This window comes from Crassostrea angulata, chromosome 1 (assembly GCF_025612915.1).
Source record: "Crassostrea angulata isolate pt1a10 chromosome 1, ASM2561291v2, whole genome shotgun sequence".
In the NCBI taxonomy this organism is placed as follows: domain Eukaryota; kingdom Metazoa; phylum Mollusca; class Bivalvia; order Ostreida; family Ostreidae; genus Magallana; species Magallana angulata.
The window spans coordinates 41,703,362-41,775,450 of NC_069111.1; the positions used below are offsets into that span (position 1 = coordinate 41,703,362).

The following is a 72,089-nucleotide window of genomic DNA, read 5'->3' on the forward strand; positions in this document are numbered from 1 at the left end:
TATAAAAAATCTAAATAGTCTTTGAAAAGGCGAAATTTTAAAGTTTAAAAGTGTTGTACCAGGTGGATTCGAACCCCGACTTCAAAAAGAAAGTATCCAAGGTGCAAAAGTCAGCGCTTATATCAAATGACTATAAGAAGCATTGGCATAAATTTTAAGCAGGTGATGAAAATCAGGTTTCCTTATTTTTGTAGGTTTTTTTTGGTAAATTTTGACCCCAAGGCAGGGGTGCCCCTAAAAAAATCTTATCTTAATGTATTCCTTACATCCTAACCTATCAAAATATCACAATTTTATTTAAGGGCAGGCCTGCCCTGAAGGACTTCAAGGCCAAAATTCATGCAAAAATCAATGCTTTTATGGACAAAATGGTGTTTCGATCAACTTTGGAGGTTTATTGTTAAGTTGTAAATAATAAATTTGAGGTATCAAATACAAATTTGAAAAATTTAGACATATATACGGTAGAAAACAACAAATACATATTGATGTTTAAATGTCGTTTTTTCCAGGAAATAATTCTCTCCTATAGGTCGATTCTTTTGTTCAAGCGAATACATCCTTTATATCCGAGGCGACTGTATTAGTAACTTTCATGCAAACATATACATATTGTACTTTTTATGTAGTAGTATGAAGTAGTATGTACTAGAGTTTGTGTTATATACGTGCATTTTTATTTTGCATGTTGACATAAATAACTTGCATGTCGACATTAATAAGTTTCATGTCGACATTCACATATTTATCTCGCATGTTAACATAAATAAACTGCATATCAACATATATAAGTTGCATGTTGACAAAAATATCCTGCATATCAACATTTATCTTGCATGTCAACATAAATAAGATGCATCCAGCATGTTGCAAGTCACAAATATAGGCGATTTTTGAGAAGTTTGGAAAATTGTCCAAATTCTCAACTGATTACATTTATCGAGAAAATTCAGAGTAGAAATGCGAGAAAGCAAAACCAAATCACCAGTATTGCTCAGTGATGTGAACAGTTTAATAAATTGAACACACCCCGTGAAAGGTAAACATTAACAATGAAAGAAAAAGTGAGCAAGCTCACATACCCCACTCTCCCCCAAAACTTGAAAATGCAACACATAATGAAAGATACGGTGCACTTTAAAAACACAGTATAATTCAAAAAGCGGCATTACTTACAAAAATTCATCACATCAAACTTCTTGCATATAAGGACCTTTAAATCTTTGTCTGTTACAAAATTTAATTGGGCTTAAGTTCCTAGATAAATAATGGAATCAAAATTTCTTGGTAATATACAAATCTACACATCATGTCTAAAATACCTACAGAGTTTCAGGAAAGAGGAGTTGCACTGACAAACTGTTCATCTCTGTATTCAAGATATGGCCAAAAATCTAAGTTGAAAAATGCCGAAATTCTAAGAAAAATAAGGGAATCTGAATTTACTGGTAATATGCACATCTACACACTGTATCCTAAATATCTGCAAAGTTTGACGAAATTCTGTGCAGTCGTTTAAGAGGAGTTGCGCTGACAAACTGTTCATCTCTATATTCAAGATAAGGCAAAAATTCTCAGTTGAAAAGTGTCGAAATTCCCAGAAAAATAATGGAATCGGAATTTCCTGTGTCCTAAATATCTGCAAAGTTTGACGAAATTCTGTGTAGCGGTTTAAAAACAGGACCGACGGACTGACATACTGGTCAAAAACATTATACCCCATGCAACTCGTTGCATGGGGTATAATAAGGTTTATTCCCCGAACGTCTAAAACCTATATAAACAGTATAATTATCACACTCAATTAAGAGGCCCTCTGAGGGGCAAGGGTAGAGAATATTCTAAATCAACATCTGCCCGGGACAGTAAAATGTTATCTTGATAAGCATATTTGTCATTCTCAGGAGCACAATTAATTAATATTAACGATTTACATGTATACAAATGTCCATACATATAAGTCTGTGAAAATATTTAAAAATTTGAACAACATTTAATTCATTTGATAGGACTTATATCGCTAAGATTTTTCCTATATAACTTATAAGTCTTTGACACAGTCATATAAATGCAGGTAGTTTATTCATCCAGTTTAAGACAAAGGTAACACAAATAAACGCTACCTATGCCCCTCAGAGGGCCTCTTAATTGAGTGTAATAATTATACTGTTTATATAGGTTTTAGACGTTCGGGGAACACACCTATAATAACAAGATCTCGTGCCCTATTTACAAAAACACCGGGGGTGTTGAATTTGTTAAACTCTGCACACATCACTGAGCACGAACTGACAATACAGATGAGTTGGTTTTGCTTTCTCACATTTCTACTCTGAATTTTCTCGATTATAGTTTTAATATTTTTCATTAATACACAACAAAATTTCTATTTTTCTTAAGTATTAAGGATAAAGTTTACTTTGTGAAAATGCAAAGATGTGTCAATCAAACGCGTCCCGAAATTCGTAATTTCAATAATTTCCAGATAAAATATATTTTTTTTTATTATATTTCCGTGTGAAATGTTATAGCAACAAATAAGTCATAATATTAACTTCAAATCTGTGTCCATGCCCCAGTTTCAAGTGTGCAATCGGGTGTAACGAAAGCGAACGGTTTATATACCCGTCTGACAGTGCCTATTTATTAGAAGTGTTCAGCTTTAATCTGGCCTGGTACCGCAGCTGAATGTAAACAAACAGGGCAGACTGGTTCCCTCTCCTGCTTTACCTCGTTTGTGTAGAGAACTACGGTAACACTGATTATCAAAAACCCTTACGCTAATGAGCTATGTTCTTCGACTTATGAAGTTTTCAAAGTCATTACTACTAATGTTTATTTTATATAGATAAAACTTCTTTTTTTTTGTTGCTTTATTTAGCGTTTCTATTATCTCAAAAGCGGTTGAGAGTAAGAACTATATTTTTGCACGTAACTTTAAAATGGCGACTATGGGGTCAACATCCTGCTTTGAACAGGATCACATAAGCCGGCAATTGCTCTTTGAGCAATAAGCCCGGCTAAAAAGCGTTGACTTTCTATATTTTCATTGAAAACTGAAATGATCTGTATTGCATGCAAGCTTTACAGCTTTGTATTTGTCGTCTTTCCAAATTTAGCGGCGGAGTCAGAGTTTACGGAGACAGCCGAGCGTCTGGTTGAACTTTCACATGGTACCTAAGATATGAACCCTAGGCATGACCCAGGGGCCATGAAATTCAAAATTTTGGAAGAGGTATCCTTCCTCATCATAACTATGCATTTAGTTTGTTTAATACCCAGGAGAAGAGGAGGAAATTTTTAAAGAAATAATGCATTTTCACTATATATTCAACAGAGCCCTGCCCTAGCACCAGAACGGCCATGAATTTCATAATTTTGGTAAAGGGCTCAATGCTCAATACAATCATGCAACAGTTTGACTGCTTGATATCCAGGATGAAAGATTTTTAAAGATTGCATTAATTTTAGTGGTTTTCGCCCCACCCCTCAGGACCCGGGGGTTGGGGGGGACCATGGAATTCATTTTTTTGTTCCCCTTCAGCCATAGATGCTATAGGCCAAAAATGGTTGAAACCTATAAACATGCCCAGTCACGTCCATTATCTACATTTGCCAAAATTGTTGTGTATGTATATGATGAACTAATTATAAGTTATTGCCGAATGGCTTTGGAAGGTATGAAATTGACATCTGAACAACTCTAGGAAGCACAAATTCATAAATATTAATGTCCATTAAAATGGTTTGCTGAATAAGAGTCCTCAAGCCTTAATCAGAAATTCTTGTAGCTTACAAGTGCAGAAACACAGCTTCTAGTCGGATATGTCTTCAGTTTTCACACAACTTTTTAGTCCCTACCATTATGAGTAGTTTTTTCTTAAATTTTCAGGAATCTCCATATAAACCTCAAAAAATAACCACAATAAAAACTTTTTAATACTTTGTATTGTAAAAAAAAAAAAACAACATAAAATAAAAAAAAAATAAAAAATAACAACCAAAACTCCTCCATTAGTCCAAGATGACCTCACATTCTAAAGGAATGTACATGTACACTGTACATCATCTGTACAATTCCAGGTATTAAAAAAAAATATTTTAACAAAATGTGGAACAAAAATCTATTGATAAACCTGGTATGTGTTTATTATACACAAAATTCATGTACATATATAGTGCCAACTCATCATTCTGCCACCCTTATTGCTTTTTCTGTCCACAGTAATGCAGTGTAACATGGAAGCTATAATCAAAGAGCACTATTAGACAACCAGATAAAGATAACTGCACAATATATATAAGTATCTTACACTGTTAATTCTTTAATTTTGCAGACCTCAAAATTTTTTACATTTCTTACTAATTCTTTTTTTAAAAATATGCATCATCAAAAAATGTGTTTGCTGCTTTTTGTCTTACATGCATGCAATTCCATGACATGTACAAGAGAATGTGTACAGTACATACCAAACTTTATGCTATCCTAGGTATGATGCCAAAATCAATCTTGGAAAATGTTAACTGTATAAAGAGATGGTAGTGATGCAGCAATTAATTTATTTAATCAATTATCCAAACAAAATGCCTCCCCCCCCATTATATTTTGATAATCGATAAATCAAAGTATTAGTTAAAAAAAAATTATTCCTAAAAAAAATTGATTGCCCATCACTAAGAGGTGGTGATATATTTGTTGCATTTAATCAAATCTCTGTTGAGATTGAAGCTTTTAAATAACCAATTTCCTTTAAAAATCAGTTTCAATAACATTTGATTCATTGACAAGTTGGTCACAAGTGTAAGAGGAAAAAAAAAAGGAAGACTTTCTTCATAGATAGCAGATGTTCTTTACATTTGCTTAACACATTCAACAAGTTGTCCGATACATATAAAAACAAAATACTGACACTGGAATCCAATTTTCATATTCGAACTTTCAGTTTAACAAGTACACTTGTTATAAATTCTATTCTAGCGCAAATATTCCAATACCAAATCTTGCAGATCTTTGTTAACAGTTTGCAATGTACATATAAATCATTAATAAGAAATCTTTGCCTCAAGCATTCATTACCATAAATGTATACCTTACAGTTATTCCACAAATGAACAAAAAAAAGTTAAAAACAATAGGCCCAAATGCCTTAATAGTCACCTGAGTATGATACAACTCTGTAAAGATCCACAGAAAAGCATTCTATAATTATATAATATAGCGAACTAAATTGATAAGGGGAGGTATGTTACTCACAAACAAAAGAAAATGGGCAATCAATGATTGTTTGAAGTTTTTTCTGGTAATCTAAAACTACTTCAAAAGTACATTTATTTACTTCTCTGCATGTAATAGGACAACCAGGAAATTAACAATATTTGCTCCCCCAAAAAGTGGTTCAGCAGTTTTGTTGAAGATGAAAATGTTTAGTTTGTAACCCACAAACAAGGGACAGAAACAGATAGCAATAGGTCACCTGGGTGACTTAGGTGACCTAAAAGGCACTGACTAATGCCTAAACATCATAAAAAGCAATGGTACTTTTATGCAAGTCCCACAAACATAATAGATATCAGAATTAAAAACTATTCCTCCATTTGGTTTTAGTTTTGGGGGAAAAAAAATTCTTGTCAAGTCCATCCTGAAACGTGCATTTGACTTGTGTCCATACATATACAAGTTTTTTTTTACCAAACTATAATACAGCAATGTCTCTAGATTTTCAATCACATCATGTGGCACTGCCTATAGGCTATAGCAAAGTGTCCATACATTATGTGTCTTTACCTTAATTTCCCTTATATGTTTTTTGTTTTCATACATATTTCACATGATACCTTCACTCTGTGAAACAGCAATATTAAAAAAAGTCAAATACTGTACATAATGTATACATGAGTCAAGGAAAACATTCCCCAAATACAAATGCATAAGTACACATTTAAGGGTTTTTCCCCCCTTTTCTAAATAAATGAACTTGTAGCAATAAACTTGGATTCTTAGCTACATCCATCCTTGAACTAGAGACCAAAAGCTGAAAAGGGGTAAGGGGGGTGGGGATGGGGGGAAGGGCAAAAGATATTAACTTATTTTTTGGAATGATTCATATTTGAAATTTTCTTTATAATTAAATGATTCTCTCTTAAGTGTATCACCCCCTTGTTGACCTTGCTTTTCTGCTTCATTCGATCTATGAACGTTGATCTGGGGGTGGTACCCGAATTCAGGAAATCTTTGAAATACTCTTTGATTTCTTTTACTTCATCATCAGTCCACCGTTGCCGCGTTGTTTTCTTCACCTTTTTCCTGGTCTGAACTTCGTCCTCCTCCTCTTCCTCCTCCTCTTCTTCTTCCAATCCTGCCTCCTCTAAATAGCAGTTTTCAGTGGCATCCACTGTATCACTTGGAAGAGCCCTGTTCAAATCAAAAAGTCCATAAACCAATGTAGGTAAGTAATATGGTACATTGTATTATAAATAGTGAATGCAAGGAAATGAACATATGCTGAATTATGATTGCCTACAGTTAATGGCTGTAACTGATGAATAACTATAAAATTTAGAAAATGAGACTAATCAGACCTTTAGTGTTCTTGAGAAGAAGATTTTTAAAAGATATTCCCTATATATTCCCATGTGAAACTTTGATCCACCATTGTAGTCCCAATCTTAGCTTTGGATCAATGATTTGAACAACCTTGAATCTACAGTACATTTTGTAATATACCACAGTATACTAAACTCTGACCCCATATTGTTGCCACATCCTACCACCTAGGGTCCTGATTTAAACAAAATCTTGACCTTACACTATTTGAGGATGCTTCTATGCTTCTTCTAAATTAATATGACTATTCATGGCTTTGCTGTCCTTGAGAATGATAATTAACTAGAAACTCGTTGCGAGCAACTAGAGGTCTTCAGTCCGAATAACCATCCTAATATTATCAAAAAATACTCAAAAACAAAAAAGTTTAAAAATTTGACTTTTTAAATTCACTTCCGGTAGCGACCGGAATTAGACGCACACAAAGGTCATGTACCTATAGGTCATGTACTATCATCTCCAACAAGTTTCCAGTTCATATTATTAGCCGTTCTTTAGATCGTTCGCTGACAAAAAATCATTTTAAAATCAGGAAATTGTCCATAACTTGGCACCGGAAGGGCATTTTCACATTTCCTCCCAGATGTATCAAGTTCTCATAGATGCGCATTATTCCTGAAAATTTCATTGAAAACCACTGAATAGTTACTGAGAAATCGCGTAAACAAAATTCTGGGGAAAAAATAAGAAGAACTAGAGTTTCCGATTTATCAATTTGAAAACAAATCATATATTTAGCACTTTGAAAAGAGTCTCTATAAACCCTACAAATATCAAAGAAAAATATTGAAAAACAAAAAAGTTGAAAAATTCAACTTTTTAAATTCACTTCCGGTAGCAACTGGAAGTATTGATGACACACGAAAAGGTGATTCTGTTCAGAAAAAAATACAATACAATGACAATTTTTAAGTTTCTTAAAAGGTTAATCAAAGTATTTTTAATTTTTGCATAGTATGCACATTTAACTGTTAAAGGTTAATGATTCACACACTTTTCTTATCTTATTTTATAATATTTTCTCTTCAAAGTTCGTTTTCAATATTAACTTCTTTAAAAAAAAAAAAAAAAATTTTAGTCTTGATGCACTACTGCATGCCGATTGAATGACATGTTTATCATCATGTGTAATCTCTTAGACAGTTAATAACTACAATTTAACGGTAAAAATATGTCTGTATTCACAGCATGAATTAATCATTTGACAATAAAAAGATCTAAAATCATCAACATCTTTGGCATGACATCGATAGCTGCCCAGCTGTTTTGCGTCTTGTGCATAACTTGTAACAATGGACTTTTTCATACAAAGAAGTGTAAATTCTAGAGGGGTTCCGACAGAGTATTCAATGCAGTGGTCAATTAGCAGTGAAACAGGTGCAAGTGCCCTGCTGTTTCACTTATTTCAGCAGTAATAAATCGAGATTTATAAAATAGTGACGATATAACCACATTTTCGTAATAATTTTTTTTATGATTCCCAATAAAGGGGTTGAAAATTTAAGGCAGCATATCTGTGATACTCAACATACCAGTGTTTCAAAATGCCAGAGTTTAACTTTATATATACAAGCAACCATTTTAAATGAGCTTTAAGTCTTACAGATTTTCTTGAAAGCCTGCTTCTTCCTCATCATCTGCATCATCTTGGAAGACAATGTCTGCAATAATGATATGTCTTCTTTACATAGCTTGGACAGAATTACCACATATATACAAGTCCTAAACAAGAGGCCCACGGGCCTTATAGGTCACCTGAGCATTCTGCAACAACTTTCCAGTTATTGAATTTGATTCATGTTTTAAGCCAGATGCTATATGGCATTCACAATTTTGAAAGAGGCACCATTGATCATCATAACAATACACTTAGCAATTGCTTAGCTTGGTTTATTGGTTTGAAAATGTCCAATAATAAGTTCATAGGATCTTCATGAATGTTTTATGAACATTTCATAAATAAAATTCATGAAAAATTCAAGGAAATTCATGAATTATTCATGATCACCTCGCAGGGGTACTGAATACCCATATGAAAGGTAGGGGAAGAAAAATGCATTCCAACTAATCGGTAATATTCAGCAATAATCAGTAGTGCCCCTAACACTGCTAAATAAACCCCTGACCCTAGGTCCACACATTGCACAAATTTTAAAAAGGCACCCTTAAAATTGCCTATCAAAAATAAATAAATGTTTTATAAATACAAAGGAGCAGATTTCAAACAATTAATCATTTTCAGTATATAAGTAGAGCCCCACCCCCACCCCTGGGGCCTTGACATTCACAATTCTGCAAGATAAGGGCCCTTGCTCATCATAACCATATAGGTAGTTCATCTGCTTCATACCCAGAGACAGAGAAGAAAATTTTCAAAGATTTAATGTATTTGCACTATATAATCAATAGAGCCCCGCCCTAACACCAGAACCCCTGACCCTGGGACCATAAAATTCACAATTTTGGTAAAAGCACTCTTGCTCATCATAACTATGCACTTAGTTAGTTTATTTAATACCTAGGAGCAGAGAAGAAGATTTTCAAAGAATTCATGTATTTTACTATATAATCTATAGAGCCCCGCCCTAACACCAAAACCCCTGACCCTGGGGCCATAAAATTCACAAATTTGGTAAAAGCACTCTTGCTCATCATAACTATGCACTTAGATAGTTCATTTAATACCTAGGAGCATAGAAGAAGATTTTCAAAGAATTCATGTATTTTTACTATATAATCTATAGACCCCCCCCCCCCCCCCAACACCAGAACCCTTGACCCTGGGGCCATAAAATTCACAATTTTGATAGAGGCACTCTTGCTCATCATAACTATGCACTTAAATAGTTTATTTAATACCCAGGGGCAGAGAAGAAGATTTTCAAAGAAATCATGTATTTTCACTGTATATAATCAATAGAGCCCCGCCCTAACACCAGAACCCCTGATCCTGGGGTCATAAAATTCACAATTTTGGTAGAGGCACTCTTGCTCATCATAACTATCTACTTAGTTTATTTAATACCCAGGAGCAGAGAAGAAGATTTTCAAAGAAATAATGCATTTTCACTATATACTTATTTAGCCCTGCCCTAGCACTAGAACCCCTGACCCCAGGGCCATGAATTTCACAATTTTGGTAGAGGACTCAATGCTGATTACAATCATGCAAACAGTTTGACTGCTTGATGTCCAGGAGTAAAGAATAAGATTTTTAAAGACTGCATTAATTTTAGTGGTTTTGGCCCCACCCCCAGGCCCCAGGGATCATAAAATTCAAAATTTTTGTTCCCCTTCACCCATAGATGCTTTGTGCCAAATTTGGTTGAAATTGGTTCAGTGGTTGCAGAGAAGAAGCTGAAAATGATCAAAAGTTTACGAATGACGTACGACGAATGACGACAGATGAAAACGGATAGCAAGTGAAAAATGAATAAATTGGTTCTCAGGCCAGTTTTCTCCAAAATAAATGCGGGAGGGAGGCTTTTTTTTTTTACCTCATAAAAAACAGATGCGAGATTTGTGATTTTTTTTTATTTCAAAGCTTAGCAACTTTTAATCAAAAGTGTTTCAACATAGTGTAGAAATCAAGAGCATTTATTTCCTGCTTCTTTCTCTTTAATTTTCTACATTCCTATGATTTGTGTAATGAAACGACGGCATTTTATCTGCCAGACATGCATTTAACTTACAGAACCTGACACTTTTAGTGATGCATCTGGTCAATTGCTTACTTATCAAAACTAATCTAAGAGTGTTTCAGCACTGTAAATAGTGCTTATGATTTTTTTTTATACATTGTCAAATTTATCAGTCTTTGCTTTACCCACACTAAATGAAATTGGCAAATCTTGCCGAAGCTTTTCTGAAAACTTCTGAGGTTGAGGGAGCCGTCATTGATAGCATTATCGAGTTCTAACAACCTTCAGAAACCTACACTATGTGCCCTGGAAGTATTACAGTCATTCCCTAACGAATTTTCACTGACATCAATGCCATCATGACCAAACTTAATGTTGATGTCTTAACCTGTTAACTTGATGGCCATATTTGCGAGTTTAAACTAGGCCATTAGTCTGGATCATCTTGATGTTTGTCAAACGTTTTACTGATGGAGTATCTAAAATGCCGTCAGGGATTCCGGATTTTTCTCTTTTTTTGCACCATAGGAGCCCACGAGAGAAAACTTTTTTATTCTTTTGTGGATAAAAATGGTTAATGCTCATTGTTAAATGAGATGCGGGCAGGCCCGAGAACCAAGTTTTTCATTTTAAGGCCTAAAGAACATTTGGCCACCTGAATATAATACCACACTGTAATGGATCCAGATGAAATTGACAATTTTTGTTCCCTTTCACCCCAAGATGTTATATGCCAAAAATTGGTTGAAATTGGTTTCACAGAAGAAGTTGAAAATGTTCAAATGTTAACGCACGATGGATGAGGACAGTGACAGACAAAAACAGATGGCAATAGATCACCTGAGTGACTCAGGTGACCTAAAAATTAATAATTTCCCTAATACATGTATTCGTACAATAAATTTGTTCACTTAATGTGATTTTGCCCTAACCAGGGGGTCACGATTTGAATAAACTTGAATCTTCAAGCTAGGATACTTCCATGTGAGTATGACTAATCATGACCTTGGTGTTCCCTCGAGATAATTATTTAAATATGCATAAATTTTCAGTTATTCTCAATATTTAAATCTTTTAAGAAGTTAAAACATAGGTAATCAAAGATCACCTTGACAAAGGTTGTCTATAAGGCCAAAAAAAATAATAGTCTTGTTTCCTGCTACCCGACCTACCCTATTTTTTTGCACCCGACCCTAAAGTTTTTTTTAGCTTTTGGTGAAAAAATTCAAAATTTTAGGAATTTCATGTTTCAAAAGTGAAAAAAGTTATATATTCTCAAGTTGTATTTCATGAAGTATATGTTTAAAATATGGACTTTCATAAAATTCCACTTGAGTTGTGCATCCAAAGACATGGAATTTCATTTTGAAAGATGATATTGACCTTAGCTATCTAAGCTATGACATGTTCAATTTGGTTTTGTAGTAGTTCATATCCAAAAAAATAACGTTGGAAAAAAATAAAATTAAATTAAAAAATAAAATAATTTTCCTACCTACCTACCCTATTTTTTTCTGGCTGGTAGCAGGAAACAAGACTATTATTTTTTTTGGCCTAAGTAAGGTAAATCTCACATCATATTCTTTTCTAAATAGTATGCATCCAAAGATCAATATCCATGCAAGTTTGGTTTAAGTAGGGCTTATATTTGATTGGAAATGGAACTGCTTCAACAACTTTAACTTGCTCACTAATCAAGTAAATGTCACTCAGTTCCAACATCTGAAGCAAGACTGGAAGTGTCCATCCATAGATGCATCATCCATTCAAGTTTGGTCAAAGTAGAGCTAAATCAGCTAATAGTTACTTCAGAATGGAACTGCTCAAAAAACTTTAACCTGGTCACTCATCTGGAAAATGTAGGTCACATCCAGCATCTAAAGCAAGTCTGGTAGTGTCCATCCCTAGATGCATCATCCATGCAAGTTTGGTCCAGGTACGGCTTATAGTTTCTTGAGAATGGACTTGCTCCTACAACTTTTACCAGGACGTCAACGCTACCGCCGATACCGACGCCAATGCAGGGGCTATAGCTTAAGCTCATCTCAACTTTGTTGAGGTGAGCTAAAAATGTGAAAAATTTACACAACACTTAACAGATGGATACCCTTCGATCAGAAAAAATCATTTAAGCCTTTGGCTCAGGTAAAAGCTCAGGTGACCTAATAAAATAGGTGAACAAACAATAAAAATGTACAATATTATTGTCAGTAACATTGAATTGCATACTGTCTATCAGTAGTTTAATGCTGGTACCTTTAATATCCATGTCCTCTAGCTTCTTCCCTCTAAACTTTGAGGTCAAGTTCATGTCCTGAATAAGCAGCAGTTTGCTTATTTGGGTTCTTTCCACTAAACCACTCATTTGTCTGTAATGCTCTTTGTGTACACTCTTGGTGTGACCTAGATGATTACAGACCCAGTCCATTTGGAATTTGTCTAGGTTCAGCATCTGTAAATCATACTTGTGCAATTAAAGTTCACAAGTGTCTCCTGGCAATTAATGCATAAATTAATGTTAAATGCCACATAACAGAGCAAAGAAGTCATTTACAGATTCACATGTACACTTCAATAAAAAGTAACAATAAAATACCTGTGTGAGAGTGGCCATATACTTTCGCATTGAGACTGAAGTTATTCTATGAGGAGCCAACAAGCATACTTCATTGCACATTGTTTTCAGAGAGTCATATGCCCTAACATAGCCATTCACTGAAAAAGATGTATGTAATAAATGATACACTATATCGTTACGAACAATTTAGCTCACCTCTACAAACCTTGTGCATTATGAATCTTGACCAAATGCATAATTTTACCATGTTCTGATGTTTACCTACATGTAACTTAAAAAGTGGATTTTTGAAATAATTCTTAACAAAAGATGTTTGTGAAACACTTAGCCCCCCCCCCCCCCCCAAAAAAAAAAATTGGAATTTTTCTAAGTCCAAGGGGCATAACTCTGTCAAAATAAATCTGTATATCAAATTTCATTTCATTTCTGCATAGAAAATGAACTGAAACTGCAAATAATTGGAATTGTTTTAACTTCAGGGGGCATAACTCTGTCAAAATTGCTCGGTTGTACCTAAAACAAAACTTGACCAAGATATTCTTATGATAAATCTGTATACCAAATTTTATTTCAGTATGTACAACCTCTGCGAAAAAATAAACGGAAACTGTTGGTGGACTGACCGACTGACTAACAGCAGCAAAGCAATATGCCCTCCCTTCTTAGAAGGGGGCATAAAAATTGTATTCAAAATACTATCCTTGAATAGTGCTAGGTATTGCAGCCCCAAAAACATTGCTTTTTATTGTGGTATTGAAAAACAAATTACAATACTACAAATTATTCAGCCGTCTCTCAAATAAATGGACAATAAATGATTCTTTTTAACAAGACTTTCATTAATTTCTATTTATTTTGATTTCTTCCATAAATAACATAGATCACCACATATATGCCTAAGCTTTTTAATTTTCCTAATCAAACTCAGTAGTGCAGAGATTATATTTGCTTTTTTGGGGGGTTGTTTTTGTCTCCTTTTTCATGCATTCATTGAATTGCAAGTCAGATTTGTAAAAATAAAATTGTCAATACCTACCAGAATTGGGGAACAAGTACAGGTTTCCCTCAGCTATTTTTGCTTTTTTTCTCTGTGCCGTGTTGGCTAGGAAAGCCAGTGCTTTTCTACAATCTGGAGGAATTAACACCGGTACAGGTCTGCCTCTCTGATGAAAAGAAAAACCACTTAGCTTTAAACAAATACACAAGCTTTTAGTAACATTCACGAACTGAAAAAAGTCATATTTACATCTATTAAAAAAAAATAATAATAATAAAAATATATATATATATATATATATATATATATATATATATATATATATATATATATACAGGATTTAAATTTTTTGCTGACCTACATTGTTATATTTTTACCCTTATTGTGACAGCACTTTTGTGTTACTTCTACATGTTATAATATTTCTAAGCATAACTACATACAACAAGAGGCCCAGGTGCCACATCGCTCACCTGAGCAATTGGCTAGGAAAAGCACATATCAGAAGCGCATATCAGATCAGAACTGATCCAAGTCACACTTGCTCTCAGGTCGCAAAATGGCGACCTAAAAATTTTTTTGGTCGCCATTTCAGAATTTCTGGTCGCCATAATCAAATATTTCACTCGCCATAAAAAAAATACATTTTGCGAATAAAACTTGATAATTTAAATAAGGATATGTATTATGTCTTTCTCATATCATAGATTACTTATTACTGTGACTATAAAAATTTGCTAGGTTGAATGAAATATTTTCATTGAATACATGTACCCTTATGGTTGTACAGAAAAACACAAGTAATCTGATTTCAGAAATAAAATTTTATCAAATGAAAATACAAGCTTAACAGCTGTTGAGACAGGACTTTGCTTGCTGTTTGTCATGTTTACTTACTACTACGTACCTAACCCATTACACAGTCATTATAAATGCCGCCAAAACACTCTTTATTAGCATGACAATACAATCATGATTCATTGTGCGATAACTGATATGCAAACAATTGATCAAATGCTTCAAAAACAAGGTCGGATCTTAAAAAGTGTACAAAGTTTGGATGCCATTCTATCAGGAACATTATTTGTCCACGTCTCTGGTTCAGGTTCTATCAAACTTTGTACAGCATGCCATGTCATAACATTACGTGATCTAAGTCCATGCAACGAGAGAGAGAGAGAGAGAGGCTTAAATTTTAATTTGAAACTACTTTGAACAAACTAGAATCTACACTACCTGAGGATGATTCCCTATAAACATCACTAAGCATGGCTTTGAAGTACTTGAAAAGAAGATTTTAAAAGGTTTCCATATATATATGCCTATGTAAGAATTTTAAATGGCCATTTGGCCCCACCCTACCCCCGGGGGTCATAATTTGAATAAACTTGAATCTACACTACCTGGGGATGATTCCACTTGAGTCTCATCTTTCCTGTCTCAATGGTTCTTGAGAAGAAGATTTTTCCTATATATACCTATGTAAAACTTTGATCGGCCATTTTGGCCCCACCCTACACCCGGGGGTCATAATTTGAACAAACTTGAATCTACACTGCCTGAGGATGATTCCACTTGAGTTTCATGTTTCCTGGCCCAGTGGTTCTTGAGAAGAAGATTTTTCAAAAATGCAATTAATTTTTCTCTAATTCATAATTATCTCCCCTTGGGAAAGGGTATGACCCTTCATTTGAACAAACTTGAATCCCCTTTACCCAAGGATACTTTGTAGCAAGTTTGGTTGAAATTGGCCCAGCGGTTCTTGAGAAGAAGATGAAAGTGTGAAAAGTTTACGACAACAACGACGACTACTACAACTACGACGACAGACAACGGACAAATTTCGATCAGAAAAGTTCACTTGAGCCTTCGGCTCAGGTGAGCTAAAAATGGCATTCAAAATCAATTTCATTTAGTTGGTGAAGTAGAAAAAACTGCCAATTTAAGTATTTCAAAGTAATCTTGTAATTATAAAATTTCCTTTCAAATATATTATGCATGTTTCTTTGGCAAAGAAAAATCATGTTTCTTTGAGTGCATACCTTCCCTCTCACTCTCATCAGATCCTGTGTTCCCATTAAATGCTTTTCAACATCTGTAAGGTCCTTAGCTAGTGATTCATCAAGTTCATCAAGCCCACAGCTTCTTGAAGCATAGCTCTGCACTCTACAATTTATCAGAACTGATTAGAAACAACAACTTTAAATTACTTTTAATTCTACATGAAAAAAAAAAATTGTGACATTTTGTGCTTAACAAATCATTAAGGAAGTTGAATGCCCTGTTTACTAATAAATACTGTTGTCAATTTAATCAATAGTCGTATTTGAATTCCCAGAGCTTTTGTTGGCAAAATTAGGAGTGCAAGTTTAAAAAAAACAAAACAAAACAGAGTACCTATGCAACACAAGCATCATCAGAAAAAATGATGGTACTGATTGATGACAAATGACTTCCAACAAATTGTAACACAAGATGCAACGATATTTATGTTTTAAATTTAAACTTAATAAAATTTATTTTATGTTTTAAATTTACGATGAATTTCCAGTATTGCAATGGGATTCTCTTTAATTAACCCTCTGCGTAAGCAGGTTTTATTTCTTCATAAATTAGTCAAAATATTAAAAAAAAATTGCTAACTTACTTGATGGCTTCAAGTTCCCCTGTTCTTCTTTTATTATAAAGGAGCAACCTTGTCTGCACAATGGTTACCAGACGAGTGAAATTTTCTGATGTTAGAGATGTTTCCTTGAGTTTTTTGGAAAGGTGCATTGTCATTTTTTCTATATCTTCAGGAGATGGCAGCTCTTTTTTCTCGTCAAACTTTCTGCGACTCAGCACTGCTCTTGCAATAATAGTAACCCTTTCCTTCCATTCAATATCCATGAGGCTTGCAAGTGTTTTGCATTCTTTAGCTTCTTTAGAATTTTCACTGCCGCTGGTTTTCACAATAAGAGCCCATTTGGTGTTTACGAGTCGATATAAATCATATTTCAACTTGATGGCATTGCTTGGGGAAAGTAGATCATCATCATCATCAGCATTTGGAAATGAACATTTCAGAGCCGCAAGCACCAAATTATCGAAGTTCTGTGGCCTTAGAAAATCCCAAAGACTATCCTGCTTGGAATCTTTGTCCACATTCATCTCTGTATCAATCTCATCAACATCATATGTGGAGGAATCAACACAAGAGCCTGATTTCTGAATGGATTGTAGTTGTTGTAGTTGGATTAAAAATCTTGCACACAAACGCATTCTAGAACTTGCATAATACTTCCTTTTCTCAACATTTCCAATGTTTCTTTTAATCCAGCTTTCTCCAAGAGCCAGTATCAATCTATCATTCTGGGCAATTGTCGTCACATTATCTGACGACATAATTGGAAAGACCTCTTTCATCATCTGTGGTGACTGTCTTCCTTTTATATGCCCTGCCAATATCTGGGACTGCAACACGAGATCTTTTTTTTTCCTTCTAGTCATTTCAAGTTTCTTTGTGCATTCTCTAAAGTGATATTTAATACTTTTTAAAAGAACCCATTCTCTGCAGTCTGGACAAGGACCGAAATTAGTTATGTCAAATTCTGTTGTTGGTCTTCTCGCTAAAATGATTTCCCCTTCACCCTTTTCTAAAACCTGACGGTTATGCTTGTCGTCTCCCCTTTTTCTTAGTGAGGTAAAATCGGGATGATCCATAGCCATTATCTCCTTCACCTCTTCAGCATTTTTATGGGTTTTCAAGTGCTCCTTAATGTGGAGTACAACTTTCCCACAAAAAAAGCATGCATGTGTATTATCGTATATTCTGGTATCTTTACTCTGTCCTCTAAACTCCCTTTTTTTTTTTAATCTGTATTTTTTAATGTAAATTCCTTTTATATTCTGATCTCTTTGGAGAAACTCGGAATCATCTATTTCTTCGCCAGATTCACCATCCTTGTCAATTTTTTCACATTCCATTACATATCTATCTGATTTATTAAAGTCTTCTTGCTGTATTGTGTCAATCTTTTTATTGAGCTTTGACTTCAATTTTTGAGTCTGATCTTCAAGATGCTTCTTTCCACTGGGGTACTTTTTTCTCTTAAGCGATTCTGTAGAAGAGTGATTTTCCATGTTTGTATCATACTCTTGCTTCTCACTGTTTTCAGCAACCAACTCTGACTGAAATTTACTTCTTTTTCCAAGGAGGCTTTTCCTTTTCCTCACATTTTCTTTTTCATATTGATCTATGTCCTCAGAATCACTGACAGGTTGTGAGTAAATCATGTTTTCAGAATGAGTCTCATGCAGGCAATCAACTCGAGTATCAATTCTTTCTTTGTCGGGCTGCAAGTACATCATGTCTTCAGAATGAGTCCGATGCAGGCCATCAACTGGAGTCCCAATGCTTTCTTTGTTGTGCTGCAAGTATATCATGTCTTCAGATGGAGTCGCATTCAGTCCATCAACTCGAGTCTCAATCCTTTCGATGTAGGGCTGAGAGTTTATCATGTCTTCAGATGAAGTCCCATGCAGTCCATCAACTCCAGTCACAATGCTTTCTTTGTTTTGCTGAGAGTTTATCATGTCTTTGGAATGAGTCCCCTGCTGGCCATCAATTTGAGTCTCAATCCTTTCTTTGTTTGGCTGAGAGTTTATCATGTCTTCAGAATGAGTCCTCTGCTGGCCATCAACTTGAGTTTCAATGCTTTCTTTGTTAGGCGTAGAGTTTATCATGTCTTCAGAATGAGTTCCATGCAGGCCATTTACTTGAGTATCAATGCTTTCTTTGTTGTGCTGCGAGTATATCATGTCTTCAGAATGAGTCTCACGAAGGCCATCAACTTGAGTCTCCATGCTTTCTTGGTTTGGCTGAGAGTTTATCATATCTTCAGAATCAGTCGCATGCTGGCCATCAACTTGAGTCTGAATGCTTTCTTTGTTGTGCTGCAAGTATATCATGTCTTCAGAATGAGTCTCACACAGGCCATTAACTTGAGTCTCAATGCATTCTTTGTCTTTCTGCGAGTAAATCAGGTCAAGCTGAGTCCCAAGAAAACTATCGAGTTGCGCCTCAGTGCAACCTTTATCAAGCTGCGAGTAAATCAAGTCATAAAGCCGAGTCCCATGAAAATCATGTAGTAGAGCCTCAGTGTTTTCTTGGTTGTGCTGAAAGTATATCATGTCTTCAGAATGAGTCCCATTCAAACCACCAACTTGAGTCTTGATGCTTTCTTTGTTGTGATGCGAGTAAATCATGTCTTCAGACTGAGTCAGCTGCTGACCATCAACTTGAGTCTCCATGCTTTCTTTGTTGGGTTGCGAGAATATCATATCTTCAGAATGAGTCCCATGCAGTCCATCAACTCGAGTCTCAATGCTTTCTTTGTTTGGCTGAGAGTTTATCATGTCTTCAGAACAAGTTCCATGCAGGCCATCAACTTGAGTCTCAATACTTTCTTTGTCAGGCTGAGAGTATATCATATCTTCAGAATGAGTCCCATGCTGGCCATTAATTTGAGTCTCAATCCTTTCTTTGTTTGGCTGAGAGTTTATCATGTCTTCAGAATGAGTCCTCTGCTGGCCATCAACTTGAGTCCCAATGCTTTCTTTGTTGTGCTGCAAGTATATCATGTCTTCAGAATGAGTCCCATGCAGGCCATCAACTCGAGTCTCAATCCTTTCTTTGTTGTGCTGCAAGTATATCATGTCATCAGAATGAGTCCCATTCAGTCCATCAACTCGAGTCTCAATCCTTTCGATGTAGGGCTGAGAGTTTATCATGTCTTCAGAATGAGTCCCATGCAGGCCAGTTACTTGAGTCTCAATGCTTTCTTTGATGTGCTGTGAGTATATCATGTCTTCAGAATGAGTCCCCTGCTGGTCCTCGACTTGAGTCTCAATGCTTTCTTTGATTGGCTGAGAATTTATCATGTCTTCAGAATGAGTCCACTGCTGGCCATCAACTTGAGTCTCAATCCTTTCTTTGTTTGGCTGCGAGAATATAATATATTCAGAATGAGTCCGATGCATCCCATCAACCTGAGTCTCAATCCTTTCTTTGTTTGGCTGAGAGTTTATCATGTCTTCAGAATGAGTCCTCTGCTGGCCATCAACTTGAGTTTCAATGCTTTCTTTGTTAGGCGTAGAGTTTATCATGTCTTCAGAACGAGTCCACTGCTGGCCATCAACTTGAGTCTCAATCCTTTCTATGTTGGGCTGCGAGAATATAATATATTCAGAATGAGTCCCCTGCTGGCCATCAACCTGAGTCTCAATCCTTTCTTTGTTTGGCTGAGAGTTTATCATGTCTTCAGAATGAGTCCCATGCAGGCCAGTTACTTGAGTCTCAATGCTTTCTTTGATGTGCTGTGAGTATATCATGTCTTCAGAATGAGTCCCCTGCTGGCCCTCGACTTGAGTCTCAATGCTTTCTTTGATTGGCTGAGAGTTTATCATGTCTTCAGAATGAGTCCACTGCTGGCCATCAACTTGAGTCTCAATCCTTTCTTTGTTTGGCTGCGAGAATATAATATATTCAGAATGAGTCCGATGCATCCCATCAACCTGAGTCTCAATCCTTTCTTTGTTTGGCTGAGAGTTTATCATGTCTTCAGAATGAGTCCTCTGCTGGCCATCAACTTGAGTTTCAATGCTTTCTTTGTTAGGCGTAGAGTTTATCATGTCTTCAGAACGAGTCCACTGCTGGCCATCAACTTGAGTCTCAATCCTTTCTTTGTTGGGCTGCGAGAATATAATATATTCAGAATGAGTCCCCTGCTGGCCATCAACCTGAGTCTCAATCCTTTCTTTGTTTGGCTGAGAGTTTATCATGTCTTCAGAATGAGTCCCATGCAGGCCAGTTACTTGAGTCTCAATGCTTTCTTTGATGTGCTGTGAGTATATCATGTCTTCAGAATGAGTCCCCTGCTGGCCCTCGACTTGAGTCTCAATGCTTTCTTTGATTGGCTGAGAGTTTATCATGTCTTCAGAATGAGTCCACTGCTGGCCATCAACTTGAGTCTCAATCCTTTCTTTGTTTGGCTGCGAGAATATAATATATTCAGAATGAGTCCGATGCATCCCATCAACCTGAGTCTCAATCCTTTCTTTGTTTGGCTGAGAGTTTATCATGTCTTCAGAATGAGTCCTCTGCTGGCCATCAACTTGAGTTTCAATGCTTTCTTTGTTAGGCGTAGAGTTTATCATGTCTTCAGAACGAGTCCACTGCTGGCCATCAACTTGAGTCTCAATCCTTTCTTTGTTGGGCTGCGAGAATATAATATATTCAGAATGAGTCCCCTGCTGGCCATCAACCTGAGTCTCAATCCTTTCTTTGTTTGGCTGAGAGTTTATCATGTCTTCAGAATGAGTCCTCTGCTGGCCATCAACTTGAGTCTCAATCCTTTCTTTGTCGGGCTGCAAGAATATAATATATTCAGAATGAGTCCCCTGCTGGCCATCAACCTGAGTCTCAATCCTTTCTTTGTTTGGCTGAGAGTTTATCATGTCTTCAGAATGAGTCCCATGCAGGCCAGTTACTTCAGTCTCAATGCTTTCTTTGATGTGCTGTGAGTATATCATGTCTTCAGAATGAGTCCCCTGCTGGTCCTCAACTTGAGTCTCAATGCTTTCTTTGATTGGCTGAGAGTTTATCATGTCTTCAGAATGAGTCCACTGCAGGCCAGTTACTTGAGTCTCAATGCTTTCTTTGTTGTGCTGTGAGTATATCATGTCTTCAGAATGAGTCTGATGCATCCCATCAACTTGAGTCTCAATGCTTTCTTTGTCAGGCAGTGCAAGAATGTCACCAGACTGAGTTCTTTGAAGGTCAACAAGTAGATTATTGTTTTCTTTATCAGGCTGTGCCCCATGTTGATCATCAAAGACTGTTTCATCTTTATCTTCATCAGACTGTGCACATATGTTTTCATGGCATGTCTCAAGCCCCTCATCCAGCTCTCTCTGGCATTCTGGAAAGGAGTAATAGTTATTATACATAGACCATTTGCAAAAGTGTGACAAACATGTCTTCCAGTATTCATTTTTATGTAGCTGCAATAATGTAGCCCTCTATGATTTTTTTTATCTGATATTTTCTGGAGAGGGCTACAATTCCACAGCATCTCTGTAATGGTGCAAATATATTTTTAAATCAGGCGACCGCAGGCAAAATAAATTGTTTTTACATTCAACTTACTTCTAAAAAGGCAAAATTTTTATTCACTGTCAACAAAATAGCCCGTTAAACGCGAAAACCAGATAAAATAAATCTGCTTGTTTACCAGTTGCTCTCATCAGAAGCCATGACAGTTCTCGTGTGATGCACTGAGACTGACGCTTGAAAATTATAAATTACTTTGTAAAGTAGATTTTCGGGGTTACTAAATGATTGTGCTCTATGGCATCACTAAGTATTGATAAATAAAACTATTCCATGTGACATTTTTTTTGTAAACAGCGATATTTATGCCTAAAATAAGGTAATTCCTACAGAGATCCACTCCCTAGTCTCATTGGCTGTCCCAAAATAAAATCGATCCAGGTCAGTAAACATGGCGGATAAATTTAATTTGTGATGTTGACATACTGGAAAAATAACCGATATATGGATTGTTCTGTGTATGTTTGGATTGATTTATGTTTTGCATAACTACATTTTGGAGTTCAGGTAAGAAATGTTAATTAAATAGCCATTTACTGATAATTTAAGCCGAAATCCGTGTTGGAGTGAATCTCTGCCGCACTTGCACCATCACGGAGATCCTAAGGAGTTATAGCCCTCTCCCAAAAAAAAAAAAAAAAAAAAAAAGGGGAGAGGGCAACATTATTGCAGCTAATTTTTATGTAAAATTATGATTATTTTACTGCCTATTGGGTTGTTTGTGTTACATGGTTATTCTTCCGAAATGTTATTCATGTCATTCGACGCACCCTTTCCATAGAAATTCATCTGCAACAACTCTCACCTTTTTCTTATGTGAAAATAAACACAAAGTATCTTTGTTCTTTGACAGAATTAACTGTAGATATAATTGATGCAATTTTATTTTCAAGCTATTATTCATTGTGAAGATTTTCAAAGAAATTGATGTTACAGTATTGCTATTTTCTTTTACGGATGCATCAACTGACACATTCGGTCATATAAATTCTGGTAGTGACTTTGATTGGACGCCTGCTATATGATATTCGAGCTCCAGAACTCAAAGCCATAAAAATATACATACACCAACACACACATTTATTACCTTTAGCCCAATGTAAATCCTCTTTAAAACAAGCAAGCATGGCTTTCTTTTTCTTCTTAGCCAAGCATTCTACAAAGAACAAATTTTTAACGTCAATTTTTATTCAACTCATGTTGACAGCTGATAACCTATCAACATTAGGCCATCTTTAAAATAATATTTGCTTGCCCTCTCCCGACTCAGGGTAAAATTAATGGGTCGGTAGGTAGGTGGGAAAATCTTTTTTCCAGAAAATTTCAATGTTTGTTGACGGGATAAGAGGAATAAAAGAAAAAAAAAATCATTCCCTAGAATGCTAAAAAAAATTTTGAGTCGGGCCATTTTTAGCCAGTCGGTCGGGAGAGGGCAACCAAACAATTTTTTAAAGACGGCCATATGTGTCTTTTTTTAAATAAACATGACATGACAGTAACTTGAATCCTGAAGAAAGATATGCCTGTATTTAAGACTACATTGCCCTTTCAAAAAATAATTAGCAAGGCCATATAGTGGTAACCATTACAGAGTTGGCACAATTCCATCTAAAAAAAAGAAAGAAAGAAAGAAAGGCCCATGGGCCACAACACTCAACTTAGTAACTAAGGCCAAAATAAAAAAAATTCTAGATTCTCATCCCCGTCCGCCCCCATTTTTTACCCCCGCTCGATTTTTTAATTTCAGGTTTTTTTTGTCTTGATTCTGATAAGTATCATTATTCAAGTACCATTCAACTTTTTTTTTCAATCTTGTGAATGTCAGCACGATTTTGACAGCTGACAAGATGGTAATTTCTGTAATATGTATTAAACAAGGATCATTGGTTGTGAAAGATTGGTGATGACGTGTAGTAAGAGATATACATATTTAAATGGACCTCTACTGTGACTTTTATTTGAGCATTATAGATAAATCTGCACCAACTGATCAGGTCAACAAAAAAGCTGCACAATGGAAGAATTAAAAAAATTATAAAATAAAATCTGCCCGCCTTGATTTTTCAGTAAAATCGGATGAGAATCTAGGCATTTTTTTATTATGGCCTAATGGCCGTTTTTGTTTTTCATGAGCAAAGTCTTTTTCCTATATATTTCAAAGTAAAACATAGACAACCCACTGAAGCCCCATTTCACCCTACACTACATGAGGATGCTTCCATATAAATGCCTAATCATGGCTTTCCTGTTCTTGAAAAGAGAATTTTTAAAGAAATTTTATGTATTCCCAAGTAAAACTTTTATTCCCATTGTGACCCATCCTTTCCAAGGGGCATGATTTGAATAAACTTGAATATACACTTCCTAGTGATGGGAATCGGTAAGAATTTCATAATCGATGATTGGGTTACTCTAACTGACTAATTATCGATTATAATCGGACATGTAAAAAGTACATCAATTTTAACAAATAAATCATAAGAATGGGTAAATGATGACTTTCTGTGGTGATCCAACTGGTCCTTTGTTCATTTTATAGAACCAAAAGTACGCCCAAGCCCAGAAACATGCTTTGTTATACGGGTAGAAATACAAGAGTTTATTTATCTGCACCGTTAACTTACACAAACAAGAGGCCAATTGGCCTTAACGGTCACCTGAGTAGCATATATCCAATACACAAACTTGTCATGGAGTCTCATATATGCATCCAATTAATTAGGTTTCATACTGGAGTAGAAAAATTATAAATTTGTATATAATGACAACCACATATAATTCAAAAAGAACTGTGAAACCTATAATTTTGGTGAAAAACTAAAAGATCTGGTCTACAAAATAATGAATTTAGTTTTCCTTTCAGGTGTGTGGGAGTAAAGAAGATAATTTTTTAACGTTATATGCATTAGCATCTATACATCCATTTTGGCCCTGCCCTAGAGTCAAAACCCATACCCCAGGGGACATGAAAATTAAAATTTCAGTAGAGGACTTCCTGGTAAACATAATTATTAGTCGTTTTTTTTAATACAGATGTGTGAGAATAGAGAAGAAGATTTTTAAACATTATATGCATTAACACTTAATTGCCATATTGCCCCCCCCCCCCCTCATGTCCTGAACCCCTGACCCAGGGGCCATGAATTTCACAATTTAGGTAAAGGAGATTGTGGATATCATAACCATGTATTCAGTTTTTTGCCCACATGTGTGGGAGTAGAGAAGAAGATTTTTTAAGATTTAAATCATTTTTACTATATGGCCATATTGGCCCCACCCTAGAGCATGAACACCTAACAAAGGGGTCATGAATTTCACAATTTTAGTAGAGAGCCTCATGGACATCATAATCATGCATTTAGTTTTTAACAAATATATATGGGAGTAGAGAAGAAGATTTTCTAAGATTTAATACATTTTTACTATTTGGCCATATCGGCCCCACCCTAGAGCCTGAACCCCTGACCGAGGGGTCATGAATTTCACAATTAAAGTAGAGGGCTTCATCGACATCATAACCATGCATTTAGTTTTTAACAAATATATATGGGAGTAGAGAAGAAGATTTTCTAAGATTTAATACATTTTTACAATTTGGCCATATTGGCCCCACCCTAGAGCCTGAACCCCTGACCCAGGGGTCATGAATTTCACAATTTAGGTAGAGGGCTTAATGGACATCATAATCATGCATTTAGTATTTAACAAATATATATGAGAGTAGAGAAGAAGATTTTCTAAGATTTAATACATTTTTACTACATGGCCATATTGGCCCCACCCTAAAGCCTGAACCCCTGACCGACGGGTCATGAATTTCACAATTTAGGTTGAGGGCTTCATGGACATCATTATCATGCATTTAGTTTTTAACAAATATATATGATAGTAGAGAAGAAGATTTTCTAAGATTTAATACATTTTTACTATTTGGCCATATTGGCCCCACCCTAGAGCCTGAACACCTGACCCAGGGGTCATGAATTTCACAATTAAGGTAGAGGGCTTCATGGACATCATAACCATGCATTTAGTTTTTAACAAATATATATGGGAGTAGAGAAGAAGATTTTCTAAGATTTAATACATTTTTACTATATGGCCATATTGGCCCCACCCTAATGCCAGAACCCCTGACCCAGGGGCCATAAATTTCACAATTTTGGTAGAGGGCCTCATGGGCATCATAACCATGCATTCAGTTTTTTCCTCACTTGTGTGGAAGTAGAGAAGAAGATTTTTGAAAATTTGGCTTTTTTTGCATATTTGGCCCCGCCCGTGGCACCCCAGGGGTGGTAGAGCCATAAATTTCACAATTTAGATTCTTCTTACCATAGAGATGCTTCACACCAAAAATGGTAACGATTGGCCTGGTAGTTTTCAAGAAGAAGTTAAAAATGTAAAATTGTTAACGCACGACGCACGACGCACAACGCACGACGCACGACGCACAACGCACGACGACGGACGAAGACCAATTGCAATAGGTCACCTGAGTGACTCAGGTGACCTAAAAAGTCAAAAGCAATAGCTGTGGTTGGAAAATAAGGGTTAAAAACTATTATGCTTGTAAAATAAAATAATAAACCGATTAATCAGAATTTTAAAAATGCAATCGATTGCTTGGATTACGTCAGCAATCGACTGATTTTCGATTATAATCGTTGATTGGAACACCACTAACACTTCCTAAGGATGAATCTAAGTAAATATGAATTAACATGGTTTTGAGAAAGATTTCTCTTGTCTTTTTGTGTATATTTATGATTGCCCATCATGACCCCACCCCATGGGGTCATGAATTGAACTTGAATCTACACTACCTCAGGATTCTTCCATATAAATATGACTGCTTACGGCTTTGCTGTTCTCAAACAGATATTTCCTGTTCATATCCAAACAAAACTCTGATCACTTAAAGTAGCCCCACGTTACCCCTGGGGGTCAAGATTTGAACAAACTTGAATCAACACTGTGTCAGTGACCCCACCCAATTTTGCTTTTCTTGATTATCTCCCCTTGGAAAAGGGTGTGGCCCTTCATTTGAACAAACTTGAATCCCCTTGAGCCAAGGATACTCTATATTCAGTTTGGTTGAAAATAGCCCAGTGGTTCTGGAGAAGGAAATGACAGGGGTTTTCCTACCATTTTTAAACTGGGTCCAGAGTCCAAAGAATTGGGAAAATTGACGCGAAATCTGTTCAAAATAGGAAAATTTTAAAAAGGACATATTTCCTTATTTTTTTCCGCATTGACAATAAATAAAAATGAATGGGGTAAAAAATGTCTGTGTTAAACAGAGTGAACAACTTAGACAGATATAAAGACAGTAAAAAAAAATATTGGATAAAAAATAAAATTGCAGAAAAAAATTGTTTAGTTTTATTCCTATAATTTCATGACTGATGTAAAAAAAAAGTTTAAGTGGACATAATATTTTTTAATTGGATAAGGAAAAATTCCAGCAAAAATATTATTTAGTTTTATTCCATTCATGACTGATATAAAGAAAAAGTTTAACTTTTTACCTACCACTGACGGATATATCAGCTTATTTTATCTTGCTTATGTTTGCAGTGACGGATAAACCCGTCAGATTTTACTACACGCTAATCCGCATTGGCGGATATAACCGCTGTAAACAAATACCTGCGCATTCGTACTGACTGAAATATCCGCATTTTTACATATGTTACGGTAAGTCTGATTGGTTAGTTTGAGGGAGAACCCCATCACAGAACCAATGAAAATCAGTTTAAGGAAAGGCTAATCTGTAAATTGATATGTAATGTTTCCATATTAGGCAGTGTTATCAATATATAGAAAGGAGATTCCCAGCGCGTTGTTTATAGTTTTGAAGCAGTTCAAAATGGCAGAAAACATACTCGACATATTTCTATCGGACAGCGATTCTGATGAATTTGAGGGATTTATAGAAGCAGATATTGAAGCAGTAGAGAGAAGAAGTATCGGTAGTGATATTTCTCTATCTGATTTTGAGGATTCATCTTCGGAAGAAGAGTCAGAGGAGGAAAGAGACGACGCGACCTGGTCAAGACAGTTGCACAAACCAAACGTGACTGAATTTACGGAGGAAGTTGGCCCGTCTTTTGTGCTGGACGAGGACAAGAAAGAATTGGATTTTTTCTTGAAATTCTTTTCTACAACCTTGATTGAAAAAATTCCGGTAACCGGACCCAAAAACAACCCAGGAAAACCCCTGGATGAGATTGTAAAAAGTTAACTAGGCCAATGACAGACAATGGACAAATTTTGATCAGAAAAAAAAAAAAAAATTCCTTGAGCCTTTAGCTCAGCTGAGCTGAAAAAAAATCTCTGCTTGCAAAACTGAAATTTCAAGTATCAATTGGTGAAAAGGCCAAAAAAAAAAGTTTCTTTCATGTAAAATTCCCAAAAATAAAGGGTAAGTAGGTAGGGAATTTTTTTTTTGGCTAAACTAGGATCTCACTCATGTTACAGTACAAGGCAAAAAAAAAAAAAAAAATGTGTGTTCGTGTGTGTTTGGGTTTTGCAAATTTTTTTTTAATGAGGTAGGGGTTGGAGATTTAATATCTACTGAACGTAATGAAAAAGAAATAAATCTAGGTCTAGTCAAGGTTTACTAAGCCTAAAATTTATGAAGCCTTCATTTCTATCTCAAAGCAAATTAGGGAGAAGTTTTACAAATTAAGGGAGGAAGGGGGGGGGGGGTTGATACGCTTATGATTAACTACTTATACTTCTACCCTTTTTTTTCTTCTTCTTTTTTTTTTTTTTTAAAAATCAATAATTATCAATATGAATTTAAATTTTGTAATTACATTCAATTTAAATCTACCCAAAGAAAAATCACTATGAAGCCAATTCTTTAACTCATCAATTATAATTGGTTATATGTTAGGTATATTTAGTTTAATAGACTTAAAGAGAGTATATTTATGAGCAAAGAATTGTTATCATTATTTTATAGAAAATTCGGGTTTGAAAAAAATACCTCCCTCGTCTATTTTGAAGAAAATTGGCCTGAGAACCAGAAATTCAGATTTATGTAGCCTTATCAAACAAAATCTATAAAAAGTACTTTCAATCAAAAACTTGTGCATAATACGGAAAATATTTGCTAGTAAACAGGTTTGCAAACTGAACTTCAAAATCAAACTGAAAATCAAACAAAAGGCCTACTGGCCAAAATGTTTCCCTTTCCTACCCCATCCACACCTTCGAGATCAAGATTTGAATCTGTATCAGTCAGCGCTTAATATTCCTTGCATTCCCAAATGACAAGCAGTATAATTTTTTTAGTGCTTTCTATCAGAATCTGAATCTTCAGATTATAATAGTTCATAAAGATGTGAATAGAGGATAATCTATCATCTGTCTTTATTTTTCAGTATAGTATAAATACAAATCATCAACACTTTCCCATTTTACCACCTTTTTTAATGTAAAATTACCAATCAAAAGGGTACAGGACCCTGAACCAGAAAGGATCAGTTAATTAAGGATATGAGGATGCATACATACTAATCTATCTTTGTGGCCTTGTTACTCTTGAGAATCATCCTTTACTAGAGCTGAAGGGCCTAACGATCACCTGAGTATAATAAAACCCTGAGCAGAGGAGATTTTCAAGAAAATAATGCATTTTTTAAGTATACAATTAATAGAGCCCCTCACTAACACCAAAACTTCTGATCCAGGGGACATGAATTTAACAGATTTTTTAAGAGGCATTCATGCTCATCATAACCATGAAGATTATGCATTCTCAGGGATGGACATTAATGGTTGTCCGATTGCCCGGGACAAGTAAATTCTCAGTTCGGGCAAGTGAAATTGTCGACATACTTGTCCGATTGGGCAAGTGAACTTTTCTCATACAAATGTACATATTTATTTAGTTTACATTAATTTATAAATAAAACAATAAATTGAACACTTGATTTCCGCCATGCACCTGAACTGACAATGTTTTGCATTCGAAATTCCTTGGAAGCGTTTCTGGATTATACCGTTCCTTCATAGGAAATATGCTCTACGTCTAACAAAATTTTGTTAACTTCTTATTGGGAAATTAGATTATTCACGCACAGAATATAAGTACAGTGTAACACGTTGTATCCTGATCAAGGTAAGATGTATGTTTCGTAGCAACTATCTTCCTTAGGCCACAGTTTTTTTATCTTTCGGTTTACGGATCTGCCGACCCGATTTTTTCAAGGTCTAGAAAATAAAAATAATGGATTTTATCACCACTTTCGATAATTTCCGGAAAATTCATGCCTGATCATCAGGGTTTTAATATTTATAATGCGTCTGAGTCCCAAACATGTAATAAAACGTCTCATTCTTTCAAACGTTTCAGTGACTAGAAACATGGCGGCAAGCATGTCTATATTTTATGAAGTGCAGTTAAAATGTCTTGGAGATAACGTGTTGTCCAGAAACTTTTCAAGGAGAATGATAGAAGAACAAACTATGGGAGATGCAATATTTCTTTTCCCCAAAGAGTGATCCTGTTAAAAACGTAATCTTGTATGATTTTTATGGAAATAAAAATAACCACCAAATATCAGCTGTTTCAATGACATAACTTCACTATTTTTTCCCATTGGTAATATTTTTCTTCCAATTCAAAAGTAAGGAATTAATATGTTGAAACTGAACAAAAATTGTAGAAATTGCACACAAAGACTATGTACGTTTTTTTTAACTTGAATTTTATTTCCCAAACCCAGACACATGCTAAATTTTTTGATAAGTGTATGAAACAATGTAAAAATCAATATAACCAGATAAATAGATCGTTTTCATGGTTATAGGTCCCAGATACATGCCTTGTTGACATTTTACTTCGACCGCCATTGGTATACATGTAGCTAAAAGGTCATGCTAATAAAAGGAAATAGGCAACAGTGTAGGGTTTCACTTAAAGATTTAAAGATAATCTGTGACTTCGTCTTCATAATTAATATAATACAGTTTACAAGATTATGAATCTAAATCAAAGTAAATTATTTGTTTTTATTTTTTTTTTTTATTTATTTTTTTTTTTTTTTGTAAAAAAAAATATATATCATGTTCCCAATATTCTCTGATCAACATCTTTAATTTTTTAAAAGAGATTTTTTTTAAAGATTTCAAATATGATCTGTAGTAAACCTTCAGTAAAATCATTTGTAGTTCCTTTAATTTGATTCTCATTTTACTACAAATAATTTTTCAAATTTCAGGAAATGTTTTCTAATATTTACTAATTCAAAAGAGGGTTGTGGTGTTTTTTGGTTTTTTTTTTAATCAGCGATGTTCCGTTTGAAAGAAGTTTTAAATTATTTTTATTTTTACGCCACCCAACGGACATTTTGGTTGAAAAAATCTGTAAACCTAAAGATAAAATAACTTTGGCCTTAAGCGTTGCTTCACAGTTATCGCTAAAAATCACGAATCACAAAATGATCCTAACGCAAATAATTTTCAAAAATATGATTTTTTTTTAAAGGAAACGGAGGATTATTGCTGCATGGCAGTGTGTGTTAACAGGTTAATTTTACAAGTACAGCTGTATACATTTATGTACAAATGCAGGATTGAATTTTTTTCAGGTACCCGGTAGCTCAACTTGCCAAATTGACAGTAGTGTATTTCGTCACATTTTTTCTTTTCATAATGTTTGCAGTAATTAATAATTTTCGTCTTAAGTTCCATCCTAATTTTGGGCAACCAAGTTTTGCATTCGGACAAGTCAAAGTGCCGAAGGGCAAGTGAATCTGAAAGTTAATGTCTATCCCTGATGCTTAATACCCAGGAGCAGAGACCTAAATTTTTCAAAGAAATAATGCATTTTCTCTACATAATCAATGGAGCCCACCATAACACCAGACCCCTGATCAATAGGCCATGATTTTCACAATGTTTGAAAAGGCACCCCTTACTCATTAGCAAGGTTCATTGCTCATAATCATGCACTTACTTTTTTCTGCTAAATATAAAGGGTAAGAGAAGATTTTCGAAAAAATTATACATTTTTACTCAATAGAGCAATATCTCCAGAACCCCGGACCGTGGGGCCAGAAATTTCACAATTTTGATAAAAGACTCGACACTGCTTGTTATAATCATGTAAATATTTGACTCTTTGATGTCCTGAAGTAAAAAAAAAAAAAATTGAAGAAAATTGTATTTTGATAGTTTGGCCCCACCCTAATGCCCTAGGGCAAGGACCATGAAATTCAAAATTTGTGTTCCCCTTTGCCCCTATTTGCTCTATACCAAAATTGGTTGAAAGTGGTAAAACAGTTTATGAGAAAAAGCTGAAAAATATATTTTAAAAAGTTTACATCCGACAACCGATGGACGACAACGGACAAAACAGATAGAAAAAGGTTACCTGAGTGACTCAGGTGACCTAAAAATTTCTTTTGAATGGGATACTACTGAGGATACTTTACATAATAATTTCACCACTTATAGGTGTTTACTTCTCAAGATTTTAACCGATTCTTTTTGCTAATAATAGTACAAGTAATATTTTGGGGAATCAAAATTTGAACTAAGTTGAATTTACACCACATGATGATGCTTACATATTAGTTTCAAAATTTTTGGATCAAAAACTCTTAAAAGATTTTTGAAAATAAATTTCCTTGTAAAAATTGTAGAATTCTACTACCCTTCGGCATCAATGCCATAGTTAGAATAAATAAGAGCCTACAGTGTATCACGAGGCTTCCATATTAGTGTGATTATTTCTGCCACAATAGTCCTACAGAGAAAGATTTTTCAATGACGCAACACAAAAGTACTCAAGCTGAGATTCATCAATTTCATTATTGGCAAATTCAAAATTGGTTATAGAATAACGAATAAAATACTATATCATATGATGGAAATAATTGGAAGGGAAAAAAAGCAAGCTTGGCATAGATTTGCAATCCAATTTTTGAATTATCTACCCAACACCAAAAAAGAAGAGAACCATTTATTAGAATACCTCCTAGTAAAAATGCTTTGTGCCAATCTTGCTTGAAATTAACTCAGTGATTCTGGAAAAAATGTACCGGGATAAATGAAAAATTGAAGGGGAAAAAAAAAGCTGACAGATGACAGACAGACAAACATCAATCAGAAAAGCTCAATTAAGCCTTTTGAGCCAACAACAAAAAAAATAACTAAAAAATCTTTAACCCATGCAAAATGATACAAAATATTACTTAGTCCTATATCTGCCCAATGCTCTGTGAGCAATTCCTCTGTGTTGGATGTTTTTACTGTAAATCTAGATATATATATAAAAATGTAGTAAGAAAAAAATGAGTATGTGTAGATCAGCATCGGAATATATAATTTTTACTTATATGGTTATGAACATGTATGGTAGTACTTACATGGCATTATCTGCTTTACAATATACTATTTCAGAGTCCATGGTGCTACCAGGTTCCCGGCGCACTGGCCACATCATTGTTTTTGGTAAACCTGGTAGCCTGGCCCAACAAAACTGACCTCTCTTCATTCTGTAAAAACACATTTATAATAATAATTAACACATGCAGTTGTATGACCTAAGTCGTTCTAGTAAGTCAGTGGCACTTCTTCATACCTAAAATCGAAAACATGAATTTTACGACCAACGAGAGATTAAACAGTTTTGAAGATTTTGACAGTTTAAATACAATTAATTCTCAAGAAGCTTGTATATTTTTGAGAAAAATAAATTGATTTTATGTAGATTTTCAAGATCAAATGTTGACATTTTGGCATGTTGGCAGCAGAAGGGAAATAACTCTTGTTAATTTGGGTCTACTGAAAACTATCTATTATTAACTTCTTTATTTTTTAATTTTGTTTCAACAAGACATTGTCACATATCTTATAGGGGTGAAACGGTTCACCGTGGTATTTTTTCTCAGTTTGATACAGGGTGCAAAACACAGTTTTCTATATGACGTTATCGCGACGTCATTACATGAGGGACAAGCAAAACTGACCCCTATAAAGAAATGTTGTTAAAATGTGTTACATATATATCTATATATCAAAGGAAAGATAAAATGATGAATTTTGTAAATATTAAAAGATAACACATTTATCAATAAATAATAAGGTGTATTAGACGATGGAAATATGGGGTAAATATGGGAGATAATGCCCCAAATTGCTCTACACCCATTCCTTTTTAGCATCCCCTAACACAAAATTGCAACCAAATCAGCAATTTCAAGTTCTAAGCATTTCACAGAGCAAGTCTTAAAGTCTTGTTTTCATGTTATTTTAGGGTACATTCGCCAGCTTTTTAAAGAGCTATATTACCTGCTACTCAAGACATGAAATCCTGCAAATGTAAAATCCGGATGTTTATCGAGTTACCTCCCTCTATATCAGAGACTCACAAAATTAATTTTAAAAACATTTCTGCATATTTTTTACATCTATTCTAAAGATAAGACTATATTCTATGCAACTGAAAATAAAAAAGAAATTATTTCATGTATACCGCACAAAAATAGCAGGAAAATCCCTACCCATCATGCTATTCACTGGGGAAAACCCCCCTGGATTTTATACGAAACTGTGTTTAGCTACCTTAAAGGAAATAAAACATTTCTGTATGCTACTTTGTAATGCTTAGATGCAAAGAGGACAAAATTACAAACATTTTGGTGTATGCAGCATTCAATATAGTCAAGAAATGGCCGAGAAATTGGTATTTTAGTACGACATGTCCAAGACATTGACTGACCCAACAAACAAGACTGAACAGTCAAGAATTCAGAACTGACCATCAACTCACATTATCTCATTTTATCTAATAAAAAGAACACCGTGAATTGAACTGCATGTGTGAATATTGATGACATGCTTCAGTACATATTAAATAATTCCTCCAACTACACATTCTGTTGTTTTAGATTTACATTTGTTGAATTATGAACACATGAGTGATGATTCTATGTGAAATTGTGTTGAAATAAAAGAATGCCTCAAATGTCCATAGAGTGTCATCACACACATACATGTATATACACATACACATACATGTATATACATGTACATATACATATATATATATATATATATATATATATATATATATATATATATATATATTGATTGATTGATTGATTGATGACATGCTATGACGTCACAATGCAAATGCATTGATGATGTCACAATATACATGACGTCATAATCACATACATGTATCATCACAATGTAAACAATCATGAATGAGGGACTATGCTGTTAAATGATTTTCAACATGCCTAGAACTGATAGACACAGGCAAGGCAAAAAGAAGAAAACACGCAAGACTACATTTCTAAAGGGACACCTACCTTGGAATAAGGATCAGCAGCCTATCAGCAGTGTTCCTTGCACAGAGTCCACCTCTGTCAATATCCCTGTGTGTCGTCCGGAGAAAGCAATCTATGACGCTTCAATTCTAAAGTATGAGGGTCCTCCAAATACCCTTCCAGGAAAGCTAAGACCTAAACATGAAAGAAAAGAGGATGAACCGTTAGACAATTCATCAGAAAATATAATTGTTAACTTCTGTAAGTTAAAAGAATTCATTAAATCAAGCATTAGCCATAACTGCAGGCGACAAGACAGTTTCAATGTGGCAATTGCTAAGCGAAAAGGATTGTGTGTATGTCTGCAGGCGAGCTGCACAAACTGTGGTTTTGATACCGGTGTGCATAAACTGTACACCGAGTGTACAAGCAAAAAAAGAGGTCCCGCCGCAGGCTGCTTAAATGAAGGCCTCTCTATGGCCACCGTTAAATCCAAAATGGGAGGAACTGACGTTCAGATGTTAATGGCTTGTCTTGATATTCGTGCTCCCAGTTTAACTATAATCAACAACAAAATCAATAAGCAATGTGAAAAAATGATAGAACTAAATGAAAAATCCATGGTTGAGAATCAGAAGTTTGCCGGCCAAGTGGCAACCTTCATCGGAGAGGGAAACAACATTGATGTCGAAACGGACACGTGCTTCAACAACCGTAACCAAACTGGGTACGAAGCCGGCACGCAATCATTCTGTCCGGTGATTGAGAAGACAACTGGTCTTAACCTCCCAATTGCAATGGCCACTGCGAGCAAACTGTGTTCAAAAATAAACATGTGCACCCATGAGAACAACAAATGTTCACTGACCTACAACCCTGATGAGTCTATCTCCTCCAGTGAATCAAAACTGACCACTAAAAACTTGCAAAAGATTCATGATCTCAAAATTGTATCCATAAAATCCTTAACTAGTGATGCAAGCTCTCAAATCAGCAAGGTTGTTAGAGAAGTTGGGAAAAAAAATGAAATCGTTATCAAGTACTTCCAATGTTTTGTTCACCGACTACGCACAATTCAGAAAAAAGTGAAATCCATACAGTTCTTAAAACTCCCGGCCGGTTACGATCAAGACATCTTTCGCCAAAAATTGGCAACATGTATCCGGTCGAGAGTGAGACTCGAACTAGTCAGGATTAAAAAGAAGTACCCAGCAGAGGGGGCTTTTGTGACCAGGGCACTGATGGCTATGAAGAACATTGTGACATGCTTCAGTGGATCTCACACTTATTGTGCAGAGAGATCCCTGGCCTGCAATGCTCACCTGGAGTCCTTCAGTACTCAGTATCTTCCATATGGAAGTTACTTAAGTCTGGTCACAGAAGACCGCCGCAAGCTGGAATCGGTTATGAATAAGTCCCTGACAACTGAAATTTTGAATAAAATTGCTAATCTATATACAACCAATCAATGTGAGAGCTTGCATCACAGAGTTTTTACATATGCACCAAAATCTGTGTTGTTCTCAAGAAATTTTAATGGACTATGTCACTCAGCATGCCATTCATCCACATTTGGAACTGGGAAGTCGTCCGTACTGTTAGCAAAATCCCTTGGTCTTAATTTCTCAAAATGCGCCCCTTTTTTCCGTTATATGACTCGAAAAGATATATTAGCTTTGTACCATTCGCAAAGGAAAAAGACGCCAAAGTACAAAATACAGCGGTATCTTGCAAAATGTAGAAAAAGTAATCGAAAAATTAGACAAGGGTCCTTGTACTCAAATGCATGTAATGAACTGGTACAAATTCACAACTATGCAATAAATGTCAACAAACACTAAATGTTAATAAAACAGAAAAAAAACCCAAACAAAAACAGAGTTCATTTTTTTGTGTTCTGCTTACCTAAAAATACAATTTTTAAAACCATCATGCCCGCAGCATGTCTTTGACTGTCTGCAGCTATTGCGCTGGACATTAATTTCTCCTGGCTCCAGAGATAAATGCTGAATATTCATACATTTTTTGTAATGACATAAGTGGGAAACATGATATGATATGTTATGAAAATGACAATCATTTTCCAAATAATACATAAGACGGTGAACGGTAAAAATTTGTCTTTTCAGACGGAAAGTTGGTCTTATGATGCCATATCCATCAGAGTCTGTCGCACCGTACCATATATGACAACCATCTAATTCATTAAATTTATACAACTTTGAGTATAAAAATTGTTTCTCTTCTGTTGTGAAGGGGGTTTCATATGCCTTGGACATGATAGATTTTTTAAAATATGTACTTTAAATCCAGCGGTCTGAAACAATATCATAGAAAATACAGTCATGATGTTGTGTCAAAAGCAACTGACACTGAAATGAAATGGGCTGTAAGTAAATGACATATTTAACATGCACATTTAACATGTACAACACACTGGCGTCCGATGCAATATTGAGAGAAAAAACCTAATTTCCAAAATCATGAAAATCCTAATCCGTGGGGGGTGGGGGGGGGGGGGGGGGGGGGGGGGGAGAGGGAGTAATCCTATACCTATACTTCCAAAACAAAACATCTTTCCCGGCCATAACATATTTTTACCCCAAAATCATGAAAATCCTTATCCAAGGGGCGTGGGGAGATGAGTATACCTTAAGTTACAAAAAAAATTATGTGGGGGGGTGGGGGTGGGGGGGGGGGGGGGTGGGGGGGGTAGTTTACCTTGGGGGGGGGGGGGGGGGGATAGTATACCTTTGACTCCAACTTCTCAATCTTTCAAACGAAAAATTATGTTTCATGCGAAGAAAAAGTGGGGGGCTGAACCCTCTATTCTGCTATGTGCCTAATGATTAGGTCTAACCAGTGGGGGGGGGCTAAGCCTATGCAACACATGTAAAAACATGTACTTGTGCTTTAATGTTACATGAAACCAATACTGTATGATTTTTAATAAAAAAAATAAGTCACATCAACCACTTTGCAGCCTGAGCATGCAGAACAATGAAGAAAACATTATTTCATGTGTGTCCCTTAAGGGTGCAAAACACAGTTTTCTATATGACGTTATCGCGACGTCATTACATGAGGGACAAGCAAAACTGACCCCTATAAAGAAATGTTGTTAAAATGTGTTACATATATATCTATATATCAAAGGAAAGATAAAATGATGAATTTTGTAAATATTAAAAGATAACACATTTATCAATAAATAATAAGGTGTATTAGACGATGGAAATATGGGGTAAATATGGGAGATAATGCCCCAAATTGCTCTACACCCATTCCTTTTTAGCACCCCCTAACACAAAATTGCAACCAAATCAGCCATTTCAAGTTCTAAGCATTTCACAGAGCAAGTCTTAAAGTCTTGTTTTCATGTTATTTTAGGGTACATTCGCCAGCTTTTTAAAGAGCTATATTACCTGCTACTCAAGACATGAAATCCTGCAAATGTAAAATCCGGATGTTTATCGAGTTACCTCCCTCTATATCAGAGACTCACAAAATTAATTTTAAAAACATTTCTGCATATTTTTTACATCTATTCTAAAGATAAGACTATATTCTATGCAACTGAAAATAAAAAAGAAATTATTTCATGTATACCGCACAAAAATAGCAGGAAAATCCCTACCCATCATGCTATTCACTGGGGAAAAACCCCCTGGATTTTATACGAAACTGTGTTTAGCTACCACACGGTGCAAAATCTCCATTTTTGGTTCAGTTCATTTTTCGGTCAGGATCGATCGTTATTCAGTCGGGTTTGGCATAGGTAAAACACGCTACTCAACATAAAAAATATTTAAAAAGGTAATTTTTTGAGGACTGATACTATGTAAAATAATCTTAAACAGTCAATTCATTCTAATTTACTTCTTCTAGTTAATTTGCAAGTAGATTAAGTGACTGGATTCAGTGATACAATACATAAAACAACGTTGAATTTGTTTCCTTCTATCAAAATGTATTGTATAGAAAAAAACCAAACCTAGAAAAATTTTCTGATTCGTATCGTATCTTGAAGGAGGCGTATCGTTTCACCCCTAATATCTTAGGATTCTTGTCCATGCTGCACAGGAGCAATTCATAGATCTCTTTATCCCATGTTTACCCCTATATCCCATGAATATTCCTCATTGAATATTGTCTTGATATCCCCCCCTTGTGACATCACAATGGGTTTTGTGTGAGAGTGATGACGTAAAATAATGTGGCCATGGCCCTACCTTTTTGTATTTCACCAATGTGTCCTCATTGAATGGATGTGGAATAATGGCATTAAAATTTATTCAAGTACATATTTTGAAAAGTGAAATCCCAATAGATGACAAAAAAATGTACATGCAGTGAATTCAGCTGCAGAGAAAAAGCACAGAAAATTTTTTCCATTAATAAAAAGCTCTAGAACATCAAGGGAAAAATCTGAGGAGAAAGAACAAGCTTGTGAAAATTCCAAATCTGAATCAAATGCTAAAAATCCAACGGGAAGTTCGTCATCCATGTTTTCACTTCAGCTGACTCTGGTCAACATGGCTGCCCAAGACCTTCCTGTCACATGGTTAAGGGGATATTATGTGATTTCTGTCAAGGTGTTATGTGACTATAACTTAACCCTACATATACATTGTCTAAGGATATTTTATGTGACATTTGTCCATATAACTATGTGACTTAATCTTGTCAATGTTTTCTATCTACTAAATATACAATATCTATGGATATTTTATGTGACATCTGTCCATATAACTATGTGACTTAATCTTGTCAATGCTTTCTATCTACTACTTAACCCTACATAAATATACAATGTCTATAAGGATATTTTATGTGACATCTATCCATATAACTATGTGACTTAATCTCGTCAATGCTTTCTATCTACTACTTAACCCTACATAAATATACAAGTCTAAGGATATTTTATGTGACATCTGTCCATATAACTATGTGACTTAATCTTGTCAATGTTTTCTATCTACTACTTAACCCTACATATACAAGTCTAAGGATATTTTATGTGACATTTGTCCATATCACTATGTGACTTAATCTCGTCAATGCTTTCTATCTACTACTTAACTCTACATAAATATACAATGTCTATGGATATTTATGTGACATCTGTCCATATAACTATGTGACTTAATCTTGTCAATGCTTTCTATCTACTACTTAACTCTACATAAATATACAATGTCTATGGATATTTATGTGACATCTGTCCATATAACTATGTGACTTAATCTTGTCAATGCTTTCTATCTACTACTTAACCCTACATAAATATACAATGTCTATGGATATTTATGTGACATCTGTCCATATAACTATGTGACTTAATCTCGTCAATGCTTTCTATCTACTACTTAACCCTACATAAATATACAAGTCTAAGGATATTTTATGTGACATTTGTCCATATCACTATGTGACTTAATCTCGTCAATGCTTTCTATCTACTACTTAACTCTACATAAATATACAATGTCTATGGATATTTATGTGACATCTGTCCATATAACTATGTGACTTAATCTTGTCAATGCTTTCTATCTACTACTTAACCCTACATAAATATACAATGTCTATGGATATTTATGTGACATCTGTCCATATAACTATGTGACTTAATCTCGTCAATGCTTTCTATCTACTACTTAACCCTACATAAATATACAATGTCTATAAGGATATTTTATGTGACATTTGTCCATATCACTATGTGACTTAATCTCGTCAATGTATACAATGTCTATGGATATTTATGTGACATCTGTCCATATAACTATGTGACTTAATCTTGTCAATGCTTTCTATCTACTACTTAACTCTACATAAATATACAATGTCTATGGATATTTATGTGACATCTGTCCATATAACTATGTGACTTAATCTTGTCAATGCTTTCTATCTAGTACTTAACCTACATAAATATACAAGTCTAAGGATATTTATGTGACATCTGTCCATATAACTATGTGACTTAATCCTGTCAATGTTTTCTATCTACTACTTAACCCTACATAAATATACAATGTCTATAAGGATATTTTATGTGACATCTGTCCATATAACTATGTGACTTAATCTTGTCAATGTTTTCTATCTACTACTTAACCCAGTGATTTTTCTACATTTTTTAAAAGGGGCCTGGGCCTTTACAATTGGGAAAAATCGTCGACATTTGTATTAAATTGGGAAAAAAAATTTAAATTGTCATGTAACCTTAATTGGCAGGTAAAATAAACTATGTAAGTAAATTTAACATCATTCATCAATTCATTTGCTACAAAATAATCAATTAAACACAGTTCTATATTTTTAACCTTTTTTAAAATCTTTGAAAGTTGTTATTGTGACCAACCTATATGATCATATCAGTATACCTGTATTTCCCTTTTTGCTCTGACATTATGGTAGACATATTAAGAGAAAATCCTTCTTGTAATAGCCATAGTTTAAGATAGAATAATCTAACATGATTTATTACAAATCATTTATTTTTCATTTAAGTAATTATTTAAACTTTCTAATTACATTAGCTATACATAATGCTGCAATTTTTCTCTGCAATACTAGTTGCATCTGCCGAGTGTAGAAACAGTTTGATTTTCGTGGAATCAGGGATGCTTTTTGTAGAACTATTAGTACTTGGATTTGCAAATAAAGCTATGTTTTGCTGGTAATTAACATGCATCTTACACTTTCTAACGATGTATTTACACACAAGTTTGACAAGGAGGAGACCCATGTGTTTTTCTAGGTCTTATAAACACTTAGAGTACTCTGTTGTTTCTTACTGTTATTTTAAGAGTCTTAGTGACTGAGAACAATAGTGTTCCATTTTAGATAAGTCGTACGAAAAAAATTCAATATAACAAAAATAACAACAGGTTTTGTGTTGGGAAAAAAAGCAACAGAAATTGGGAAAAAATCGGTAATTTTTTAGAGGGGAAAGGGCTGATATTCGGACCTAAATTGGGTGTAGAAAAATCACTGTAACCCTACATAAATATACAATGTCTATAAGGATATTTTATGTGACATCTGTCCATATAACTATGTGACTTAATCTTGTCAATGTTTTCTAGTAGACTACTACTTAACCCTACATAAATATATACAATATCTATGGATATTTTATGTGACATCTGTCCATATCACTATGTGACTAAATCTTGTCAATGTTTTCTATCTACTACTTAACTCTACATAAATATACAATATCTATGGATATTTTATGTGACATCTGTCCATATAACTATGTGACTTAATCTTGTCAATGCTTTCTATTTATTACTTAACCCTACATAAATATACAAGTCTAAGGATATTTATGTGACATCTGTCCATATAACTATGTGACTTAATCTTGTCAATGTTTTCTATCTACTACTTAACCCTACATAAATATACAATGTCTAAGGATATTTTATGTGACATCTGTCCATATAACTATGTGACTTAATCTTGTCAATGTTTTCTATCTACTACTTAACCCTACATAAATATACAAGTCTAAGGATATTTATGTGACATCTGTCCATATAACTATGTGATTTAATCCTGTCAATGCTTTCTATCTAGTACTTAACCTACATAAATATACAATGTCTAAGGATCTGTCCATATAAGGCCTAAAAAAAAAAATTATGTTTGTTTCCTGTAACATTCCCAAACAAGATGTGTTTGTGAAACACTATCCCCCAATGGTAACACAATTCTGGAGTGGGACGTAGACTACATTGCAATAGTTATGGCCAATGTTAAAGTTTTTCAAATGTAGGTCAAAGGTCACAGTTGAGGTCACATGATCAAAAATTTCTGTACCAATGGAAAGGTCTTGTCATAATGAACATTCATGTCAAATATTAAAGCCTTACCCTTGACAGCGCAATAGTTATGGGCTAGGTTATAGTTGATAAGAGAGAGACAGACAGACAGGACAAAAACAATATACCCCAGGGATCTTTCGATCCAGGGGCATAAAAATCAAGGGCCGATTGGTCGGGAATTTTTTTTTTTGCTTATGGATATTGGGTCAAACATCCCCGGACTTAACCAGGTGTTATGTTTACAGTAGACACCCAACATGGCTGCCTAGCGACAGAAAATGATCTTCAAAAAGTTGTGGGTGGAAATTGTTGTTACAATAATGATTACTCTTTATATTTAAGGTAAATATTGACTAGGTTGACATATTTTATATCTCAAATAAAGCTACAATTAATATTTTTTGGAATCAGCTGATTGATCAAACCAAACAGCAAACACAGATTTGGCAGGAAAAAAAATCCACCCGGGGCAAATTTGAATGGGTCGGTCGGGTTACAGGAAACAAACGTAATTTTTTTTTAGGTCTAACTATGTGACTTGTTCCTGTCAATGCTTTCTATCTACTACTTAACCCTTCATTTTTTAACTACACTTGTAAGTTCAAAATAATGTTTAGATCAAGTGATTAATAAAATGAGATTTTCAGTGTATCATATTCATAATGTAGGCATTGCAATCGATTATACTTACCTATTCACATTCAAACGGAACTTTCAGTCTAATAAGTAAACATGTTATCACTTCTGCCTCTTCTAGTGAAAATGTTCCAAAACCAAATCTTGTAGAGGCATTTTTTATCTTTGTTAGCAGTTGGCAGTGTAGATTCAATTCCAGTATAATTGCCATAATAAATCTTAACTGACAAAAGTATTCATTACCGTCAATGTATACCTCATACAACTGCATGTCATTTACTGGAGATCTCTATTCCACAAATTAAAAAGCAATGACCAACGCCTGAACATCACAAAAAGCAATGCAATTCCTGTTGCAAGTACCACAAAAATAGATAAAAGTACAATAGATATCAGAATTTGGAACCATTGCTCCATTTTGAAAAAAAACCACAACTTTGCTTCCTGTCACATGTCTCATCCTGACATGTGTATGTGACTCTCGTCACATATATTAAGTGACTTTTTTAAATGCGTCTTAAATTTTAAATTTATGTCCATATATATGTGGCACTGGCTATAGGTCTCTAATAACTTGTGCTTTCATAACGTTTATTGAAAATAAATTTTGGAAAGTGCAGCACTAACATTTCATGTATTCACTTCATATCACCAGAATTTGCTGGTTGTTAATGCACGAATGACCACAAAAATGACTCAGATAACGAGCCCTGCACATTTGATGGATTGTTAAAAATGTACTACGAACCCATTGAGGCCCTCGATTCTAATGATAATAAAGTTTTACTAAAAATATCATAAATAATGTTCAGCTGTGCCATACGAATTAAGAAATCGCAAAAATGTCACATTACTTACCCCAACTGAAACTCTGCATGCCGAGCAAATTTCCGGATATGCACCACAGCGCCTGCGCAGACAGATTTCGGCAATCAGGTTCGGTTGTTTCCGGAAATGATCGGGTAAAATGGCGCGAAACATGATGCATGGGGTACGGGAGGTAACTCTCAAAACTCTTTGACGGACGTCCCTATAACGGACAATATCGTCCGTATTTTTTTATGTGACACTCCTTTAGAATGATTTTTTAAGTCACATAACACTCATTTCTGCTAAAAATATTCAAATTTGTATGTGACAGTCACATAAAACAAAAGAGTCACATAAACTTTAAATGGGCACAAAAACTGTCACTTAACCATTATTTCGTGAGAACGGACGGACGGACAGACGGACAGACGGACAGACGGACGACGGACAAAAGGTGATCAGAAAAGCTCACTTGAGCTTTCAGCTCAGGTGAGCTAAAAATCAAAAAGGCCTTCCTGATATTCAAACTTGACCAACTAATATGTAGTTCATGCCCATTTTTTCAGCATTTATTCATTATTTATGGCAGTCATCAATAATGTTCTATCAAAACATTTGAATTGTAAATTTGCTTTAAGACATATTCTATACGACGTTCATTAAGAGTTATTGGAGGCTTTATGCATAACAATATATATGTTGGGTTAACTTTGCTTTAAATTGCAATTGATTTTATTACATCCTCCATACACGCTAATAATTTGAAATGAGTCATAAATTAAGTGTTCGTCTTGAAAAATAGTTTCCTTTAAATGGGTGACTTTTAAGATCATTGTGAAGGGAACAGGGTTGTCCTCATAAAGAAAGAAACTAATGAAAAATATTAATTATACTAATGTTTTAGGTCAAGCTCATTATGATAAAGTTTCATTTACAAATGGGTGTCACATCCTCAGAATGACAAGTACTTAACATCATGTCCTTTGTGATATTTTGTAATTAATGGTCATTTTTAAAGTTAACTTTAATGATTTCTTCATATTATGTAATTATTTTTTAAGTTTCATTAGAGAGAAAATCAATGAGAGATATCAAAAATATTTCATTTTTAGTTTTATTTTGTTACCTTTTTTTGTAAAATAAAATACATAGTAATTCTTTTACGACAGTTTATTTTTTGTTAATCAAAGTTACTACAACCATGAAGTTTTTCATCAACGAGAGTTGTCATATTTTTAATTTTGTATTCACACCCACCCAGTGAATTCAAAATTTACAATATGACACCAAGGTGATTGAAATGGATTCAATTTGACATTATTATCTTTGATACGTGTCCTCTGAAAAGGGTTTAGCTGAAGATTGGACCATCCTACCACAAAGATAAGGATTAAAAGTGGAAATACCATTTGATCACCGATATGAATGGTAATCACTCACGGACATTTGACGTTAGACACAGTTTCACGTAAATCAGCCCTCCCCTAACCCACCTGTGTTGTTTGTTTCTGTGGTTCGCTTCGCATTGTTGACGGTCTTTATGAAATTATAATGAACTCATTAATTACTTTGATTGCTTAGCATGTAAGTGATGCTTTTCATGTGGCGTGTCAGTTATAGCACTTGAACCGCAGACGTGGATAAATCCCGGCTAGGTAGTGACTTATATTAGTTTTTCAAGAAGCATGCAAGAGAGCGATTGTATTTGGTGCTGGAAAATTTTCACCCTGTTTTCGGGGTCACTCACGCTTCGGTTAGTTAATGAGGAACTGACCATTTATCAACAATTTCACTTGTTTTCTGGGGGTTTTTTATTATTGTTTTAACGTCATAATTTGGTTTGAAAAATTGTTTGTTTTTCATTAGCAATCCTTAAACAGAAAATCGAAAACAACGATCTGAAATCGTCTATATCGTTGTTCTTCTGCTAACAAATTGAATAATATGCCTGTATTACGTATGATTTAATCACACTGAAAATAAACGGTTGTGTGCTTTGTCATAAGCCTTTTGCTCAAATACATGTAACAAGATACTGAGAACTTAGGACCCATATAATATGCTTTCATATTATGATATTGACATTAAATTTTGAACTAACACTGTATAATTATCGATGGAGTCTGCACGATTTATGTTTCATTAAAAAAAGTATTTTAAACTGAATTTGGTTCCTTCCGTCATTTTTGAAAAATGGTATGCATAGTTGAATTGTTTTAAATTCTACGGTGTCGGATTTTTTCCTCTTTTGATTGTTGGCAAATGATGTAAAAACATACTTCTTTTAATTATCAAAATGAGTAGGGAACTGATTTACTGTTAATCTAATTTACGTACCACTTTAGTTTTTAACAATTGTTATAATCATGTCATCCCATAAAAACATTTTGGTTTGGTTTTTTCTTTAGCATTTTCACATCCTTTCACAATATTACACATTGTGCATTTTGAAAGTGTTAACACCAAGATTATACGTCATTTGTCTAGATAATTTGCCTTAAGTTGTCATATTTCAAAATTCAAATGATTTGATAGAAAGATACTTATTTATCTTACATTTGAACAAAAAGATCTTGCAACAGCCCGAAACGGAATTGTAATAGATACTGAATGGCACTCAAGCAACAAATACATTACTTATGTTACATTTACCTTTTTTCAACATTTTTAGTCTCATAAGAAGAAAGAAAGCAAACACATATAAATTAAACACAAATTCAAACCATTATGTTTTTCTAAAACAAGTTTCTAATAATGTTTCTATATTTTTTAGGATTGACAAATACATTCATATTGACATGTAATTGTTTTAGGTGTTTTAATTTATTTGTTTGTTGTAAATTGTTTGTTGTTTAGTTTTTTTTATATTGGCGTTTGTAAAAAGCTCTTCACCATAAAAAGACTGAAAGGCTACAAAAATATATGCTTCACTTTACATTTAGAGTTGAGTACTGATGTTCAAATTTATATATCTTAACATACATGTGTCGTGTACAAATTTAAATTACTCAAATTACTGAGAATCAAAATTTGTGCATGCCAAATAATCAATGAGAATAATCTAAATTTTATTGTAATGGACACATGGATTATTTGAAATAGTTCAATGTTTGAGCATTTCATTTTAATTCTACTCGTACTAATTAGAATTTACGAATTTTCTATGGAAGATATATTAAAATATAAAAGAGTGTATCCTCTTTAAGGTGGCTCTATACACCCACAGTTTATTCCAATTTTCAATAGAAGACCACAAAACATATGCTTATCAAATATTAAAATGACGATAGGGATACTATAGGTATTTTTAAAGAATTTTTTAATGTTTTTTCGTGTTTTTGTTAAATATTTTTTAAAAAGACAGCTATCAACAAATTGAGAGAAATTATTTTGTCATATGATGGATATTTCCTTCGGACACATAAAAAAAATATAACACTTCTTAACATTCAAAGATGTTATTATTGCAATTTTTTTTAATATTTCCCCAAAACATATTTTTTCATATTTTCTTACTCTGTTGAAAAATCATCTGAAAAAGTTGCTTGATGTTATAAGAAAATGTATTTTAATAAATGTGACATAAAAAAATTGAATGAAAACCATTGCAAATAAATACAAAAAATATCTTAAATTTTATTTGGTATGAAAGTTCCTCACGTAAGGGTTATCGTTCCTAAGTCCCAAGGCCTAAACACCTTGGGGACTTTTCATTTCTGAGTTGAAGAAAATTTCCTAAATATAATGTTGGAATGATAAATGCATACATATTTCATTATAGACTTTGCCCTGTATAAGTGAATATATTCGCTTTAATGCAAAACTAAGTCAAATAAATAAAGGAGAACATTGACTAGGCTAATAGGATTTATATGTATCCCAACCTGAGAGAAATTCAAAGCAACCCTCTCATCTCCGTTAGGTGTCGATATTAATGTGCATTAAAGTATATTATAATTGAATTATTTTCACCTGTTTAGAATTTTCTTTCACGGTATTCAACCAAAAAATACGTTTTAGAAATTTTTGGAAAGTTAAAAAATTTATTGTTCTCAACGGGAATTGAACTCATGACCTATTAGTTTGTAGTGAACCCACTAACCCACTGCGCTACGGTGTAACATATCGAAAATGCTAAAGAAACTCTTTAAAAATTTATACTTGATTTTATTGTTTATTTCGATAAATAATACCACACAACGTGAAGGTGTCACATACCATATTACTTGTATGTAATGAATTTTCCAATTATCAAATTAAATCTATCCGTTTAACAAATTTTTCAAAATAGCGGTTCCCATACAATTCACCTCAGTTTAAATCAGCCAGTACCGGAAATGCATGTTTCCAGATTTACTTTTTTGCGTACTGCGTCATCAAAAAGTGGTGTATAGAGCCACCTTAAAAACAACCCAATTACATTTATGTGTACAGCCATGGACAAAGAGAGATAACTCAGTTAATTAAAACCACGTGACTCGATTCATTGTCTGGTTCGATGCTGTGAATTAGTTTACTGAAATACTTTATATATTTATATTATGTAATAGTGAACGATTTCATGTCCTGATTTCATTATCAAATACATGTATCGCTGAGATTTAGATCTAAACTGTGTCCACGAAGAACCTTAAAGGTTGCTTCAAACAAAATAACTAGCAACATCTCATTGGTATTTATGAGGAACAATTACAATATAACACCATGGGCTGATCCAAAAAAAATTCACGGGGGCAGGAGAGAGTGTGAAGGACATATAGGGCCTAAAAATAATTTTGTTTGCTGAAGGGGGGGGGGCGGTGAGTCTACGGCCTATTTTAAGGGACTTTAATATACAAAGTTTGAATGCACAAAAATATTTTTTTTGAATTAAAGATATATATTTTTGAGTTACAAAGATTTAAAGAACAAAGAAAGACAATTAGTTTTTAAGAATGATAGTGATAATTCACTCGTTGTAAAGGAAAAATTGGCGTTGACTTGAACTTTTATTTATTGTTTTATTTTCTTTATTTATTTAGTAATTCTAAACAGACCTTAACAATCAAAAGAAATTATATTGCTAATACATGTATACTGATAGCAATATTTAAGTTTAAGTAGTCTATTTTCCATTTTAGGAATTGATTTTTAATTTAATCAACTCCTTTGAAAGATGTAAAGCAATCGAAACTGTTCAAACTTTTTGCAAAAATGCTGGATAAAAAATTAATAAGAAAAAAACCAGTGCATTCTTTTAGGAAATTTCAAAGACAAGTCCAAAGAAGTTTCTAATATTAGTGTTACCAACAATGCTGTTCGTTGCTTATGTATCTTCATTGGGCATAACAAGGAACAATGTTATGATCTTCACTGGTTAAAATCAATGAAGATATGGAAAAATTATTTGAATCATGGAAAAAGAGAGTTCACGATTTTTGGAAATAGCCATATCAAAACCAATCTATGTCTGTTCAATTTCACCTATTCCAGAAAACAATTTGATGAAAGAAACTGAAAAATTTTATATGGAATAAACATGATAGAATCAGGAGAGATACAGTAATATGAAAACGAGAAAACGGTGGTAAAGGTTACGTAGATATAGAGCTAAGACTTAGCGCATCATTGGTAAAACGATTGACTGATGAACCAAATGTGATTAACAACCGTGTAAACAGCTACTTAAATGTAATGAAAATAGATTTGAATTATTGTCTGAAATAAAAACCAGGAACTTAACACTTATATCTAAATTGCTTTTTTTTTAAAGAAATATTTAGTTATTTTAATGAATGTAAAAAGACAATAGGTGTATCTAATTTATCAGACGTCAAGTTTGCACAGCAGCCATTGTGGAATAACAATTTGTTCGATACAAGAGTCAAACATTATGTTTTAAGAATTGGATAGCTAGTAATATTTCGTATGTAAAAGATGTATTTGATGAAAATAATGTGTTCAATACAGGATTTTCAAATAATTTTTCAAATAGATTCAATTGGTTGTGCGAGTATAATATAAATCAAAATGTAATTAAGAAAAAAAGTATATTGTTTGATATGAAATGCTGTGTTTTTCCTAGAACATATTCTGGTAATGCATTTAATTTTGGTGTTCACAGTATCTTATTAAAAATGTAATTATTACAACGAAAATATGCCGTCAAGAAAGTTTAAACTCCATGTCATAAATTTATCTAAGCAGACATTATTGGTTACATAAAAAAATATTGGCCAAGTATCTATACAAACAAGATAAAGAACATGAATGACAAGCGTTCAAGCGATTTCTACTACAACCTGTTAAATAATATTCACATGGAGATATTAAACATCTTATTTCCGATAATAATTATTTGTGATAATGTCAAACGGGTGTGGCATAACATGAAAATGCTTTAAACTTAATTGTTAAATGGAAACATGATGTAATTGGTTTTTATATTCAAACCAACCTCAAAAGTATTGTTTTATAAAACCTTAATATCTTATTTAGTTTTTAAAATACATGTACATACATTCAAAATGGGATGTAGAATAAAAAAAACGATTGACAAGATTGTTTAAAATTAAAACAATTTGTTAAAAAATCCTTATATTGCGATATGGATATCGTGCTAGAATTTTCAAACATGACTATTTTTAAAATTAGGTAAAACGTTTGACAAACCTGTTATAAACTACTTTTGTTCTGTTATTCGTAATAATGATGCCAACTTTCATAATACCCGGGATGCCTGGCATTTGTAAATGGGTATTGTTGTTGACGTGAAATAAAGTATGATTTTAAAAAAACTCCATTAAAAAATCACTCGCTAAGAAAGTGGAGTGGACTTGTGCACTTATTAAATTAATGAATCTGCAACATAAAATAGTTCTTTGAAAATATGAGAAAATGCTGAATCAACACGTGGTAATTAAGATTTTTTTTTTTTTAATCGACACAATATTGGTATTGCAATTGGTGACTATATAACCTGCATCAGAAAGAATCGTTTGCATACATGTAGATAAACCACTTATGAGTAGTATATGCTTTTCAATTCTACATTGGTGGAAGTGTTACCTATATAAGAAGTTTAAATACAAAATATATTTTACCCGCACCGATATTATTTTACCAGTTTCTCATAAAAGAAATACCAAAAAAAAGAATCCTATAAGATAACCAAGAGCGGTTACTGGTATTAAATCAAAGTACTGAAGTGCTGACGGGAGTTGATTTCATCGATTATCATTTATTATCTTGCATGGCAATTAGGTTCTAGTCTGTATTTGAATTACGCACTTTTTTATGATATGGATTTTTAGACTTTTCTGACAAGAATTTCGAGAAACCCCAAATGAATCATGTTGTGTAATATTTTAAGATGGATTTTAAACTATGTATTAGTAATCGAAACAATTCTAAAAATTCTAAAAATTCTAAAGTCTCTCTGCTTGTCGGAGATTTACGGAGACAGCTGAGCGTTTGATTGAACGAGACTATATCAAACTCTGGCGTAGGAATATATGAGACTACAAAAATATCCAACTTGTTTGTATTATATAAAATCTGACTTTTTTCCAAAGTGTTTATTGATAAGTTTCCTTGAAAAACAATGCTTTGGCATATATTACATCGAATTTTTCTATTATTTTCAAGAACTAAGTCTTGTCAGCGGTGGTGATTTGTGCTTAGGTCCAAACACTGTTTCACTTTCGGTTTGCCAGAGTAACTGCATAGGAGAGTTGATTAAAATCAACTCCCAAAAAATGATTCTTCATAGAAAAATCAAATAGCATTTCATGCGCGGATCCAGAAGTAGATTAGAGGTAGGAAAAGGCCAAAGAAAGATAACTCTATTTGACAAGTATTGCTTTATTTTCGCATTGTTTATCCTATGTGTATTGATGAAGGCGGAACTACAAAAGGAAAAATAATCGTCGACTTAAATATGAAATTTGCAATGTTCAAAATTATTATGCTTAATTTGTATATAGACAAATAAAAAAGGTTTGTACGAAAAAAAATATCAGGCTGGAATAATACAGTAAAACCAAAATATTAAAATACTAGTTGTTAATTTTGTATTCTTAAAATTATTATGTATACAACTTTTGGATGCAACTATTATATATGTGACACTTCCTTACTGGCTGCCATGTATGAAGTCCCGGATGCACAACGGTTGACGATCACAAAAGACACAGACATCTTGTTGGGTGTGAATTGGGTCAGTTGAACCCCCTTTCTTAGGTTGTCGATCATGTGTTGCTTAATGAGATATAATGGGAAATTAGAATTAGTCTGATAAATCTAGTTTGTAGCAAACTATTAGGTATTTTATATAGACTTTAAAGAGGCAGTCATAGTAGCTTTTACTAGCTTTAAAAGCCCTTGTTTAAAAGACTCACATCAGCATACCAATGAATTTTTGCTTCATTTGGCTTGCATTTACAACGATATAAATATAATTAAACAATAAATTGACTTTAAGTTGTGGTAACTTTCTTTACGTTAAAAAAACTATTGTTAAGATCAACTGCGAACCTAACAATCAGACCAAATTACCTCTAGTGCTCTTTGTCCAGACTGAAGTTTTAAAGTACTTGCGTCTTGTCCAGTTGTTTGCCAGAAGTAACACGTGACTCCATCCGCCATTACCAAGTAGTTCTACGAAAGGTAACACGTTGAGAAAAAAAACAAGTAAAAAAGATTTAAGAATATTGTTAAAAGTATAAACATATTAATGTTAAGTAGTCGCTTAAATAAAAGATGACTTTTTTACGATGATTCTGGAATTATTTCAAATACATTTTATGGTAAAAGCTGATGTCTTACATTAAACCAGTCTTCATAGAAACTAACGGTCTGTTCGTTGACCGGTACGGCTGAAGAGAACTGAAAATATTAGAACAATAAACAGTAGAAAAAGTAGGTTAAACAAAAAGTGTATTATTTCAAGGCTCACGTTGGCGTTAATTCATTTCCAAATGAATTTGGTAAGTAGTATACTTACTGAAAATAAAGCGACAAAAAAGGAGACAACAAGAAATGAGTCCATTCTTTGACGGTTGCTTCAGTCCTGTGACGTAATGCGTTTATCGCGAAGTCTGTTCCCGCGTGCGAGAAGGTCAATGGTCCAAAGTAGGCGAAAAGTACTTACCTGGATAACAATATTTGATCACATGACTGCTAATATGAGAGCTTTACTGTAATTTATAAGATAAATCAAAAGCCTTTAAGATTAAGTTTTAAAAGAGTTCGAAATATATTTTATTTTACTTGATATCATTGGTACTTTAAAATTATTCATTAAGTTTGACTTCACATAAATAATGTGGGGTTTTTTTTAATGTCGCTCGATGTCGAGACGCAGAATTTTTTTTCCACATGCATCATGCATCGACGTTTTTTAAAACCGACCGCAGAATTTGAAACGGTTCCTCTTTATAGAACGAATTACAATCCATATTCTTAATCCGCTGCTAATGTATCCAATTGGATAAAATGTTCTTGGTTTTTGTTGGTTCTTACATAGACTAATTGGAAATGCATTGATAAATTTTGTATATCAAATAGTCTTGAAAAATGGTTGAATGTATGTAGATAGATTTACCGACGAGGCAGCAAACTACCATCACATACTATAGTTTCTAATTAAAGATAAGAAATGAATTCCCGCACCAAATTCGAGAGCCATCCGTCGCAACCTATTATTTAATTAAAACATAAGTTCGGCGTTCGAGATTTGATGCAAAACGAATGGATTTCTCGCTTCCGATAAGAAATATACCGTATCTGAACTCGTATAGTATATTTTACCAAGAATTTAAGCGAATTAAGTTGTATGGTATTGAAGAGTCCGGTGATCTGTTTGTTAAGGTTGTGTTAAATAGATCGTTGTCAATATCGATGGACAAGGGCACATTACTGAATGTTCATGGAAGTAACAAATTGGCATTAAAGATAAGAATGTCAAATTAAGTTAGGAGGTTGGCACCTGAAATACTAGTAATGTCAATTATCTCAAAACATCTTGGATATAAAGATGAGGACCTAAAATGTTCATTTATTTTATTAGTGACATATGTCACTATTTTTTGGAAACATGGGGCCCCAAACAAATATGATAATTCGCCTGAAAACGTTGCATACAAATAGACATACATCTAATGCCTCATGTAAAAAAAATCTTTAAAAAATGGGATATGACATGAAATAAGCTAATTTTAGGAAAAAATTCGAGTTAATTTTCTTTTGACTTCTATAAAGTATAAGCTTATGCCAAAATATATCGATAGAAATATCAAAATATTGTTCAAAAATGTTTTTCAGAACAACATGAATACATCGTAATACACAAACTATCTTGAAGTTTAGTCTACGCTTAAAATTAGGAGACTAAAGTAACTGTACTCTCAAACTATTGAGTTGTGAAAATTGTTCATTTTTTTCTTGAAAACCTTCCGCCACAAAATATAGTCCCTTACTAAATTCTGTAAATAATAATTTCTTTTAACAATTTCATTAAAGATGGTTTATTTCGCCTTGTAAATATGGTTTATTTCGCCTTGTTAAATACAAATATATAAATAGAATTAATATATGATGCAAAATGTTTAGATAAGAGGTGACATAAAATAGTTACCCAAAAAGAGAGGAGCGAACATCTTTAAGTGAGATTTAATGTAGCGGTAGTATATCTGTACTGAAAAGTTCATGCACTTAAATTAGATTTTTCTCTTTGCTTTGTGCGTACACCAGACTTTACATACATTAATGGATAAGACAAAGCTTAGCCGACATCAAAACAACGGTTCATGGTCAGTGTACTCGAACCTAAAATATCGGCACGTCCGCAGTCCGGAAATGCGTTATCTAAAATCATAAAAGACCGCCAGCAAGCTATTGACAGTGTTCTGTGAAATCTGAATGCACAGTAAAGACAATCAATATCCCTTGGGGTTAATGGATCTAGTGGACCACGATCAGATCGAACACCTATTGTTTTAGGAATGATATGCATTTGAAGTGCTAGAAATTGGTAAAACGTAAATAAACGTTTTGTCTACATTTGTTTACATTTAAAGCCGTGAACTGTTACAGCACTCGTACTTTGTATACATTATTTTATAGATAAGAATAAATACCCATCAGAGTTATGTGTATTGTATTTCTGAATATTGAAAGTAGATCAACATTTTGGCCATGACATACTTTGTTTGCCCTTTAATTGATTCATTTAAAATCTCTATTGGATATGTGGATTTTGAATTTAAAACATCGGAGAAACTCTCTTTCAATGGTTAGGAAAAATCACATAGCCTAAAGGGAACGAATATGTGGTACAACATTTATCCTGGAATTGGTTTGTGAAAAATATTATTTCAGAAACATCTCAATTTCTACATCACTCTGTTTTTTACTGTCAAAATTATTACCAAAGGACTACGGAATGGCTAAACTTAAAACTTCTCGGGCAAGTTTCACCCGATGTTAATTTCACATGCCAAAACTCTTCAGGGGTCAAGATGAAAGGAAAAATATTTTAAAACTTATTGTTACTCTATGGGTAGAAATGTAGAGAGTTTACAAACAGACAAACGGAAAGACAGACTAATTTCAGAAATGCGATTAAAAAAGCTTACTTGTATTTCAAGTCAGGCAAGCAAACGAAACTCTGGTTTTACTTGCCTATTTAGTTCTTGTTGCACAAGGAAGAGTTGTTTGCATTGGCAAGGGACTTTCACGATACTCTATCCTGAATTTATACTATGAGTTTCTTGTTTTATAAGGGCCTTCAATGGTTCTTTTAATCGGTTTTTAGGTCACTCAGATGTCCTGTCAATTGCAATCCGTCGTCAATTAACAATTTTACATTTAAAACTTCTTGAAGAAATTAAGGCCAATTGTTACGATTTTTTATTAAAAGCATCTTTAGGATAATAGGAATATAATTGTAAAATTATATCCATACCATCTTTCAATGCAATATAAAACCTAAATGTATGGTTATAATGTCCATGTAGACCTCTACCAAGATTGTAAAATTCTTGGCCCCCGAGTCAGGGGTTCAGAATCTTTGGCGGAGCCAATATGGTCAAAAAGAGGAAATGTATTTAATCTTAATTATAAAATCCTTATACTCACATACATATTTGATAAAAACTAAATGCATGGTGATGATGTCCATGAAACCCGTGAAATTAATGGTCTCTGGATGAGGGATTCAGACTATAGGGCTAGGCCAATATGGACATACAGTGGACAACAAACTCAAATCCTCTTACATTTGAGAAAAACTATAAGCATGCTGGTGATGTTAATAAAACCCTCCAACAAAAATAGTGAAAATCATGGCTCCTGGATCATGGGTTAAGGTGCTAGGGCCTGAGCAATATGGTCGTTTTCTGAAAATGTATTAATTCTTTTAACAGGGAGATATAAACATGGTTATTATCTACGTATACACCCACAGCTAAGGGAGATAAATTGAATGGATAGTTGTGTTATTCAATGAAGCTCTCTACTTAAATTGTGAAGTTCATGATTTCTGAGTCAGGAGTTTAGGGCCCTTAGGTAGGACCAATATTGCCGCATAGTGATCATTTATTAAATTATATATATTTGTGTACTTCAAAATCGTGGGAAATAATATAAATCCATTGTTTTATGTACATATGGTGCTGTTCTTAAATTGTGACTGCCCATGGCCGGGGTTGAGGGTTTTTAAAGAGGAGAGAGGGTGACATGGCCATATAGTGAACATGTAATTTGTATGGGGCACTTGAGTCACTAAGAATCTATCGCCAATTGTTATCCGTTAACATGTTTACTTTTTCAACTTCATCTTGAAAACCGAAAGGTAAATTGAAAAATGGTCACTTGATGGTATTAAATTAATTACGTGTTTTATTTCAGAACTTAATTCCTTGTGCATAGTATGCTCGTAGAAAAAAACGATATGCGTGGTGTGGGAATAAAAAATAAAACTTAATATTATAAAAGATTGACCATTAAAGATATGCAGTTCTTTTTTAACAAATCTTTTTTGGCCATTTGAGCAGTGGTAAAATAATAGTTCGAGATTTCTCTGAATCTTGCACCCACCCTCTTATAGATAAATGTTTTTCAAACATCAAATAGTAAAGAGCAAGTAGACAACGGTCATGGGAGTCCGGATGAGGGGTTAGACTACAAAATAAAGCTTAAATGCTTATATGAGACCGTCTTATACGTCAGTATAAGATATTTGGTACTCAGGTGACCTTAAATGCATATAGGGCTCTAGTTGAAAATGTCTATCTGGTAAGTTAGATTATGAACAAAAGTACAGAACCGATCAGACTCAACCTAACACCAGAGTAAATCACAACTAAACCCCTGCTTTTACTCTCGGGGTTTACCTGGGATTTACTCGGGGTTTACTTTTTGAAAATGTGTGTCCAGTTGGGGTATAGTTTGGGTCCACTCAGGGTTTACTCGCGGTTTGTGTTTTGGGTCCTCTTTTACAATAAAAATTTGAAACAGGCCGGTCTTTTTTTTAATTATCTTACTGCCTGTAATTCCCACCCCTTGTATATTCGAAATACAAATGTAGCATCTGCTTCAGGGCACTACATCTGATCGGGGTATACTCTCTGGGTTTACTTTGGGTCTGTTCAAGTAAACCCAGAGTAAACCCCAAAAGTAAACCCAGGGTTTAGTCTGGGCTTACTTTCTGTTAGGTCGGGTCTGATCGGTACTGTAACATATTCTCTATTAAAATTGGTCTAACATCTGGCATGATTGGATTCTTCGGAAACTGCATCCTATAGCTAGAAGAGGGGCAATATGTCACTTTGGAACTGGCATTATTACCGTCTTCCTTGGAAGACGGTATAAAGAGTTGAAATAATTTACAGTCTCCGGGTTGTGCACTTCCTCTCCTTTGTGATTGGTATTAAATACATGATGTGAAAATCTACATTTATTTCATTGGTTGAAATAGTGTTCGGCACAAGGGAGGTAATTTTCTGATGATCTTTTTCACGTACGACTTAACAAATTTCGTAGAAAGTGAGAAAACGAAAAAGCAATGCAAATTGCTATGAATAAAATTTAGTCTTTGATTTTCAGGTCCAACTAGTTGAAAGCGATATTCTATACTATCTATTGAAAAATTATGCGGTATGGCTAATATCGGTAAAGTTGTTTGGACCTTAGATATGTAAAACTACATGTAATATTTGTTAAACAAAATGCTGAATGTAGCGATATAACTTTGATTTTATCAAAATAATACGAGTCTACGACCCTTCTTAAGACCTCTTTTACTCTACTATAGTCCATATAACTAAGAAGCTCGGGTACGCATTTCTCAATTTTAGACACGCAGGCTTTAAAGACACATAATGACATAAAATGTTCCACACACCATGGTTTGTAGAGGAAGGTGACATATATATATTAAAGAATTAAATTGTCTTTAATAACTAACTGCTGTTTCGGGTTCGCTCTTAAGACGGTAAGCTTTTTTTAAAAGCTTAAATTGTATATCTTTATATTTGTTCTGTGAGAAATAATAATAGTCAATATGGCTGTCATTCGTCGACGCTTCGCTTACTCATTTCAACATTTCATTACCGTCTTCCCTGGCAATCGCAACTTCTCGGACCTTTCCGGCAAGCTCGGAAAAACACCTCGAATGTATTAACATCACCGGATGTTAGAATTTTATACAAAATGGAGTCGCTTCCAAATAAAATAAGTATCGGCTAGACAGTCTTGTATGTCGCTTCTATTTTATATTTTAGTGTATATCGTTTACTTTAATAAAGTATAGCTCACATCTCAACAGATCGTAAAATGTGTTGTATTTTTATCAAGTTTTATAAAAATAAAAAAAGGGGGGGGGGTGTCATGGCCGCCTAGGTAATACATTCGAGGTGTTTTTCCGAGCTTGCCGGAAAGGCCCGAGAAGTCGCGATTGCTTCCTTGGAAGACGGTATAAAGAGTTGAAATAATTTACAGTCTCCGGGTTGTGCACTTCCTTTCCTTTGTGATTGGTTGAAAATACATGATGTGAATATTTACATTTTTTTCATTGGTTGAAATACTGTTCGGCGAAAGGGAGATAATTTTCTGATGATCTTTTTCACGTACGACTTAACAAATTTCGTAGATTTCAAATCTTAAAAAGTGAGAAAACGAAAAAGCAATACAAATTGCTATGAATGAAATTCAGCCTTTGGTTTTCAGGTCCAACTAGTCGAAAGAAACATCCTATAATTTCTATTGAAATTATTTGTTTTTCTTTTAAAATTGTTATTCATATATTTATACAAAAATATAAAAAAAAAATGCCTTTGGTTTTCAGGTCCAACTAGTCGAAAGTAACATCCTATAATTTCTATTGAAATTATTTGTTTTTCTTTTAAAATTGTTATTCATATATTTAAACAAAAATGTAAAAAAAAAAAAAAAAAAATGATGCGGTATGCCTAATATCGGTAAAGTTATTTGCACCTTAGATAGATAAATACAGTGGTATAACTTTGATTTTATCAAAAAAATACGAGTCTTCGACCCTACCTAAGATCTCTTTCACCATATAGTCGATCTCAACTTACAAGCTCGGGTACGCAGTTTCTGAATTTTAGACACGCAGGCTTAAACGACACATGACACAAAAATGTGTGGATAAATCCACTCGCCATGCTATGTAGAGGAAGGTGACATTTATATAAAAAAGAGTTAAACTGTCTTTGATAACTAAGTGCTGTTTAGGGTTTGTTCTAAAGACGGTAAGCTTTTAAAAAAATTTTAAAAAAAAAGCTAAACTTGTAATAATATCAGTTTATATGATATATATTTATCAATGGCCGCGGGGTCTCTTACTTTCTATACAATTTAATTGTTAAACCTTAAATAACCTGTGAAGCAATGAATTGCAATTAAATTTAATATGTTTTTGTCAACGTCGGATGTCAAAGTAATTCATTACGTTACTCGAAAAACTTTCTTTGAAAAATGCTATTGATTTTTTTTTTAAATGCATCTGCTTCTCTCTGATGAAAGTTGAAATTTAATATTGCAAGCATTAAATCTCAACCCATTCATTTTTTACAGTGATCTTAAAAATCAATTCTGTAAACATCCCCCAGTTTTTTTAAGATAAAAAAAAAAGCTTTATAAAATTTGTCATCCTCTTGAGGCATACTTTTAGTCTAGAATTCTGTTCGTGTCCAAATGTGTTAATAAAACCAAGAGAGCTTGTTATTTAAGCACATGACAAACACAGATTTTACTCAATATTGTCTTTGGATATGAATGTACTCTATGAAATCAATAAAAGTGAAAGTCATACTTATAGCTGAGTTTAATTGAGGGGTCGTCAGTTGAACAAAATGGATACTACAAAGAATTTAATACAAATTATAGCTACATGGAATTTATTTTCAATATCAGTTATTCTTTCTTCACATCCAGGTATTTGATCAATCTATCTCACAGGTTAAATCAAAGACTGTTATTTCGTTTTATATTGTTTTATATTGGCTGCTAGCTTAATTTTTGCATTCTAAATATTATGTTCAATCGAAATTTTATGTTTTTGTTTCATATTCATATACTTTTTGAAATTTTTAAAGATTTTCAACAACGATGGTTGAATATGAAGAGGTCTTACGCAGACTTCACCTCTACTGAAACAGTGGAAGAACTACAGAGTGACTTTGTGACAAGCTGCTCGAACTTGTGCCTAACAAGGCCATTTTGCGTGGCTGTCATCTTCACAAAGAGTACTGCTAGATGTCGTCTGCAAAAAATGTCAACGGCTGGAATTATAACGATGATTGAAACAGACTCCAAGTTCTACGAGATCCAGTTTGAGAGGAGCGACAGAAAAATATGTAAGTCACCCAATGTCATTCAACATTTTTCTTCAATTACGACAAATGTTAATCAATAAAAAAAATTCTTTTCAAGTGGTTTTCATATGAAAATATGTAATGTATGTCTTTTACTTTTCTGAAAAAGGCACATTGTGTCAACACAATATAATTATACATAATGTCTCAAAATCAAAAATCAAGGGGTTTTTTTGTAAAACAACAATAAAACAGTTTTAAAAAAACAATAACTTGTTTTATATAATATAGAAGAAATACAATTTTTCTTGCATATTGTATTTAGATTGTTTATTAGACATTTAACGATTGATGTAGTTCCTGTTCTAGGACTTCTTGAAGAAATTTAGAGTCTTAAGACTACAATGCAAAGTTCCTTTGATTGACATCATAATGTTAGATAAAATATGTGTTCTATTGTCAATTTGAGATTAAAGTTTAGAATTATTTTCGTGGCAATAATCGTTACCATGAATTTACAAATGAATTTACAGATGGATATTATCAAGTTTCAAAAATCACATTCACAAATCTTTTTAATTGTAATAAATGACACCGTAGTCTTGAAATATTTTAGATGATGCACATATATATTCTCATAACCTGATAAAAATATATTTTTATATCTTTCTAACAAACAAGATCTCTCTCTCTCTCTCTCTCTCTCTCTCTCTCTCTCTTTAAGGTCTAAAACTGGAATTTTACTTCAACTTTCAAAACGTAAAAAAGCTCTCTTTACATGACAGAGAATTGTGAGCTCTGTATCTGTTTATAACAGAACGACTGACACTCAAATTTGGTTGACTATTAGAAATGCCTTAATGAAGCATCGTAAACATTAAAAACCAAAATATAATTTTTGACCAAAATCGTGACCATGCACCTTTAAGGATGACGTTTACCCAGAATGAAAAAAAAATCCACTGATGATAATGAAACCCCATCTATTGTATGTTATAGACCTTTGATTGTAGTGTTATTTTCATTTTCAAAAAAGTGGGTCAATGACCTACTTTTTTCAGTTAATGGCCATTGAATAATTTTTTTAAAAATCAAGAAAAATCTCAAAAAATTTTACACTACGATTGATTTTTTTTCATTGTAAAAATATTACAAATAATAAAACACTTTTAGAAATAAAATACAGTTTATGAATGTTATGACACTAAATAGGTACAAAGCATTAAGATTTAAGGAACAATTTTTACAAATATTCCAGTCTGAATTTCCTATATCAGTTTTCAAATCCCTCCCCATTTTTTATCAAATTTTACAAAAAATTGAATGATGATATACAAACACATTTATAGTATTGAACTACTTATTTTGACCTTTCTCTTTTGGCATAAAATTCATATGAGGTCAATGATCAAAATTTTGAGACATGGTGTCTTTTATCGTTTTAAGCATTTTTCAATATTTTTGCAATTCGTGTCATACGATTATTTAAATGAATAAGTGAGGTAAAACAAACAGAAAATAAGCAAAATTATATAGACTAAAATATAAAATCTTATATTTTAATATTAGAGTACTGCCAAAAATGTTTTAGCGGAAAACAAAATCTGTAAAATTTAGTCCGAATTTTCTCTGTTTGGCTAAAAGTCTATTTTATTTGTTTGAGCCTAATTCCAAAATAAAGTAAGAATACCTATTCTATTGTCAATAATAATTCATTTCATAAATTCTTTTTCCGTTTAGAACTAATTTTACTCATTACATTGAACTTTATAACAATCCGAATTTGAGATCTCAAACCCTGAGTAAACAACACCCTTAAAGGTATATGTGTTTATGTACTTTTTCATGCTAAGAAACATTTGATTGATTTATTTATTTAAATATGTTATATAAAGATCTTTACAATAAATTATGCAGTTTATATCAATCGGGTTAAAAAGACATAGAAATTAATAAATAATTTTTATAATTATTGTGGAGTCCGCAAAAAATACAGCATTTGAATAAACTTTTTGAATACTTCAGATATTTATGTCAAGTGGTCGGATGTTTATGTTGATTTGTAACAAAAATCATGGTTACTAGAAAAAAAATATATCGTTATAAAAGTATGCAATGCCATTAACAGCCAAATACTCATCATCATGAAATCTAACAGGTTAACACAATTATTCGAAATGTCGATTATAGATGGTTATTATTATATGGTTATCTTAAAAAAAATTGGGGGGTGGGGGATCTAACTGTCAGATGATGACGTTGACTTGTCAGATTTTATGTCGTCTTGACAGAAAATTATGTCGACTTATCAGAAAATGTCAACCTGTCAGATAATTAGGAAGACTTACAAAAAAGTGATGTCGACTTGAAAGACGATTATGTTGACTTAAAAAAATATGATGTCAACTGGGTGGTACAAATTGGACGCGGACACGTTTTTGTTTTGAAATTTTTAACACGTGAATAAGTGACAAGTCGACGAAAGGATTTTACAAGTTAACATAAACACTATTCTGGATACTGTGCCAAGGTGGCATTTTTGCATCCGCTTAAGATGCAGTTGTTTTTAGTGTATCCCTTCTGCAGGTGAGATGTACGAAAGCCGAGAAGGGTCATTCGAGATTCGAGATTCAAAATACGAGATTCGAAATACGAGATTCGAGATTCGAAATTCGAGATTCAATATTTAAATTAACCAATTAAATCATGGATCTGAAACCTGTATCCTAGCAACATCAAACTGTTCTAAATAAAGATCATTCGTACATGCTCTTTCCTACAAATAAATGTCTTAATAGCTCTTTTATAGTGATTATAAAATGGTTAAATTAACATCGATGAATTAACCCCACACAGTATAAACAATTAAATTAAAAAAAAAACTGTTGGCTTTGCGAGTTTGCCCTGTATGTATTTCGCCCCGAACAATTTTAAACCGAAGTGTATTCGCCCCAACTGTGTAAAAATCGGCTCGCGAAGAAAGATCTGTTTAATCTAAATGTTTTAGCTATGAAACGAAACTCAATGAAATAATCGACATGTCAAAATATAGGTTATGATAAAGTTTTAAACCATAGAAGATATAATGATTTACAACCTCAAAGACAAAAATCCAGATAAGAATAGTGTATTGTAGGGTATGGCAATGCCATTGTCGATATGAGAGAGACAGACAGACAGACAGACAGACACAGAGAGAGTTTTCTAGTGTCAAATTCAGTTTTGATTTAGAATTTGAAATTGATTTGATTTGTTACAAGCATATATAGACAATAATTAAGCCTCTAAAAGGAGAAAAGAGAGGAGGTAGCTAGGGTAGGGCAGACCAACTAGCAAGCTTTAATTTTAACGGTGTTAGCGCACCTGTGATTTACATAGACTGACTCTCTCTCTCTCTCTCTCTCTCTCTCTCTCTCTCTCTCTCTCTCTCTCTCTCTCTCTCTCTCTCTCTCTCTCATCACCCTGCATTTCCTTTTCCGTGAGGGGGTTTGGAGTATTTGTGATGTCTTACATTAGCTAGCGAAAATGATAAAAAAAAAACATGAAATTTTCTTTAAATTGTGTGCGGATGTTGTACTCCAATAATCTGTTTTCAGTATATACATTTCAAGAGAGGGGGGGGGGGGGGGGGGCTATAAAGTCCTAATTAGTTTGCCAGTTATTCTGTCCCCACTTTGTTTTCTCTTCGTTTTCCAGGTTTTTTTTATTTGGCTCGGCAAATTAATATAAAACTTTCTGTGTAGCTCCATAACGATGCACTGTAGATAAATTATGAGTAGTTTTACTTTTGATAAACAGGTACATATCCGTACTTGATTTTTAGTTTGACTCTTATAATCGGATTTAATATTCCAATAAATATAGGGTAGGAAAGTAGACGGGGCTTTGTTGCGCATATCCTACTGTACCATTCATTCAACACAGGTATTAGCACTCATCGAGTTCGACTTGCTTTCCTTTTTTTCATCCACTGGATTTAAAGCTATTAATTTTTGAAAATATTTTGAATTTATGGCCTGATTATATATAAATAAGAGCTGCGCTGGTGCATCTATTTACCCAAATGGACCAAAATATAACCAAATGAATCTAAAAAATTTGACAAAATTAGTTTTAAACGTATGACTCTTTTTCAATTCTAATCGGGTATGTCCTTTAGAAAAATCTTTAACCACACACATTTTAGCAAATAAAACGACAATTGTTTCATTTTTTTATGGGGAGGGAGGTGGTACCGGTAAAGGACATGTATTGCTTGTGGCAGTTGTGCTATACTCTCATTTGTTATAGTAGGTAATACTACATATTGATATAAAATGAAAGTTTCAAATTACACTGTACATAGCTTCTATCATGCATTTTGACCCGTGCGATAGTTTAAAACAATTTTCAAAGCATTTAATGTAATTCAACCGATCATTTTTGAAATTTAAATTTCTGGATCCCCGCCTGATACGTCAGCCTTCTTGTATATTAGAATTACATGTACGTTGACCATATGTACACATTAACTTAATCGGCTATGTTATGGGACGATAACATTTTTTATCAATGTTTTTGCAGGATATGTAACAAATAACAGTCTATTTGTGGGTTTTTGCACTGATTATTTGAGATAATTTGCCGCCATCTTTTATGCATTCCACACACCACTCACAGTTTCTTTATTTGGTGTACTGTGTGTATGGCGACAAATTGGTAAATTTGCACCACTCACCCCTTGTAGCTTCATCCTGATTACATTTTATCTGGCTAAGTGTAATGTAGTAGTATATTAAATACACACATCTTTGTTTGCAGTGCTTATTTACATCTTTAGAGATTTACTTACAAAAAAAGTAAACATTTGTATGACTTATATGTAATTATTGTCAATTTTGGTGCGAGCGGGCGGGGGGGGGGGGGGGGTAGGAAACTACAGAGAAACTTAACTTGGCTGTGAAACATATGCTTTTATTCTTTCTTGTTGATATATCAATGAATGAATTATAACAAAATACATGTACAACAATTAATTTTGAAATATTCATGCACAATCAAATTTTTAAAAAGTTTTACTGTTCTCTGCACAAGAAATCGGCAATGTGAACAAATTGGCACCCTATCATCCCTACCTTTAATTGTAGAGAGTAGGTATCCTTCTATATTGAAAACAATTCCAAAAGTAAGACTCATAATAAGTTGTTTACTGAGGAAAAGGAAAAAAAATTGTATTTATTAATAAATCCGTATAATGTGATAATATCTCAATGATTTGTTTATAATCATAGCACTAGTGTATCACTGTATGCATACATAAAACGATAAGTAATGCTTATATTTATTAGTGAAACAGGACAGATTATTTATATTTAGATTATTTAGATACATGTACTAATCTTCATGCGGGGATCTAGAAAGGAGGGGGTCAGGGGATCTGGACCCCCTCCTCGGGAAAATTGGAGCTTATTAAATTTATATAGTAATTTTTTTTAAAATTGGCCTAGGACCCCCTACAGAAAAAATTAGCTACGCTTATGGAGTTCTCTACCATAACCGCATTTTTACACAAAAGGGGTGAATAAACCCGGGTTTTAAACTATTACTGGTGGTGAAATACCCCAGGGTTCAAACGCATCAGGTGGAAATGCACAAGGGCAAACAAAATCACTTAGATCCGCGAAGCACACTGCATTATTACTAGTCTACTTAGATATTCTGTGTAAAAGTAAATACACATAATTATTTAGTTAGGTAGGGAGAAGTGAACATAGCATTTATTAAGAGCTATTAAGACATTTATTTATAGGAAAGAGCATGTACGAATGATCTTTATTTAGAACAGTTTGATGTTGCTAGGATACAGGTTTCAGATCCATGATTTGATTGGTTAATTCAGATATTGAATCTCGAATTTCGAATCTCGAATCTCGTTTTTCGAATCTCGTATTTTGAATCTCGAATCTCGAATGATCCTTCTCGGCTTTCGTAAAGATGTGTACCTTTCAAAATAAATATCTCACAGGAAAAAAATGATTCCCATTGGAGAAATAATTTTCCTGTAGGAAATTTTGAAAATCCGACGGATTTCTCTAAAACAAAAACCTATAGATATTATATTTCCTATAAGAAAAATTTATTTTCTGTAGGAATTTGATTCAGACAGGTAGTTTTCCTGTAGGAAAATAAGATTTCCCGTCGAATTTTAAAATCATGTGGAAGCATTGTTCAAATCCTTTCGGAATTTTAATTCCTATATTAATTCTGATGTTCCAGTAGGAAATTCCAAATATCCTATAGGAAAATTGTTTTTCTTATGGAAAAAATTATTTCCCTGTATGAATTTACTTTTTAAAGGTAAACATCTCGCCCGACAGGTGAGATACTTTGATAACAAAGGTGTTTATAAACTCCATAAGCAATGATCTTTCATGTGGCGTATTTGAATTTTTCAATACATGCAGCGTAGACCAATGCAAAAGCCACCTTGGCACTGGCATAATTATCCAGTAAAGTATTTCTAGTTATTGGACAAGTCGATAAAAAGACCTGGCCTGTCGATATAATCATCTGACAAGTGGTAACAAAACTTTGCAACCATATTAAACAGATAATATATTATTTTGTACAGTAAAGAATTGATGATGGTGTTGAGAGTAGTTTTTTAAATGGTTTGGGAATACCTAAAGACAACGGTTTTCCTTTATGATTAGACCCAGCCACCTGTTCTGAGGTGAAGAAATGCTCGCCTACCGCTAGTGACGGGGAATTTTGGTTGTATCCAAGCAAATTCAATAGACAGATTCCAGTCAAATCATACTGCCATAACATGTTCTCACCAGAGACAGCAGAAGAATTTATCACTCTACAAAATACGAATTATTTTATTCGGAAAGATTTCTGCCATTTGGATAACGGTGACTGGTGCACTCGAAGTTCTGAACCGCTCAGGAGAACCGAGTTCAGCAAAGTGAAAATTAGTATTACGGTAAGAGAGAAATCAGAATTTTATTCGTTGATACATGTGTATCTGAATAGAAACTCCTTCTTTTAATTAGACAAACGGCACTGCATTTTTAAAATGCTCAGATTTATATACAAACATAGCTATAAATATAACAATGATTAACTAGCAAATTATATAGTTCCTAAAATATTTCATTTAATACTTTTGCATATATTCCGTTTAAATAATTTATATTTCTAAAAAGTTTCATACTAATTTTTTAAGCCGTCTATTGCTTAAATTTACGGAAGCCCATTAAGGACCTATCAAAAATATTTTTGAATTTGATATAACGAATTCTTGAATTTGTTAAAACGAATTTAAATCGTTATAACGAATTTTTGAATCCGTTATAAAGAATTAAATTTGTAATAACAAATTTTAGGAATTCGTTATAACGAATTTAATTTGTTTTAACAAATTCGCTGAATTCGTTATTACAAATTTTGAAATCTGTTTCAACAAATTAAATTTGAAATAACGAATTCTTGAATTCGTTATTTCAAAATTTAATTCGTAATTTCGGTTTTTTAAAAATCGGTTATAACCTATTTCATCCAATTTGTGGTAACAAATTTCATGTTTTGGGGAACAGATTAAACGGGGTGGACTTCATTTGTTCCATATCGGCGTACGACGAAATGCGCCGATCAATTGATCAGCGTTGAACGGCGAAATGGTAAATGAAGTAAACTGGCGTAAAAACAAGAGTGGAGGAAGATATTGTCACAGCTGTTGCTGTAACCATGGTAACAGATGTAACAATTCCAAAAATTGTTTAGTAAATGCTATTAATCAATGAGCATGCTGATTTATTAAATGACACTTGCAGCCAAGCTAATGTCGAACTTATGTCATAGAATTTATTTACCAGAATTTAATGCAAAACCGCACTGAAATAGATGCAAAAATAATGAAGTTACGCCTCTTCAAAGTGCCTATCTTAAAAATTTATTATTCTAGTCGCCTTTTACCGATGGATACGATATATTTAAACGCTTGCATTGGCATTATTCATATTTATTTTGGTCGGTGCCTGTTCAAATCCAATAAAGCTTGAAGGGCTTTAAATAATTTTCAAAGAATTATGCCTTTTTGCTTATATTTATATTATTTCCAATTTCTACAATTCAAACCAACATTTTAAAACCACTGATTTTTTTTCATGCATAAAACATGTTATGTATTATTGCGGCAAATACCGTTTCTCGGTTATACTGTAGGACACACCCATTTTGTGTCGCTCATTTTTTATGAAATTATTGGGCTATAGGTTTCAAAATTGATTTGTAATGTTATCAAAGTAAAGGACACTTGAAAAATATAAATATGATATTTTATATGACAAAGCCAGGCATTATTACCAGGATGTGCGCATGCGTGAACCAACTTTCCATCGGGATTGGTAAACGTTTGGGAGGAAATTCGATAGCTTCCTGGAGAAACTTCGAACTGATGAAAGATGTTAAAAAAACAAAACAAAAAAAACCCCAACAAACAAAGAAACAACCGCGACTTTTATATCATATAGTCATTAAAAATAATAGTAATGTTATGTACCTTTGGTTTACACTTAAAAAGATTTAAATATTTGCGAGGACAATAAATGCAATGTTACAGGAAAACAATATACACGTAGCGTCAAACGGGTGGGTGGGTGGGTGGTGGTGGCAGGGAGGGGCCTGTTGCCCCCCCCCCCTTTCCCAGCATTTTCGCAGCATGTAAAAAATTGAAAGTGATTGGGAGGAAATAAACAGTGGAATTTAAATTTGTGGTAAACTTAGCATTTCTATAGCTAACCCAACGGTCTACGAATTTTTGAAAAACATTTTATTTTTGCATGTCAAAATTGTTTGGCGATTCTCCAACCCCACCCCCCTCTTTTCACTTTTTTACGATGCCACCTGTCTGAACAAAATATCACAGTTTCCTTACATATACCAGTAAGAGACAATTGGGTTTATGAATAAACCAATATTACTGTATCTCATACAATATACCATTCACCAGGTTCTATAAACACCTACGCTTAGATTTAATGTAAAAAAATCCAAGGTTAGGAGGACAGGGGTTATTGGTGAGGGGTATGGGTGGTAGGGACACCGACCCCGTGTAGCTCTCGCCATAACCCCTCACAAAGGTCTGTATGATCATCACCAGGGTATGTATACCCATCACCAGAGTCTGTGTGCCTATCACCAGAGTCTGTGTGCCTATCACCAGGGTCTGTACACCAATGACCAAAGTCAGTATACCCATCACCAGGGTCTCAATACCTATCACCAGGGTCATTATGGCCATCATTAGAGTTTGTGTACCAATCACCAGGGTCTGAACACCCATAACCAGGGTCAGTATACCCATCACCAGAGTCTCAATACTTATCACCTGGGTCATTAAACCCATTAAACCATAGAGTTTGTGTGCCCAACACCAGTGTCTGTACACTCATAACAAGGGTCAGTATATGTATCACCAGGGTCTCTAGATCTATCACCAGGGTCAGAGTACCCATCACCAGGGTCTGAGTGCCCATCACCAGAGTGTCAATACCTATCACCAGGGTCTTATACCCATCACTAGAGTATGTGTGCCCATCCCCAGTGTCTGAACACCCATACCCAGGGTCTGTATACCCATCACCAAGGTATGTGCACCCATAACCAGGGCCAGTATACCCATCACCATGATCTCCATACCTTTCACCAGGGTAAGAGTAGGTATCACCAGAATTTGTGTGCCCATCACCCATAACCAGAGCGAGTATACCAATCAGCAGCGTCTTAATACCTTTCACCAGGGATAGTGTACACATCAATAGGGTCTGTATGCCCATCACCAAGGTCAGTATATTTATCACAACAGTCAGTGCACTTATCATCAGGGTTTGTACATCCATTGCCTAAGTCAGGTAATATTGACCCTGTTGATAAGTAAAGTGACCCTGGTGATGGACATATACTGACCCCGGTGATAGGTATACTGACCCTGGGAAGAGCACATATACCTTAATGATACGTACACTCATGACCCTTGTGATAGGTATAGTGACTCAAGTGATGGATATATTTACCCAAATTATAGATTTTGATATTCTAGTGTTACGTATGCTGACCCTTAGATTATCTACAAGTTTGTGTATACCGACTCTGGTGATGGATACATACTGACCCCTGTGATTGGCTACAGACCCTTGTGATACGAACACTGACTCTGTCGATAGGTATACTGACCCTGGTGATAGAGAATGTAATAGATATACTGGTGATAAATGTACTGACTCTTGTGATAGGTATACTGACCTTGGAGATGGGCACACAGACCCTCGTGATGCGTACACTGACACGGCCGTTAGATAAACTAACTCTGGTGTTAGGTAATACGTACAATGATCATGGTAAAAGTCTACTGACCAAGGTAATGGATGTACAAACCCTGATGATAAGTGCACTGACTGTTGTGATAGGTATACTGATCCTAATGATGGGCACACAGACCCTATTGTTTCGAAACTATCCCTGGTGATAGGTATTAAGACCCTGGTGATTGGTAAACTGACCTTGGTTATGGATGTACAGACCATGGTGATGGGCAAACAGACCCTGGTAATACGTACACTGACCCTAGTGTTAGGTACTGATATCCTGGTGATGGGCATACTGGTCCTGGTTTTGAGTGTACAGACTTAGTAATACGTACTCTGACTCTGGTGTACGTATAGAGACTCTGGTGA

At 34.0% G+C, this 72,089-nt stretch overlaps 3 protein-coding genes and 1 pseudogene across 6 annotated transcripts in view; 2 read left to right on the forward strand and 2 right to left on the reverse strand.

Annotated features, from left to right (window-relative positions):
• Positions 1-3,928: 3,928 nt before the first annotated feature.
• LOC128172086 (uncharacterized) lies at positions 3,929-35,447 on the reverse strand. Of its 4 annotated transcripts, XR_008242192.1 has the most exons (12): positions 35,307-35,447; positions 33,357-33,485; positions 33,183-33,247; positions 23,060-23,128; positions 16,468-21,781; positions 15,863-15,986; positions 13,860-13,986; positions 12,842-12,960; positions 12,502-12,697; positions 8,208-8,265; positions 7,041-7,219; positions 6,274-6,412 (listed from the first exon to the last, which is right to left on the reverse strand). XR_008242192.1 is itself a non-coding variant. In XM_052837861.1 (11 exons), the coding sequence occupies exons 2-11, from the start codon at positions 33,482-33,484 to the stop codon at positions 6,085-6,087; spliced, it is 6,528 nt and encodes a 2,175-aa protein (XP_052693821.1). In that variant the 5' UTR covers position 33,485; positions 35,307-35,447; the 3' UTR covers positions 3,929-6,084. The 4 variants fall into 4 exon arrangements, 3 of the variants coding, with proteins under 3 accessions (XP_052693821.1, XP_052693826.1, XP_052693829.1); XM_052837861.1 differs by lacking the exon at positions 7,041-7,219 and having other exon boundaries at positions 3,929-6,412; XM_052837869.1 differs by lacking the exon at positions 6,274-6,412 and having other exon boundaries at positions 6,420-7,219.
• LOC128172110 (uncharacterized) lies at positions 33,522-36,485 on the forward strand (annotated as a pseudogene).
• Positions 36,486-52,380: 15,895 nt separating this feature from the next.
• On the reverse strand, positions 52,381-53,692 carry LOC128160530 (uncharacterized). Its single transcript, XM_052823872.1, has 5 exons — positions 53,538-53,692; positions 53,360-53,419; positions 53,090-53,191; positions 52,672-52,792; positions 52,381-52,440 (listed from the first exon to the last, which is right to left on the reverse strand). The coding sequence occupies exons 1-5, from the start codon at positions 53,580-53,582 to the stop codon at positions 52,412-52,414; spliced, it is 357 nt and encodes a 118-aa protein (XP_052679832.1). The 5' UTR covers positions 53,583-53,692; the 3' UTR covers positions 52,381-52,411.
• A 7,477-nt stretch (positions 53,693-61,169) lies between these two features.
• LOC128170810 (uncharacterized) overlaps positions 61,170-72,089 on the forward strand; it is a 25,872-nt gene continuing 14,952 nt past the window's right edge. Inside the window, exons 1-2 of the mRNA XM_052836576.1 lie at positions 61,170-61,413; positions 68,064-68,338. Of these exons, the coding sequence (XP_052692536.1) occupies positions 61,176-61,413; positions 68,064-68,338 (513 nt within the window). The 5' untranslated portion in view covers positions 61,170-61,175. The remainder of the gene's footprint in view (positions 61,414-68,063; positions 68,339-72,089) is intronic.

Coding starts and splice junctions, on each gene's coding strand:
- LOC128172086 (XM_052837861.1), bottom strand. CDS start 33,484: ATGAAGAGAGGTCAGTTTTGTTGGGCCAGGCTACCAGGTTTACCAAAA. Junction 33,248..33,356: donor TGTAAAGCAGATAATGCCAT/GTAAGTACTACC, acceptor ATATATATCTAG/ATTTACAGTAAAAACATCCA. Junction 6,413..8,207: donor GCAGGCTTTCAAGAAAATCT/GTAAGACTTAAA, acceptor TGATTTGAACAG/GGCTCTTCCAAGTGATACAG.
- LOC128160530 (XM_052823872.1), bottom strand. CDS start 53,582: ATGGACTCATTTCTTGTTGTCTCCTTTTTTGTCGCTTTATTTTCA. Junction 53,420..53,537: donor TTTTTGTCGCTTTATTTTCA/GTAAGTATACTA, acceptor TAATATTTTCAG/TTCTCTTCAGCCGTACCGGT. Junction 52,441..52,671: donor GACTTCATACATGGCAGCCA/GTAAGGAAGTGT, acceptor TTCCTTTTGTAG/TTCCGCCTTCATCAATACAC.